Here is a 72,089-nt window from a genome sequence, read left to right as displayed (position 1 = left end):
TTCATTGACAGTCCGTTGTTCAGCACCCACCATGGATCAGGCCCTCACTGTGCTTAGTGCCTGGGACAGAGCAGAGAACAAGGCAGGTACTATTACTATCTTATGAAAGTTACAGTCTAGTGGAAGAGGCAAGTATTTCCCAAATAATTGTTTAATTACCATTGTAATTAATGTAGAATGCAATAAGAACATAGTATGTAGAACTGGTTTTATAAAGGAGGTCCGGGTCTTTGTGCTGTTTTCTATACCTGAAAAACTCTTCCCACTATCATTTGTCTAGTTTAATTCTCAGATCTCAACCTAACTGCCACTTTTCAGAGAATTTCCTTAATCTTCTCCCCCCAGCCTCATCCCTGGCTCATCTAAATTAGGTCCTCTGTTTTTCTCTCTATTGTGTACCTTCAAACCAGTTGTCATAATTGTGTTATGTGTAAGTTAGTATAATTATTCATTGCTTTTCTTCTTCATTGGACTCTAAGCTCCATGAAAATAAGGTCCTCATCTCTTTTGTTCACATACTCAAGGCTTAAAACACTTCCTAAACTTAGCATGTGTTCAATGAACACCTATTGCTTGAATGAATGAATAAATGAATGAGTGAACTGATATTTAAGCTAGGTTCTAAACAAAAATGAGTTGTAAGTAGCCAGGTTTCCACCCAGATAGATGAAACAGCATGTATGTAAGGTTCTAAAATGCCAGAAAGAGAACTGGCCATTTTGAAGCAATTTCTGAAGATAGGTTGGCTAGAAGGCAAAGAGTAAAGAGGAGAGGGGCACAGGATGAGACTGCGAGAATCAGAACATGCCACATTTTACAGGGCGTTTTTTTTTTTTTTTTTTTGCCGGTACGCGGGCCTCTCACCGCTGTGGCCTCTGCCGCCGCGGAGCACAGGATCCAGATGCGCAGGCCCAGCGGCCACGGCTCACGGGTCCAGCCGCTCCGCGGCATGCGGGATCCTCCAGGACCGGGGCACGAACCCGCGTCCCCTGCATCGGCAGGTGGACTCTCAACCACTGCGCCACCAGGGAAGCCCTACAGGGCCTTTTAAACCCTGGCAAGGTACTCAAATTATATATAAAATATGGAATGTATAATTATACTTGTATAAACATACATGATACTTAATTATTATACTATATTGCAGTCCCACAGAGAAGGAAAACTTCATATTTCTATACCTCCAAATAGTCAAGGTGTATACTCTTAATTCAAATATTCGGAACAGTATTTTAAAAAGCAGATTGCTACTGGAGCTTATAGAATAGGCGAAATGATTTAGTAAAGAAGAAAACACGGTGCGCAGCACATTCAAATTCAGTAAGGCCCTCTGTGTGCCTGAAGAGCCTGTTGGGAAACAGCTGTATGATGAGAGGCTGGCTGCCCCCGCCTTTCCACAAGTTTGCTGGAGATTTATAGCTTAGTGGCTTTTTTGTGTGTTTTCCCCTATGATTATCCAAAATCAGGAATGCTGTTAACAAATAGTAATGATACACTGGAAATAGAATTTCCACCTAAGGCTTCATCTAACCAGCTAGCCTCTTTTTCAGAAGGCTTGAACGTACAGTACATACATAGTCTATACGATTACTTTCAAATAAAAATGACGTTTGAGATTACATTTTATTGTGTCTAGACCCTGATGTTCAAACTCAGAAAATTATACTTTGGAGTCTAAGTGATTCAGTGAATCAATGATGTTTACAAACACAAACATATTTGGAGTTGGCCTTAGGCAGGGAATATGCTGCATTTACACCATCAGCTACAACTGTGAATGGAGAAATAAACAAAGAAAGGTGATATAAACAAAGAAAGGATTGGCATTTCAGGTTTTCCTCTTCATACAAATCAGCTTATGAGTTCTCATAGGTCATTTTATTAAGCTGTGAACCTGGTGTTTTCTCCTTTTTAAATCAGTAAGAAAACAGGAAGTTTTCTGTTTGGTGACCTCTTGCAAAGAATACACCCCTGGACATCTGAAGCATCTCTCATTACATTAGATACAGTCAGACAAAGATAGGTGTGCTCTCAGTGACCTCACTATCAGATTCGTGCCTCCTGGAGCAGTTCTGAAGTGGATTCCTTTCTGAGTTGGGGTCTGGAAGATGATAGGCTCTCAACACATTCACTGAATATGTCAGAGAACCCAGATCTTTTCAAGGCATTAGATTCTGGTTGTTTAAATAGATAGTACCCTCAAGGGAGAATAGTAGTTTTTCCCAGGTCCTGAAACACTGCCAGTTTGTGGCATAATAATAGCTGGTACCAACTAGCATTCATAAAAGACTTGTTTTGTCCTAAATACTTTTGCTATATTAAATCATTTGCTTCTCACAACAAGTCTAGAAAATAAGTATAGATGAGGAAACCGAAGCACAGAAAGGTTACTCAAAGTCACACAGCTATGAATCTTGGAGGAGCTAGAATTTGAATACAGGAAGTGTGACTCCAAGAGAACCAAGTCAGATTTTGAGTCTGCAATATTTCCTATCTGAAAAAGGCCTCCAACGGTACCACCTGCTTCCACTTGGCCAACTCATTTTCCTAGCCCGCTTCTAAAGCTTTGCTTCAAATTTCCTGCATGAAGCCTAAACATTGGATAAAACTATTGATTCAGGCTGGGCTGTAAGAAAGATATTTGGAGAGGTTCCTGGATGCTCTTTCTAAAGATTTGTTCCAAGAGATGGTCAAGGAGTCAGAAATTTCTCTACTAGAGATTCATTTCTTCACTTTAAGCAATTGTGTTTTCTGAAATTCCCTGTCAGAATAAAAGTAATTCAAGTAACTGGAGAACTCTACAAACAACACTACACTTGGCTATTAAGAACTTGATATTATTGGCTGACTAGTGTCAGCCCTTAAGGAAACTGTAAATTCTTTTTTAAAATTATTTTTTCTTTACAAATTCATTTTATTTTTTTCTTTTTAAAAAAAAAATTTTTTTGTATTTTGCGGGCCTCTCACTGTTGTGGCCTCTCCCATTGCAGAGCACAGGCTCCGGATGCCCAGGCTCAGCGGCCATGGCTCACGGGCCCAGCCACTCCACGACATGTGGGATCTTCCTGGACCGGGGCACGAACCCGTGTTCCCTGCATCGGCAGGCGGACTCTCAACAACTGCGCCACCAGGGAAGCCCACAAATTCATTTTAGATAGCTAAAACTACTACTAAACAAACAGAAGGATAACTTATAATTCTATCATCCCTAGAAATTTTTAATATTTAATGTAAATATTTCTAATCTTACACATACATTATACATTTATGGGTATATTATTTGATATTTTTTTCACCTAACAGTGTATTTTGAACATCTTTCCATGACACTTATTATTCTACTATACTTATTTATTATTCTACTATAGCATTATTTTGTTTCTTGAATATACCACTGTATAACAAACACTTCTTTTTGAAAATTAGGTTGTGCCCATATTTTTGCTATTATAATCAACATTGCATTGAAATGTATTGTAATTAACTCTGAATATTTCTGATAATTTCTTGAGAATGAATTAGAACTAATTATCTACCACCGCATTACCCCCCAAAAGCTAAGAGGTGCTAGGTAAAGTAATTTTTTTCTTCCATTTTTATTGATATATAATTGACATATAGCACTGTACTAATTTAAGGTGTACAGCATAATGATTTGGCTTACATACATCATGAAATGATTGTCATAATAAGTTTAGTGAACATCCACCATCTCGTATAGATACAACATTAGAGAGAGAAAAAATTTTGTGTGTGTGTGCGTGTGTGTGTGATGAGAACTCTTAGGATTTGCTCTCTTAACAACTTTCCTATAAAACATACAGCAGTGTTCATTATATTGATCATGTTGTACATAACATCCTAGGACATATTTATCTTATAACTGGAAGTTTATACCTTTTCTGCCTTCATCCAGTTCCCTTTCCTCCACCCCTCGCCTCTGGTAACCACAAATCTGATCTCTTTTTCTGTGAGCTTGTTTGTATGCATGTTTGTTTTTGAAGTATAATTGCCCTACAACACTATGTTAATTCCTGTTATACAACATAGTGATTTTTTTCTATACATTTCAAACTGATCACCATGATAAGTCTAGTTACAATATGTCACCATACAAAGATATTACATAGTTATTACCTATATTCCTCACACTGTACATTTCATACCCATGACTCATTTAGTTTGCAACTGGAAGTTTGTAGGTATGGTAATTTTTGAAGAGTGGCAGGCCCAGGTGGGACTTCAGACTAAATGAAGTCATTTACAGGATATGTGAAATGATGTGAATGATAAACTGCCTCTTTGACAGTTTTATCAAAGAATTCCTTATCATTTATAGAATGGTGTACAGAGTTGAAATTTGCTTGTTCTGCTAGACATTACTTCCTTTTTAGTGCTCTTTTGACTACTCCATAGTCATTTGCTTCCTCTCTCCCATTGGACTGTAAGCAACCTGACTATTACCAAATAAAGACTTAATATTTTCAAAAAGTAAGTGACATCAAATCTTTAAGTCAGGATGTTACCCTTACTAGTATTCTTAATCAGCAGTTTTTCTTTAAACCAAGGTGGCTTTATTTCAGGAAACTGAATGATTTTTGTCTGCTATTGACCCTGTACTTGGCACAGTGCTAACTTTTAATAATCATTACTATCTTAAAAGGAAGGCTAATGTGTTGTGATGGAAAAACACATGCAGAATAAATAATGTGAAGTACATTTTTAAAAAGGACTTTTACTTCAATAAATATTTTCATGAAGAGTTGTCATTAAGATATATGTTTCTGCAAAAATGATATAAAATCACAAGGGACCAAAATTAGTGAATTTGCAAGTAGTTCTTTCTTGTACATTAACACTAACTCAATAGAAATCTCTAACCATGGTGCTGACCCATTCTTTGAAATCAAATTAAGATACTCTGGACACAATGGATTTTTAAACACTGTTAAGGTGTTCATCACAACTACACTGACGATTAGTTTCAATTTAAGGGGTATGAAATTCCTGGGGGAATTGGGAATCTTAAAGGATTTAAGACATTGGCTAAAAACCTGTACATGTATGCTCTATTCTTTAATCCAACGTGTTGGTGTTGTCTGTCCTTATTTTTGAGAGGAAGGAGATACTGGGAAGCAATGTGTTTGGAACATAGTCCCAAGGTACCGGTTCAGTTCAGTAATTCAAATCTATGAACAAAAAGCAGAGCTCTTTCTTGGCACATTAATTATACTTTCACAGGACTTTAAAATGGAGGAGTTATATAGACTTCTCTCCTTAATTCAACAATTTTCTAAGAGGTCACTGAGAGCTTTGTCTTTCCTACAGTATTTTTGTGGGAAAATGTGTTTTAATAAGTAAAATTATTTCTCAAGAGCTTGAGGACTTGACACTGATAGACCAGAGCTGAAGATGCTCAGCACTGCCGGAACCTTTTGCATTAGTTCATATCCTCAGGAGTTTTGGACTGTCAGTGCTGAAGGGTTTGAAATTGGGAAATATGTTACTCAAGTTTGCCCATTAAAATATTGGAGGAAAAATGTACTGAAGTTGCAGCTGGTGTGACATGCAGTATGTGACACTGGAAAAATGCTATGAATTTCAGGGGTTGTCTGAGCATAGAATCATGTGATGTGACAAGTGCAGGCAATACTTTTTTTTTTTTTTTTTTTTTTTTTTTTTGGTGAATAGCTGATTTAACAGGAAGAGGAAACTCCATGGAAAAACATCAGTGCATAAATTGCTCCTGCCCTGAACTCAATGCTATTAATTCTTTGATGCCAAGAGTCAAATTTTGTCAGAAATGGAATCCTCTCTGACACTCTCTGCCAAATGGATAGACACCAAAAAAATGACATTAAATGATACATTAAATGATATTCATGTTCTGACCAACTTACTCAAACAAGGCTATTCAGAATTATTGTTGGCATGGGACTTTCCTGTTTCAAGTTCAGCCATCTTTATCACCACAGTCACATGCTTTGCTATTTTGACTATTCACTATCATTTGTATTGGACAAATCATTCTACATGCTATCCTATTTGATATTATGAATAGAAAAAAGAGACTAAGCTTCCAGAGAAGACAATGATAATAATGGTGATTTTACTTGAAAATGGATGTGGAATTAAAGGGAATAATAATCCTGTTTAAACAGATTCAGTGCCTTTTTAATGTACTCAATATATAATTTTAAAATAATAAAAGCACAGTATTTATTGCCAGGAATCTTGAAGTATTCTTGAACACCAGGCTCAATTTCCTCCTATATATCAGAAAAGGGTAAAGAGCCACCACTTGCCTCTCTTGTACTGTGTTTTAATATCCAGTTGTCCTTAGGGTCTATGAGAAAATAACTAACAGGGCAACACCCAGCAAAAAACCTATACAAATGAGCGTGTGTTCACATTTCTTTAACTATTTCCTAAAAGATAAAGCAAAAAGTGATGCAAAAGGTCCTGAGAACATGCAATTCCATCCCTAAGAGTATTCCCTGGGAAGATTCCTTTGCTTCTGTCTCATTTATGGTCAAGATAAATGTCTTCTCCTTGTGGGATATCCCTAGAAGAATGCCCCTGTTGAATTAGCAATTCCTTATGATTGCAACTTTCTATGACATTTATAAGGAATGTTCATATATGTTATCTCATTTGATCTTCATAACAACCAATTAAATAGAGCAGATAATAATACTCCAACCATAACCCATATGTTCTGATTCCCAGGGCAGGACTTCCCATCTCACCTCCAAACTTCACCTCCAAACTGGGGAAGGTTGTTTCCAATGTCATGGTAGTACATCATGGTAGGACTCATCAGAGAGTATAATTCAAATTGTCTGCTATCCAGCTCCTGTCAAAAGCCTGGCTGAGATGGTGAGAGAATAAATTTCTAGAGATCAATTTTACAGTATGTGACAAAATGTTTAAAAATGCTCCAACACTTTGGCATAGCAATTCCACTTCTAGTAATTTTTCATAAATGCATGCAAAGGTATATGTACAATGATGGTAAGTATCTTAATACTTATAATAGGGGAAAATTCTAAACCTAAAAGTCTAAAATTAGGAAACTGGTTAAAACACTGTGATATATATCCATATAATGGAATATGAAAGTGAAATTAAAACTCACGTTGTGTGATGCTATTAACTGATTAGGGATAGTGTTTCTGGTACATTCATAAATGAAAAATCAGACAGAAAACAACATATGTAGTACAGTAACATTTTAGAAAGAAAAATACTCATTTTATGCATGAAAAGATATTGGCTAGATACATGCAGCAACGTGTAAACAGTTACCTCTGGGTGGTAAGATTAGAAGTGGTTTATTTCTCATTTCATTTCATCTGTTTCTGCATGTGTGTATATGTGTGTGTGTGTTCCCACTGAGCATGTATTACTTCTGTAATTAAGGTTCAAATGTTTGTGCAAGAAGAAAGCCTGGCTGAGAGAAGTGATGCCCTCAGAAGATGGTATAAGAAACATACTGTCCAGACATTTCTTTAATCATTCCAGGTTCTAACCTCATGTTAAATTAGAGCACATAAATTACTTTATAATTTTGAAAAATTTAATTATGGAAAACAGTTTGTCTTTGAAATTTGGAGTATTTTCCTCTAGGTCCCAAAATATAGGGGAAGTTATATAAACCCATTCGATTCTTTCTTCCCTTCAGGTGCCAAGATGTATAAAACATTTAAAAATTAATCTCAATAATTCTATAACTCTTGTGGTTAGCTTTTAATCTCTCCTTTTCATCGTATCTTTTTTTAAAGTATCAATTTGTGCAACTTTATTAGATACATATCTTTTATTGTAATCCTTCTCATTGTTTTTGAAAAAAATGGTATAAATTATGAAATAAATAACATACCCAGAAGTGAATTTAAGGACCATTCTTCTTACTGTCCACCTGAAAAATTGAGAAACAATACCTAGTTATGTGGCTCTTGTGATACAGTGGAAATTTCAGAGGATAGGGGCAAAAAACTTTAATTTAAAACCACTGGGACACTGGATGCTATCTCTAGGGCACTGGACAAGTCGCAATGTCTCTGTATCTGTGACCCTATCTGAGAAATTTTTATAATAATACATAGGAGTGGAAACTACTGTTGTCTCACCCCTAAGACCTATTCCTAACCTCCTTCACCTTGTCCTGTCTCCCACTAGAGAGTCTGGGAAAAGTTAACTGTTCACCTTCCCGGTCTCCTTTGTGGCTGGGTGTGGCCACATGACTGATATGTCTGTAAGGAAGATATTTGTTCTCCTTTATAAAAGCAGTAGGTTCTGTTTGCTTCCCTCCCTTGCCAGCATCTGCTCCAACTACCTGCTCCTGCCTTGCTTTGCCTGGAGCTATGAGAAACATTTTGCGAACATAAGACGACAAGCTTAAGATTGAAAAGTCAACATGCCTAGAATGGTGGAGGGAAAAGATAGAAGGAGCCTGGGTTCTTGATGGTGCCACTGAGCCACTGAGGCAATGCCAGCAACCAACTAAGTCTGGGCTTACTCCTGTGTGCAAAAAATAAACCTCCATTTGATTAAACAACTGCCATCCAGGCTGTTACCTGCAGCTGAATGATCCTGATGGTCAATATCATAGAGCTGTTGTGAGAATTACATTAAATGAAATAATGTATGTGCAATTGCTTTATAAGCTGTAGATAGCTCGAGAGATTTGTTACTATTTAGAGAGGCAATACAGAGCAGTGGAAAAGGCATTGGACTTGGGCTCAGACAGATTTAGGTTTACACCCTAGCCAGTCACCTTATCAGACCTTACACATATGAAAATGACCTAACCTCTCTGTGCCTTCATTGTATCATCTGTAAAATGGAGACAATGAGTGTCTTGAGAAGGTTGTTGTGAAGGTTAAAGCAGATAAGATACAGAGCTTGATACATCTTGCTCAATACAGTTTTGTTTGAGAGAAGAATTAACAAGTAGCAGTGATGTGTGGTCTGCCCTAAATGAAAAGAGTTTTCTTTTTCTGAGTGAGATTGATGCCAAAAACTCGGCTTCTCTGCACCGGTGCCGAATCGAATCTCAGAGACAGAGTTTTGGATGAAGTAGGAAAGAATAGCTTTATTACTTTGCCAGGCAAAGGGGGACGCAGTGGGCTTGTGCCCCTCAAAACGGTGTGCCCCAACCCAGGAGGATTTGGTGAGGAGTATTTTTTTTTTTTGCGGTACGCGGGCCTCTCACTGTTGTGGCCTCTCCTGTTGCGGAGCACAGGCTCCGGACGCACAGGCTCAGCAGCCATGGCTCATGGGCCCAGCCGCTCCGTGGCATGTGGGATCTTCCCGGACTGGGGCATGAACCTGTGTCCCCTGCATCGGCAGGCGGACCCCCAACCACTGCGCCACCAGGGAAGCCCTTGGTGAGGAGTTTTATAGCAAAGGTTCAAGGGCAGGTTTGCTGTTAAGGATCAGGGTGTGTGCAAGGCCTGCACTCCTTTAATCTGGACTCAGGTGGTCTCCTGATGAATTTCTCAAGGTTATCAAACTGTGAACTTCTCTCTGGAGCATCTTCCATTGGTGGAGGTTTTAGTTCAGCAGAAAAGCTCAAAGATATCGTTATGTGTATCCCTTGAGACTGAACCAGGACCCTGCCCCAAGGCTGCACTGTTGTTTCTTGGCTGCTCCTCCCTTGTCTCTGCATCCCCCTCCCTTCTCTGATTAGCAACTGTTTGAATCTGCCCTTTGGAACTCAGGGAAGGTCGAGAAAAGGGGGACACAGAAAGGCTTTCGTGCCCAGGAGCACATATGGCCCTACTCAGTTTCAAGATCACGCTGTCCCTTGAACATTTACATCATTATGCAAAGTTTGGGACACCAAAAGAGACTTCAGGATGCCCTATTAATAAAAGTAGTAGGAAGAATTTTAGTAGCTTACTAAGTATTAAAGAGCCAGGTACCATTCTTAGAACTTCATATATTGACTAATTTAATCTTCACAGAAGTCCTATGTGTTCTTTCACTTCATTATACAAATGAGGAAAATGCAGTACAGAGAGATTAAGAGACTCACCCCAGATTACACGTTTAATAATGGAGTAGTCATTGAACTCAGGCAGTCTGGCTGCAGAACCTATGCTCTTAACCTCTATGTTATGTTAAGTCTCCTGAAAAAATTATTAAATACATTGCACTGAGCCCTCTGTCTGAACATGGAAAAATTTGAATCTAAGCAATCTCTGCTTGTAGGCCAGGATTGTATACACACACACACACACACACACACACACACACACACACACACCACAAGTATTGCTGAGATTTTGGGGAAGAAAATGGGGGCCATTCCATTCAGGAAATAGAGGGATGTTTCAGTTTCCAGTGAATTGAAGGGGCATAAAACTTAAAATCCCTCTGGGGCTTCATCACATTAGGCCTTTCTGGGCAAAAGTCCAAGTCCAAGCTTTCTCATTAAGCTTTTAAATAAAAGCATAAACCACTCCCCAGACAGATAAAGAAGCACTAGAGGGAGCCCAAAGAAGAAGGCCTGGAATTTGCCTAGGCTAGTCATTCTTCCTTTGTATGAAACTTGAAGATACTCTAATAAAGAAGACGTTAGCATTTTGGCATACTCTCCAAGGGAAGTAACAATAATAGTAATAATAATAATTAGTGTCTTTCATCCCTATAAAATGAAACTTTCCTTATGGCGATATGAGTGGTATGAAACTGAAGAAGTTCCCATTAGGATGTCCAGAAAATTCCCCAGAGTAAGCAGACTTCTTAGTTAGGCATAAATCTATGTGAAATTGTAAGGGTGAGAGTAATTATGGGCTTGCTTGAAATGGATATGGTGGTTTTACTCTCCTTCTAGTTTGTCTTCCTGTATTGCAGAAGCTAGAAAATTAAAATACATTGTTCCCAAATTTCATTACCCCTAAAGTTCTGGATGTGAATTACATTCTGCTAGTTAGATGCACTCACATGCTATTGAGAATGTGGAAATAAGGAAAGGGAGAGCTTCATGCCACCTGACTGTTTCTGTTGTCTGGTGTGACTGTGTGTACCAGGGAAGCCAGCAGTGAGACACATGGGTCCCTATTGCCTGTTCTGGGCTTTTGCTCTGGGAAGGGATAGCCTCATAGGTTTCCCGGGACCAACTTGGAGGTTAGTTAAATCAAAGTAAACTTTGCAGGCAGCTTGATTTGGCAGAAGAATAGCCAGATTTAGTCCACAGCTCTTGCACAGAATGAACAAAACTCAGATGTTTCTGTAGGAAAATGTAGGTATAATTGAGGGCTTGTGATCTTTTCATTGTGTTGTGCTGAGGCATGTGGCACATGATTCAGCTACGAGTAACTGAGCTGAGAATTTTGAGTGAGGAAATAGATGGTGGTCACGACAGTTGTTCCAAGTGGCCTAGAGAGCCTTCAGGAACCAAGGTGCCATATTAAGAGGGAATACAGATCTCCCTCGATTTATGATGGGTTTATGTCCCAATAAACCCGTTGTAAGTTGAAAATATTGTAAATTGAAAATGTGTTTAATACACGTAACCTACAGCTGAGCAAAATCATATATCTAACACAAAGCCTATTTTATAATAAAATGTTGAATATCTCATAATTTATTGAATGCTGTACTGAAAGTGAAAAACAGAATGGTTGTATGGGTACAGAATGGTGGTAAGTGTATTGGTTGTTTCCCCTTGTGATAACATGGTGGACTGGAAGCTGTCCTTGCCCTGCCCTTGCCCAGCGTCATGAGAGAGTATCATGCCACATATCACTAGCCCTGGAAAATATCAATTCAAAATTTGAAGCACGGTTTCTACTGAATGCATATTGCTTTCCCACCATTGTAAAGTCAAAAAATCCTAAGTGGAACAATCATAAGCCATCTGTACAACTGAATCCTGACCAACTGAAAAAAAAAAAAGTCACAGATATAACCTTATCTGACTATAGCATCAGAGGTCAGCAAAAGTTCCAAGATGGTACTAGCTCACCTCACATCTGGTTCATGGGGAAACCCAGACTAGCTTGTCTCTGGCTGAGATGAGTGAGATTACAAGGCACATTGAGAGGCACTGAGCTGTAGATCACTCCTTTTGCCACCACTGTATGGTGTGTACCTTGCGTGTATCCCAGAAGAGCAGAGTAGGGCACTGGAAAACTAGAAGACTGGACATTTTAACTTATAATGTTTTAGTATTGCCCAAAGGGAATATTTAAATTAATGCATCAAAGTAAGACAAAAATTTAGATATTTCCCCATCTGTTTCCCAGTAAGCGAATCATGAGAATGATCAGAGTAGGTAAAGAACATAAAGCAACTACATTTTTTTTTTTCCGAGTGAAAAAAACTACGAGTACCTTTCTGATTCTGTGACATTGACTCTATTTAGTTTATTCTGCAGCTTTAATTACCTGCCCCCATTCAGGAAATATGCAATCCCCAAAGTGGAGGTGTTTCATAAGTCCAGTATGATGCTTTCTTATTAGCGTGGAGGACGAAGGGTTCTGAGCAGGGAAAGCACAGCAATATTTCAGCTTCCCCTGTTAAGATACACTGATATAGTTTTATTATTTTTGTTTTAAGTTTGTGGAATATTCAGAACTGCAGTCTAGGCCATAAATTTAAATTTACGTACAAAGACAATAAGGTTAAATCTACACTGATTTTTGAATAAATCTGTAACATGACTCACATGGTCACCATGAATAATCAACAGCTCACTGTATATGTCTTGGATGCCCACTCCCTCCCCCACACTACCTCCACCATAATAGCTGCAGGTGAAGGATTGTTGTAAAAGTCTGTCTGTGGTTCACAGACTTGCCTGGAGTGGGTAAACACTAAATGCACACTTAGTCAGCTAACATAATGCTGGTTCCCTCAGCTTCACTTTCTTTCCAGCCTCCCAGGTCAGCAGAATGCAATCCCTCTTTTCTCCTTATTTGTTTTTGAAGATTTCCTATAATGCACATAGGTATGTTCTTTTCTTAAGGTAACGATTGTTTTCCAGACAGAAAAAATGGTTTTATCCACAGAGTACAGTAAAATTCACTAATAGTTTTGCTGCATAAATATGTTTTTAAATGTCTTTGTTCTACTTTTAGCATTTCTGCCTTTATTCAATTTAATGCCCTGGTAAAAGTGATTCCCATTTTTCATTTTGAGATGCAAATAGTATGGATTACTTTCTCTTGGCTTATGTTAGTGGATCCTGTAAGGGAATCATCCTGGAAGGGCACCTGTACCATGTTCAGGGATATTCAGCAACATGTCCGTTAGCCCAGAGTATTACTGAATATTTGTCACAGTGGAATTGTGTGTAGTCAGAATGGTGAGCGTAAACTTAATTCCTGACCCTAATCTTGAAAGTCACTTCCCTGGGAATCACTATTCTGAAAGAGATTTGTGAGAAATATGCTCTTTTGTGAAAGAACTATTTAAAAACAAATAAACATCCAAATGATAATTACTAAAGAAAAATGTCAGTGTTCAAGATCCACTTCCCTACAGTGGTATTTTGTTAAACTTAGAAATATTAGGAAAATGTTGGTACCTATGCCATATCCTCTTTAGTTATATGGGCCATACCACTGCCAATGTGCTGTGAGTACTGGGCACTCTGCACTTGCTCATTGATTGAGTGAGTGACTGACTGACTCGTTCATTCATTCAGTCAGAGAGTTTACAATGATGACTTCCTGGCTTCCATTCAGATAACATGCTAGATACTCAAGGATTGGAGGTACAACAATGAATTATATAGCTTTAGTTCTCAAAGGGCTTTACAGTCTAATGGAATAAGCAAACACACTAAAGGTCTCCAAAGTGGGGGGGAGGGGTGCATTGTCATATGTTGTACTAAACTATTCATTGGGAAAAAATAATTTCTATTTATAGTTTGATCTAAAAATTCAGGTAATTATTAGTTTACTGATAGTAAAAATATGGATTATCATCGGTACCATAACTTGTTTATTTGGTGAGATGATTATATGTCACCAAGGTCCAAGTTTTCCTTTAAGGAAGAGTGAGATGTCTACAATATGAAAGAGTTGAGAGCTGCATTTTTCACTTGTTTATTTATGTTACATTTATTCCAATAGTTTAGAGTTTGTGTATGTTTCTTGGATTCCTAGGTTATAATAAGAAGGAAAGAGTTTTTTTTACAATACTTTGTAGTAAGACATGGAGTGACCATGAAGTCTTTTGTATCACATACAAATTCACTGATACCTTGTGACAAAGTATTTGAATATCACCATCAGTTAGTTTTACCAGTTCTTAAATTTCATTAAATAGAACCTTAGAGGATGCTAGTAATGCTAGTATATTGATCTGGCTATGGTTACATGGCTGCCTACATATATACAAACTCATACAGCTGTGTAGTTGAATATACTTTACTGTGTGCACTTTATGCACTCTACTGTATGTATATTATCTCTTAATAAAAATTAATTTAATATAAAAATAAATAAATCAATAGAACTATCAAATTTAAAGGAAAGATATATAATTTTTTAATAAAAGGGCATATACTCCAGCTTTATTGACTCTTTCTACATGACTGGTTGCCATACTTGTCTGTTACCTAGCAGACATTAAACACACACACACACAATTTTTCCCTTCTATGTAAAGGGAAAAAAAATATGCCTTTTAATGGTAAGCAAGAAAATAATTTGTTTTCATCAGAAATTTAAGCAATGGAGAGAACATTTTGAAAATAGATATTTAGAACTGTTCCAGTCATTATGAGATTTTGTTGAAAAACAAATGCTTGTACCTATAAAACCTCTCATATTGGCATACTTAGAAAATTTTATAGTAGGGTTTTTTTTTTTTACCCTGCTAATAAATATCTCAGATGAAGACCTTCTGTGAGTTTGAGTCCATTAAAAATTATTAAAATTTGAGCCCATTAAAATTCAATATACTCCTATTGGTTTACAAGAAAAATTGATTCACATCAAGGATGGAAGTAAAGTCCTTGGGAATTAAAAAAATACTTTGCAAATTACTGTGCTCACCCACAGTTCCAGGAATTTCACTTCTTGTATATCCCCCTGAATTCCTTACACAGGCTTTTAACGAGATATATTCTACAGTGTTTATTGTACTCTTATTTGTGGTACTGGGGAGTTAGAGACAAAAAAGTGTCCATCACTGGGTAGGCGGATAGAGACAAAAGTGTCCATCACTGGGAAAGTGGATAAAGATGTTTTTGGATATTATGCAGCAATTAAAGGAAAAGAATTAAATGTACATATGGCAACATGAATTTATCTTTAAAATTATAATTCTTAATGGGAAGAGTGAGAAACTGAATGAGATATATAAACCAGAAATATTCATATAAATTAAAAATACATGCACACAAAACAATCACTCACATCTATAAGAGCATAAATACACTAAATGATAATGACATATTACTTTGGGAGGATTGGTAGGAGAATGAGATGAGGGTTTGTTGATAAAAGAGAATAGATAAATAAAATAACAGAGAGCCTTCAATGGATTGAAATTGATAGCATGTTATGAATGGAAAAGCATGATTAGCTTAAGCTTCTACACCTGGGATCCTATATCTGCACACACTCCCTTCAAAACACGGGACAAACAAAAATACAAATGAGTATCAGGAATTTTGAATATGGTAAATAAAAATACTATCCATTCCAGCCATGACAATCATTAATACCCAGTGTCAAAATAAGTGAATTCAGAATGGTATCTTTGAATCCTTGTATCACAAGGATTTAAGGCATGACTTTTTAAAATGAAGTATATTTATCATACTAGATTATTAATAAAGATACTACTAAATTCTAATGACATTTGGTGAAATTGAAGTATTTGCAGTATTAAAAATTATATAGAGTAAAATACTTCATAATAATGTGTACTTTCATCGTTATTTCATCCTTTTAGTTTTAGTTCCTATTATTTTGTATATGTATACAATGTGAGTAAATAGTAGTACAGTAGTAAATTGTTATTTATAATTATAGAAATACGCATATATATATTGAATATGCATGTGACTTTTTTTTTAACTGATAGGGATACATGATCAAAAAACTTTGGAAATGGCAGGTGTCAATACCTAGAACAATATAAGTGCTACAGTAGACAAGAAGTAGAAACAAGGCTTAAAGAGAGACAGTAGTGGATCAGTAGACTCTGCCCTGAATATTAGGAATGATCAGAGGACAGGATCTTTGAGAGAGTTTTAAATGATGAATAGACGTTAACCAAACATGCAAAAAGATGAGAGAGTAGAGTAGCATATTTAAGGTTTGCTTTCTAAGTATAATATATATTTCTAAATGTAATTTACTGTATAATACTATAACATATTGTATATATTGTAATATATAACATATATAATGCATATATAATTGATATAATGGTACCTTCTTTAGACATACAATTAATCACATATGAATTTTTATTTTGTATCATTTATTTTACACTTCTGAGCCTATTTTTCAGGTCACAATTTTTCAGTCATGAAAAAATATCATAGGTCATAGGCCAATATTGTCAAATGTATACAAAAGTTGTAGGCAGAGAGCAAATCATAGTGACTTGCATATATAGACTTAATGCTGGTGATTTTAAGGAGCTTTCAAATAAATTTAAATTATGGAGAAACATTTTTTTTTTTTTCTTTGCGGTACGCGGGCCGCTCACTGTTGTGGCCTCTCCCGTTGTGGAGCACAGGCTCCGGACGCGCAGGCTCAGCGGCCATGGCTCACGGGCCCAGCCGCTCCGCGGTATGTGGGATCTTCCCGAACCGGGGCACGAACCCGTGTCCCCTGCATCGGCAAGCGGACTCTCAACCACTGCACCACCAGGGAAGCCCTGGAGAAACATTTTAAAGTTTGTGTTCAGAAATTTCATTGATGGCATGGGGAGTGGTTATTGGCATACTGGAATAAGATAACCCATGAGGAAGCTACTAGACTTTATTTTTATTACCTTTCATAACATTTAGAGCAGTTTATAGTTATTTTGTTTTTCGTTACTTGTTATTATTTGCTTTCCCCACTAGACTGCAAGTTCCATGTAGGCAAAGACAAACTACATTCGTCCTGTCATCTTGTATCCTGGTACCTACCACCATGTCTGGCACCAAGAAGGGGCTCAATCGGTATTTAGAGAATGAATGGTGAGGTGAAGAACGGGAGTATTTGAGAGACATTTAAGAAGTGTAAACTGATAGATTGTAAGTGATGTCTTCAAAACATTTCTGTTCTTATTGTTCAAGTTAAGTCTGTCTAAGAAGTCTAAACTGATAGATTGTAAGTGATGTCTTCAAGACATCTCTGTTCTTATTGTTCCAGTTAAGTCCGTCAGTCAGAGGTAAAGAACAGGCCATTTTCTACTTCTGTATCCTATTTGAGAAGGAAGAGATATCACTTGACTATTTCCATGTAAATTTGTATTGTGTGTGTGTGATTATAAATGTGATGATCAACTACTTTGAAGCACAGGTGCTTGGATGAGTTTTGTGACCTTGAACATGTTTCTTGCCCTCTAAATTTCCTCACCCATAAAGTGAGTACAGCAATCATCACCTGCGTGAGGTGTTCTGAAGAAGACTAAATGAATTTATATATGTAATGATTCTAGCAGATTGTAGGACGTAATCAGTAGTTAGGCTCACCACTATTCTCTCCAAACACATTCAAAATGGCTCTAAATATTGTATAAGTAGTCATCATGAGAATACAAACTGCTAAACTGGAAAGGGAACTGAGCCCAGAATCATACCTGGGACTGTATGTTCAGAATATATGGTTATCCTATGGATAAAGGATCATCAATTTCAAAGAACTTTTTCTTGTCTGAATTAAGGATACTATGAGTCATTCTTTTGATTAGAAAGAAAATGATAAGCATTTTTTATGGTTGTACCTTATTGAAAATATAATCTAAATGTGCCACATAAATGGGAAAGAAAGAGTTATTAATCCTACAAAAAGAAAAACATTCTTAACTTACTTTGTTCCTCATAATAATTATTATCCTTTGCAACTGATTTTAAATTTACTCATGGACAGCTTTTGCTTTCACGGGACTGGAAGCACCATGAACACAGGGATTACGTCCATGCCATTCACCATTGCAAAACTATGTCCACTTCAGGTCCCAGTACATGGAAACACAGCCCAAAATAAAAATAAAAGATAAGGTGAGTAGAAAGATTCACTATAAGCCTTTTTCGAACAGTGATTCTGCCACCTATTGGCTTGGAGTTTCTGGAAAGTTATTTAAACTCTCTGAGCCTCATTTCTCTCATCATTTCAATGGGGATATACGACCCATCCTGCTGTTGTAAGGATTCAATGTATAAAACACATGTCCTAGTGCAGCCACATAGTACGTGTTCAATAAATGTTACCTATTAGTATGACCTATTTGGATAAATCAAATGGAAATCAAGGGAAAGAGATTTACAAAATATTTATATTAGCAGGAACTTTTCAGGAACAGACAGACAACACTGGACAATTGACTCAGAGTTTGGATTCTGACTTGTTGCTTTTCTACTAGTGACTCTTCAGTGGACTATTCATCAGACATAAATTACCTGAGACTTTAGTTGGACAGAGTAGGGGGCTCCGTAGTGATGGGGATCAATAGATGGGGTGGCTGGAGGCTTTAGTGCTGAGCTGATTTAATGGGTCTTGGATAGAGGTGTATTAAAAGCTTTTAGGTGAAAGCTCCCTGTTGCTGCTTTTTGTACTTTGTCTAGTACCTTAATGAATGCTGCTATAAAGAGTGTTTTATCTCTGTGTTATGAGCCCAGGTTTGACTGTTTGTGCTCTCAGAAGGATTTTAGCTGTCTCGGGATAAGATTTTATGAAGGGAAGAAAAACTCATACGGAAATATGATTTTTATGATGAGTACTAATCTGAAGAAATTAACAGCAATCACTGGTATTAAATCCCCAAATCAGAGATTTTAGATTGATTAAAAATACACACCATTCAGACAACAGAATCTCATACCAGATTTCTGATAGTACAGTTATCTTTATATTATTGTAACATTTTAGGCTGAAGTATGGATTTGTTCTGTAGGATACTAAAAAGAGCTTTGGGATAACAACATAAAATCCTAGTAAAGTTCTGTGTTTTCTTCAAGTTCACTTATACGTTTTAAATCCCAAAGCTTAGCCTTTACAATTACCTAAGTGTTATATTGTTAAATATTGATTTGAGTTTTTAAATACGAGGGCAATATTGTACTAAGCCTCTATGAACATAACTTGCCTGACTTCCAGAGTGGGGTGTCATTCTAAAATAGCAGAGCACAAGGCACTTCCTTTATATGTATCTAAACCTTCTACTGTCACATATACAGTACATAATTTGCTTCTTAAGGATTTTTCTCTCTTGTTTTAGATTTGTTTTCTGGGTTGCTTTTATGACTATGTTTACATATGGAGCCAGCACTTTAGCAGAGATCATTTAGAGCCCCTTTTGATATCCACTTATGATGGAGCTTAGTAACGCTGGGAAAGGAAGTATAGTATTGAATGCATTGAAAATATTCCCATGTTTTCCTCTCTTGTGAGTTGTTTCAAAAAGCATAAACTGAAGACCCATTATCAGAAGCAACACAGCTAAATTCTTTGGTTGGAATGGATTATAGGGGGATAGCTTATGAAGATATTACTGATAAGTTGAAATTCTTCTTAAACTCGGTCAAATAATTTGGTCTTATTAATAGCGTATACAAATGTAAATCTTATGCATACAGTTAACTATTGAATTTCAAACTATTATTTATTTTAAAAGATCAATTTCTAAAATATTTGATCTACTTTTTAGAATGTTACTACAGTGGTTCATTTTAACACAGTGATTAATTTCATTTTGTTTTTCAAATTATCACTATCCTATACAAAGTTGATTACAACATCATTATTTTAAAATTTTATTTACTCATTAACTTTATTTATACTTTTATTGAGTATTTATTATGAGCTCTGATTAAGACCATAAAAATGAATAAAACAGTGGCCGCTTTTGATTACTCACAGTCTTTGTGGTGTGGGAAAGGTCATTGAAATAGAGAGAATATTACCAGAGACTGATAAGAAGTTTGTATAGCTTCAAACTAGTATACTGCTTTAAAAAATAGCACTTTTCATTTCTGTTTTCTGATTATGAACTCATATATTCATTTGAGGAATTCACATTGTTAGTATTTTTGTGTATAAACCATATTTTTTCACATAAAGTTATATTTGTAAATGTTTCACATATTTGGGTCCATACTGCTTAGTGCTTTTTTCTTTTTTACGGTACGCGAGCCTCTCACTGTTGTGGCCTTTCCCGTTGCGGAGCACAGGCTCCGGACGCGCAGGCCCAGCGGCCATGGCTCACGGGCCCAGCCGCTCCGCGGCACGTGGGATCCTCCCGGACCGGGGCACGAACCCGCGTCCCTTGCATCGGCAGGCGGACTCTCAACCACTGCGCCACCAGGGAAGCCCAGTGCCTGCTTTTTTTTCACTTAACTACTCTACCATAAATAGTTTCCCATGTCAGTGTTTATTCTGCTATAATTTCATTTTTAATAACCTCTCATTCTTCCATTATTTAGATGTAAATAATCAGATGTAAAAATTATTTAGCTTCCTCTATAATTTATTTGGCCAGTTCGTCACAATTGTTTATCTGAGGATTTTTTAATGCTATCGTAAATAATATTCCAATGAAAATTTTATAGATAAATCTGATTATTTCCTTAAGAAAAGAATACTAGAAATAAAAATACTGAAAGAGATGGTTATAAGTATATTCATATTTTATGCATTCTATATATAGTCAAATGTTCTTTAGAAATTGTGCTGTATATAAGGGTCCCCAGGTTCTTCACACTTTACCATGCTTCTTAGTCTTTTCTATTATTGACGAGTAAACAAATAACATTTTATTTTGTCTTTATTTGGTTAACAATGAGATTTAATTTTCCATTTTTATCAGTCATTTGTACTGTTCACTAGTGAGTTACCAATAATGCTCTTTACCTATGTCTTTATTTAATTTGTAAGGTCTCAGACTCCTATTTGATGAAATAGTTGACTATTCCACCTGTATATTCTGGATTAAATAAATAAATAAATAAATTAATTAAATGGCTGCACCTATCAAGCACGCAAGATAGGAAAACCCCACACACCAGAAGCATAGGGGTAGGTGAGAGGCAGAGCAGTGGTCATGCCAGCTCATGATGTTGCAGGCCACATGTGATGGAGATGGTGTAAGGATACAGTATTGCCCCCTAGCTTGACTTCCAACTACCATGGAAAGGCAGGCTGTGAATGGCTATAATTAGCTAGCTGCTGTTTTTACTCTGGGTGGCACAAAACATCTCCAATGAGAATTCAAAATCTAAGGCCTGTGCCTCTGATTAATTGGAGTCCAATTTTACACTATTCCTGTATTCCAAGAAACCCCATACTGAGAAATAAACATAGAAATTGGTCTCTGGTCATTGGAACATCTCTGGTGTCTGTTGGAAACAAAAGCAAAGCTCTCTGGAGAGATACTTCAAAAACTGAGATGTATGGAATTCCCATTATAACATGCTTTGAACAAGATAAGGTAATAGCAAAAAAAATTACAAAACATGAGATGAGAAAAATTCACAATGAATAAGATCTAGACAAACAAGAGAATTAACTAACACCTGCAAAACTTGAGAAAATAGAGCAATACTATTAAAGAGACACTATATAGGATAAATAGGTGTATTTAAAATTAATAATGTAGGGACTTCCCTGGTGGTCCAGTGGTAAAGAATCTGCCTTACAATGCAGAGGACATGGGTTCAATCCCTGGTCAGGGAACGATGATCCCACATGCCGCAGGGTAACTAAGCCCGAGTGCCACAACTACTGAGTTGGCGCGCCTCAACGAGAGAGCACATGCTGCAAACTACAGAGCTCACGTGCCCTGGAGCCTGTGCACCACAACTAGAGAGAGGAAATCCCTCATGCCGCAGTGGAAGATCCTACATGCCTCAACGAAGATCCCGCATGCCACAACTAAGACCTGATGCAGCCAAAAGTAAATAAAATAAATAATAAATAAATCTTAAAAAATAAAATTAATAATGTAATAAAATTATAGAAAATAAGAGAATAGGAGACTGATCAAAAACAAACAAATGCAGTTTTGAAAAGTTACGAAATACAAGTTCTAAAAATAGAAAAACATTTTTTTGAAATTTAAAACTTAATTGATGATTTAAAAAGCAAATTAGACATCCCAAAAGTATGAGAGAATAAGTCAACTGGAAGAGAAACATAGGGGGAGAAACGTAATGCAGCACAGAAAGATAAAGAAATAGGGAGTATGAAAGAGTGCTTTCAACATGTGTTAATAAGATTCCAGAGGAAGTAAAAAGAATGGCTCAGAATTTTCCAGACTTGACAAAAGCCATATATCTCCAAGCCTGAGATGTACAATTTACAGGAATAATAATAATAGATAGTAATTCATACCTAGATATCACAATAAAGTGAATAAGATCAAAGAAAAGGGAAATTTTTATAACATTCAGAAAAATGTAAGTTAATTACAAAGGCCCAATTATTAGACTAAAAATAGACCTTCAACTTCAACCACAGAAGACGGAAAACAGTGGTGTTACAGCTTCAAAGTGCTAAAGTGTGAAAAAAAAAAAAAGAAAAACTGTCAACATAGAAGCATAAAATTAAATAATCTATCCTTTAAGAATAAACTCAAACTAAAATTTCTCAACACTGCATTAATAAAGAAAAACATAGATAAATATATAAGTATTTGTAGTGATAGTGGGCATCCTTCTTGTATTACTAGCTTCTTTTTACATTGAAGTCAGCTATTGATCTGAAATATATATTATTATACTGAGAAATTAATATTCAATTCATAGTTTATGAAAATACTTTTGATCAGACAGGAATAAATAAATTAAAATTTCTGATTTTCACTCACATTTTCTGGTTTTGATTTTTAAGATATGGCCAATCAACTCTCTGCCTCACTCTCCAAATCCCAACTTAAACTTGAAATGTTTTCTTTTCTCTGTTCTTTAACAAATCAGATACTATAAATAGGTGTGCTTTCTCAGTGCTGAAACAGTTTAAGTTCATCAACTTGAGAAATATTTGGTTTGTTTCTGATGCACATTCTTACTAACTCCTTTGACTGTCAGGTACAAAAAAAAAATGTCATGTATTTAAAAGAAAAAAAAATTAATGGTTTGGGGAAATCACTGTTTTAGCAACTTTTTATTAATATTTAATATGTGCTATATACTATACTAGGAACTATGAGGATCTCACAGGTAAAACATTAAATTATTAAATGGTAGTGAAAATTTCAGGCTTACTTTGGCATTATAAACAAAAAAATAATCAGGAGACAAAAAGCCAACAGATCAGTTGCACTGAATTGGACTGAAAATATACTTAGATTTCCTAAAAAATATGTTTCCTTTATATACTACACTTTGATTATAAAGGTCTTGTTCCTTATCCACAGAAAAACAGCAGAGATAATAATTCCAAATATGGCATTAAATGTTTACTATTTTCTAGAACAAAAAGCATAGTACATGAAAATTTTATATAGTGAATTATATATCTCCTGCTATTAAGTCAGTGTCCTGATTTATAAATGTGTCATTGCTGCTTTTCTGTATAATAATGCATTCCTGACTTTCTTTGCTTGATTGGTTGATTCATTGTTAAAATAGTCCAAGAGGACTAAACTGTGATAGATGGTCTGGAGAGACTGGTCACTCTCTGTGTCATGTCATCCAGTAGCATGATTGGGATATCTCCTCTCTCACACACACATACAAATAGTTCCTTTTCCTTATTAAAGAATACATTTCCAAGTAAGATATTGAATTAGAATAATAGAATTGTAGAATTATAAGCCATAATAATGGTCATCATATCCAACTCCTTCATTTTGAAGATATGGACACAGAAGTTCAAGAAGGTTAAGTAATATCCCTAGGGCAATGCAGGTACGTAGAAGCTTCCCTGGAACTGAAATATCCCCCTGAGTGCCTGTCCAGTACTGTTTCCACCACAGCACACTGCAGAATTGTGGAGGCAGGCTGTCAGATTTTACAATTTAAATTATGACTCAGAAAAGAGGGAAATAAGTTTCTTTATTGTTTTAGTTTTCTAAGTCTCCTTATCTAACATATTCCATCCTGGTGAAAGCTATATAAAGTAAGGTTAGGCAAATTACCAAAGAAAGTCTCCACGCCACTCAGATTTTGTGAAGTGAGAATTTATCTCAGACTTGAATCTACTGAAAGCCCCCTATTTGACAGATGCTTTAAATTTATATTGAAAGTTTGGAAAGAGAGAGAGGATTAAAGAGGAGAGAAGGAAGGCAGGAAGGGAGGGTGGGAAGGAGAAAAGAAGAGAAAACAAAATTAGCATTGGAAGCATAATCAGGAGATGGATATTAGATACAGTATTTCATGTCTAGAAATTACTAGAAATTCACCTACTGTAAGGGGGCTGTATCAGACTATATTTACCTTAAAATCCATATTTTAATAATTATGAATTGTTTTTAAATTTTACTTGTAATTTACTTCAACGTGTTCTCTTTTATTAGGGGCCACCCATCTATTTTCATTCTTCTAATACTCATCTAAATATTTTCCCACTCACAATTTCCAGTTGAGTTTGGGTAATTTGTTTTTCCTGTTAGTAATTTTTCTTTTTATTTCAAATAACTTTATTTCTCCTGATCTTGGCCACTTGTTTCAAAAGTATTAATGCATTATTAAAATATTTTAGATTTTTAGAGAAACCTACCAGCATTTATTTATGTAAATGAATCTTGAGTGCTCATTTTGGGTGAGTGGTCTGTTATGAATTCTAGTTATACTCCTTGCTCATGCACAGATTTTTGTAATGCTTCAAAGGTGAAAATATTCCTTTCTATTTTCATGATGAATTTTGTAACAGACATTGCTAAATTTCCCTCTATAAACTTCTTTCTTTTATTTTCTATAGAATCTTAGCTGGAGAAGTATCAGCTGGAAGCATATGGGATTTCCCTTATGTAGGGTAAATCTGAAAAGGGAGCCTCATGAGTGCAGATAATTTTATCTGTTTTCTTTACTGTTGTATGGCCAGAACCTGGAATAAGTTCTAACACATAGTGGGTGCTTAAGAAATGTTTGATGAGTTAATGAAAGAGAACACATGCCTGTGTGTGTGCCCCCTTTTGCGTCCTTTCTTCTTCTGAATGCTTGGAACATGAATGTGATGCTAAAGTCCATCCTGAGCCATGGATACTTGGCGAGAGAATGGAAAGTTAGAAGAAGCATGAATCTTAGAGCCACGGAATGGCTCTCCATGGCCTCCTTCCAACTTTGGATGAGAGAGAAATACAGTTCTCTCTTTTTAAGAGATTAAGGTCATTGTTATATGGAGATTTCTGTTACAGGTGAACCTCATACATATCAACGAAGCTTTACTTTTTAAAAAACAGTAGAAAGTAATCAGTCAAATTTGATGGAAAAGTCTTATGAATCTGAGGTAATAGAGTTTATTTTTTGTCAAAAATAAGTTTGATAAACACTTGTAAACCTTGTCAATTTTGTATTTTCAAAATACAAAAACATTTTTGTTTCACCAAAAATGGTGAAACATGGAAGTCCTAATCAGGACATAATCTCATATCAACAATGAGGAACTATGTATTGAAACTGAAGTAAAAGAAACTTTGGGAAGAATTAAGTAGAAAGAAGCTAATATATCATGTTAAGCACTGTATTTTGATATTTAATAAGTGTGTGTATGTACACTTTAGGTGTGTAAACTTAAAAAATTCTCCATATTCAAATAGAATAAATTTTATTTGTATGTATTATATATATTTGTACTCGAATAGCTATATATTGTAGCTCTATTTGAAAAAAATTAAGTAAAGGATACTCATAATATTTAAGCAACAAGCTTAAAATCATTTGGGTGGTAAGAGGAAAATTCAGATTCTGACCTGTAGCTGCAGAACTGTGTTCTTTCTTACTCATGCTAAGAGTTTGTGATAAGCAGTGAAAGGAATACATCTAGTCTATCCAAGCTGTTATCTCCACCTTGGAAACACAACATATCAGACATATCAGATTAGATTACAGTTATTAATCTCTGGGTATAAAAATTATATAATTCTAATTCAGTATATTTCACTGATAACATAAGGGCATTATTAGCTTAATGGTGAAGCATTTCATATAAAGAAAAAGGCCATTCACCTTATCAGACCTAAACCCATTTTACTGATGGCCAGCAGATTCCAGAATGAGTATATGAATGAATGAGTGAATGAATGAATGAATGAATGAATAACTTTCCAGCAAGTAGTTCACTGAGAACCAGCATGGCTTAACTAAAGAAGTAAAAACAATTTGTATTAGACTCAACAAATTTCTGTTGGCTACAATGACTAAATTTGTAGATAGAAAAACTTTGTAGATACATAGTGTCTGGATTTCATCAAGTCACTGATCAAGTTTGTGGAAAAGAATGAATGATAACAATGGAATAATAGTATAGAATGAATGGGTTCAAACGTGGTAAGTGGACTGTATCCAAACGATTGATTAACATGATGTAACTCAGAACCAATACCCTTGCTTTGTAGTCACATTCTATATACACTTTCAAATTGTTCCAATTAGTATAGAAAATAAATAAATTACCTCAGACAAGTGATGTTACAAGCTTCATAATGTGAGTTCAAGCCATAGGTAGAGACGATTTTGTTCTCTAAATCATTTTATATTGTCAACCTTAGTGTGATAAATAAATAATATTTTACAGCAAGTGTCTTCTGAAACTCAACTTGAATTAAGAAGAAATAACATTTTCTGAAAGTTATTAAATGGTAAAATTGTCAAAAAGCAGATTGGGATTCTTTCCTCCTTGCAGATTTCAGTCTTTTCAAAGGTGCAGATAGTGTGATCGCTGACATTAAGCACTGGTGACCTGATACTGTGCACACAATTTTCCTCTTGAATGTCTAGCTAAGGAAACCTGTGGAGCAGGTGCACAGGTCGGAAATCATACGAGCTTTTCCTAATTGCTAAAGCTGGTGGATAGCATGTTTATGTAGGTGCTGAAAGAGGGTTGGACCATTGCAGACTGATCAATCTTGTTCAATCTGCTACTTAGTGACAGTCAGAGCAACACCAGAGATCTTGAATATTGCCAGCATTGTATAGCACAGGACAGACAATTGTCACTGTATTTCCAGCTGTCACTGAGAAACTAAGCCAGATTTAGGGATAAACGATCATAATCATTATAGTCATAGTTATTCTGGCCCCTTCATTATTAGTTCTGGATATGGCATGTTTATCTCTTAAATTAAGAATGATTTGTTCCCATGTAGTGCCTATCACTTGAGAATTTTCAACGTGCTTTATGAGCACTGGGCTGAGTTTATATCTAGCCCGGAACTTCTGCCAGAGCTCTTCTGAATCCCTCTGGAGCTCTTCTGTGTGTGCTACTATTTCCTTAATGGCACTTCTCACTCAGATCACCTCTGTTGGGATGACAAAGAATTCTGCTGAGATTTGGAGGAAAATATGAATTTGAATTTGGAGCACTAGCTCTTTAATCCTTCCAGCCCTGTTTGAAATAAAGAAGTGATGAGAATTATTGCATCCATTTTCTAGACTGGATTTCAATGTGTTGCCATTGAAACCATCTCTGCAGAGGTGACTTACAGGCCTTCGGCTGTCCTCCACCATATGCTGCCTCCCTGATATAAATTGAAGTGGGAAGAGAACAGAGAGATTTGGATCCCAGAGCTTGTTTCCATAAAATTAAGTAACATTTGATTTTTAGGCATGTAAAATGAATGACAGTTTCTTCTTTGTAAGATATGGGTACCACACAAAATAGTTTGAAAATAATTGTTTGAACTCTATCCATTTAACCTATTACTGTAGGGTTGTTTTATATATATATGTATATATGTGTATATATATATATATATATATATATAAAAAATTTATTTTGACTTTCATTTTTTTTACTTTTGAGAAAATTTGTAAGTATTACCTCTACTTTATACTCAGATTAATATTAAATTATTATTTCAGAGCCATATTCCTCAACAAATATTGTTGAAACAACTGCATACTGTACTAGAGATTGTGCATTTGGTGAATAAGGGTAGGCAAAAGTGATTAGTTTGTGTATTTTGGAAGCCAAAGTATACTTTAAAATAATGCTTTATACGCCATCTCAAAAAATGCATCATAAATAAGTTGAGGTTTATATTTCACATACTTTTTTATCCTTGAAAAAGTTTCAAATATATCTTCCCAACATAAATACACACACACACACACACACACACAAACACACAAGCACACACACACACACACACACAGAGAAAGTTAAAGGGAAGAAAAAAGCATTCTTGGAACTCTAGAGATAATCAGCACCAAAATCCTGACATTTTCCCCATTCTTTTCTTGTGTTATAAACATACCACTTCTGTCAGTTATTGCTAGATATTTTTTCAAATGCAGACTTATCCTTCTACCAAAATGGAAATGCCATTAAAAAAACTTTAAAGTAGCTTTTTTAAAAATCAACGTGATGGATTTTTAAATGTTTGTTCATCAATAATACCCCATCACTGGGACTGCACTGAAAAAGCAAAAAATTCTATTTGTTTTTTGGGAGTGCTGGATGCTATAATGGCCCAATAGCTAATTGCTCTATAAAACCCAGAGGCAGTATTCCTTACACACCACATTCTCAGAATGCAGAATTTGATTAATTGATGCTGGATGGTAGACTATCATAAGGCATGATATTTCGTCCAGACAAATGAAAACTGGTTGAAAAAAAACTGTGTGCAAAAGCGTTGAAAAACAAGAACTGGAAGGGTCAAAGGGCAATGGGAAAAAAGCTATTTGACAGTTAGCTCATATTTACCTTATAAATTTTTTAATAATGGTTGATGCATTTTAATCTCTGACTGTCTTACACTACAAAGTGTAAGTCAATGTATAAGCTAATTGCAGCAAGCAAAAGTGGTATTTAATGCACTGGACACTTTCACTATCAAAGTGTTGTATCTCTAATTAGTATTTGTACCTGATGTGACAGCAGTTTATAGAGCACCAAAATAGTTCCTAATTTGTCAAGTGGGTCTGAAGCTGATGGCAGCTTTCTGATCATCTCCCTCGCCGCAGGACCTGAAAGCACCTTCAAAAAGCTTTGTCTCATTGATCTTTAGTCAGATGCTGACCGAAAAGCAGACAGCTCTGCCAGAAAGAAGATAGATAGGTGCTGCACTAGCATGAAAAACACCGCACCCTTAATGAAAAAGGTTCCTGCTTATAACTCATGTGTGTGTACAAACACATCCACACAGGGGGTTTCAATGGGGATAGCAGTCCTGGAAATTAAGGGGAATGCATTTGCTATTTTTTCATTCTTCTCACAAAGAATTGCCCACCATGAATGTCTGGAATGCACTAAGCAGGCTGTTTGTTAGTTCCCACATAGTTTATTTTTTGTCTGTCACTAAGGTGGAACGTTTTAATGATTAGCTTATAATTTTTAGAAAGTCAGTGAGCTAATGCAGGTACATAAGATAAATACCAAGTTGTGGTTCTGTTCTAAGCATAAACAAAGGATTATCTGATACAAATTTTGAACTTGTTATAAAAACATATATTCTACAAATTAAAATCTCATCTTGTGTTTTGTAACAATCCCCGCCCATGCTGTCCTTCTGATGCTAAGGGATGATGTTGCCCATAATAGTCTATCAATGATATATTTGTATTTTGGAATGGTTTATATAATATGAAAAATATCCAAGAAAAGTTACAGTATGCATTTGTCAAATACTTTTTAATTTGTCAGGTTAACAGAATGTATTACTAAAGATAACACGATGATTATCCCACCCACATCACATCTCAGCATCAGAGTCCTGGGAGCACTACACTAGGGAAACCATTTAGCAACTTGAAAAGGGCACACTCTCAGCATTTATGGGGACCAGTTCATTGAAAAATTCAATCACCCCATCCTTAAGGAGAGAATGGGTTGTGATTAGCAAGTTCAACCACCCAATTTTGTCACTTACTAACCTTGGTGCTCAAGGTTTATTTCTTATAAATTGATTCTGAGAATCACAAGTTGCTTTTCTCTGTTAACTCCCAATCATTTCCAAGTGAATTGTAGTTTGAGATAAATTATGGGGGAAGACTGCATACAATTTAGCTGACTAAAACAGGGGAGATTCAAACTCAACATGACAAAAATCATAATCTCTCTTCCCATTCCCCATTCTTATTACCTTCCTGTGTTTCATAGATTGGGAGAGGGTCCATTCTCTTACAAAAATCAGAAACCTGGGAGCATTCTTTGGCTTGTATTTTCCTCACCTATATTCCCCTTATCAAGCCATACCCAATCCTTCTCCAAGTCTTAGATTTATCAGTTAATAGTTCTCAACTCTATCTACTACTCTCCATTGACACCAGCCTAATTTACCATCATCTGTAACTGATACTGCAAGGACCTCTTAATGAGCATCACTTAACCTATCTCCTACAAACTTATTCTTAAGGAGTAAGCCAATCATGGCACTTGCATAAAAGGTTTGATGCAGTGGTTCTTAAACTATTGTGTCCCAGGAGGTCTCCTTCATATTCATAAATTTATTTAAAGTCCCCAAAGCTTTTTGTTCATGTGGGTACATCTATTGATATTTACCATATTAGAAATGAAAACTGAGAGATTAAAAATTACTTACATATTAATTCATTTAAAAATAATAAGAATATTACATTTTTTTGTGAAAAATAATTGTGTTTTCCAAAACAAGCAATGACAAGAACAGCATCATTTTACATTTTTGTGAATCTCTTTAAGGTCTGGATTAGTAGAAGATAGCTGGATTCTTACATCTGCTTCTGTATCCAGTCTGTTGCAATATGTTGTTTAGTTGAAGCATATGAAGAAACTCCGGCTTCTGAGACATAAGTCGTTTGAGGAGGATCTTAATAGTCTTTTTGGATAGTCCTTTTAGATACTATACTAAAATTTTTCTTTAAGGAGTTTTACTTTTTTAAGGGGAAGAAAATACCTTTTTTTACTTTTACTACACCAAAATACTCCTGAAAGGTTAGTTGCATTGTGGAATCTGAAAACATATCACTGAACTTTTTGTACTCTGCTACATTAACATTCATTGGTCTTTCTAGCATTGTAAATGGATCTTTTACCCATGAGTGACTTTAAACATCATGCACTCATTTGGAAAATATTAGTTCATTGAGTTATATAGATCTTCCAAATGTTGACACATTTCATTTATACAATATCAAAATATCACATTAGTTACTGTCACTGCCATATGTATCAAAAGTCTTTAGGTATTTGGAAGCTGTCAAGCTCATGGTAGTGTGGATATACATTTTCCAAAATTCACTTGAAACCTCTAACTTCATCATTTGTAACAATCAGTATTTTGCTTGAAGTGACAAGCTCACTCAGTTCATTTTCGATAAAATGATTGCCACATAACAAGTCTGAAGAACCATAGTTTGTCCATAAGTCTTTCTTTCAAGTAAAAATGGTGTTTTGTGAAAACATCATCTCGTTTAGCTCACAACTCACGTAATTGCACAATGCTTTTCTTTGAGACAACAATCATACTTAGGTATGTACCAGAAGAGCTTTACTTCTCAGTTTATACACAGAATATTTTAAAAATTTGTACTCAAAAGTTGATATTTATAGAACTGATCATTTTTATTACTTCATCAGGATATTCTTAAGTGAAACTGGCTTTGCTTCCCTCCCCACCCCCCAGGGGTACGTAGGAAAATACAATGACTATCACTACAGTTTGGTGCCACAGCCTTGATTCATGCTAAGGTACTAGCAGTTTTCCCCAACATTCTTTTGCACAATCCATGGCATTACGGCTTATTCCAGAATAAGCCATAAAGTTAAAAAATAAGCACACAACTCTTTGAATATATCAGTATCACTTGTGTTTGTGGCCAACTATTTACATAAAATAAATTTTCTTCAATGAGTAGCTGGTGTTGATACCAGACACATACAAACAAAACAACAAACAGCCCCAACACATCTGTGCACTGGTCCACTTATACAGCAAAAAATACAGTTCAGCAGAGGAGACATAAACTCAGTCTTCATGTTTGCAGTTCAGTTGTTAATTCAACAAATTACTGTATTGTTGGAAACTAACAGTGCCATGATTTCTTTTACAGCCTTTTCCTCCAACAGGTATTCAGAAATGTCAACTCTGCAGGGCTTTGTTAGTCTTTCAGTTGTTGTTTGCGTGTCTCCGTCCAATGCAAAATATAACTTAACCTGTAAAGTACTTTAGTGACTTTTTCATTTCTGGTCTGCAAAGTGGTGAACCATTTTTACCTTTAAAAGTTCATTTTTCCTGTGTACAAAATATTCAGTTCCTTTTCCTTTAAACTCTGAATGATTGGTCTCGAAAAGACACCACCATAATACTATTCTAAAAGTTCTGTTGTGTAAGCCATCGTAAGGTAAACTTTTAATACCTATAAAGTTGAGGGAAAGGTAGCTTTTTTCACATTTTCATTTTTATTTACAGTTTTTCTTATTTTCTTTGGAGTATATTCTTCTCTTCCATGAATCAGAGGATTCCAATGTCACTTTTATCTTTTTCTTTTTCTTTTTTTTAAACATCTTTAGTGGAGTATAATTGCTTTACAATGGTGTGTTACTTTCTGCTTTATAACAAAGTGAATCAGTGATACATATACATATGTCCCCATATCTCTTCCCTCATGCGTCTCCCTCCCTCCCACCCTCCCTATCCCACTCCTCTAGGTAGTCTTAAAGCACCGAGCTGAACTCCCTGTGCTATGCGGCTGCTTCCCACTAGCTATCTATTTTACGTTTGGTAGTGTATATATGTCCATGCCAATTTCTCACTTTGTCCCAGCTTACCCTTCCCCCTCCCCATATCCTCAAGTGAATTCTCTAGTAGGTCTGTGTCTTTATTCCTGTCTTATCCCTAGGTTCTTCATGACCTTTTTTTTTTTTTTTTGATTCCATATATATATGTGTTAGCATATGGTATTTGCTTTTCTCTTTCTGATTTACTTCACCGTGTATGACAGACTCTAGGTATAGCCACCTCACTACAAATAATTCAATTTCGTTTCTTTTTATGGCTGAGTAATATTCCATTGTATATATGTGCCACATCTTCTTTATCCATTCATCTATTGATGGACAGTTAGGTTGCTTCCATGTCCTGGCTATTGTAAATAGAGCTGCGATGAACATTTTGGTACATGACTCTTTTTGAATTATGGTTTTCTCACGGTATATGCCCAGTAGTGGGATTGCTGAGTCATAGGGTAGTTCTATTTTTAGTTTTTTAAGGAACCTCCATATTGTTCTCCATAGTGACTAGATCAATTTACATTCCCACCAACAGTGCAAGAGGGTTCCCTTTTCTCCACACCCTCTCCAGCATGTGTTGTTTGTAGATTTTTTGATGATGGCCATTCTGACCAGTGTGAGATGATATCGCATTGTAGTTTTGATTTGTATTTCTCTAATGATTAATGATGTTGAGCATCCTTTCAAGTGTTTGTTGGCAATCTGTATATCTTCTTAGGAGAAATGTCTATTTAGATCTTCTGCCCATTTTTGGATTGGGTTGTTTGTTCTTTTGATATGGAGCTGCATGAGCTGCTTCTAAATTTTGCAGATTAATCCTTTGTCAGTTGCTTCATTTGAAAATATTTTCTCCCATTCTGAGGTTGTCTTTTCGTCTTCTTTATGGTTTCCTTTGCTGTGCAAAAGCTTTTAAGTTTCATTAGGTCCCATTTGTTTATTTTTGGTTTTATTTCCATTTCTCTAAGAGGTGGGTCAAAAAGGATCTTGCTGTGATTTATGCCATAGAGTGTTCTTTCTCTGTTTTCCTCTAAGAGTTTGATAGTGTCTGGCCTTACATTTAGGTCTTTAATTCATTTTGAGTTTATGTTTGTGTATGGTGTTAGGGAGTGTTCTAATTTCATTCTTTAAATGTAGCTGTCCAGGTTTCCCAGCACCAATTATTGAAGACGTTGTCTTTTCTTCACTGTATATTCTTACCTCCCTTATCAAAGATAAGGTGACCATATGTGCATGGGTTTATCTCTGGGCTCTCTATCCTGTTCCATTGATCTATATTTTTGTTTTTGTGCCAGTAGCATACTGTCTTGATTACTGTAGCTTTGCAGCATAGTCTAAAGTCAGGGAGCCTGATTCCTCCAGGTCCGTTTTTCTTTCTCAGAATGTCCTTGGCTATTATGGGTCTTTTGTGTTTCCATACAAATTGTGAAATTTTTTGTTGTAGTTCTGTGAAAAATGCCAGTGGTAGTTTGATATGGATAGCATTGAATCTGTAGATTGCTTTGGGTAGCATAGTCATTTTCACAATGTTAATTCTTCCAATCCAAGAACATGGTATACCTCTCCATCTATTTGTGTCATCTTTAATTTCTTTCATGAGTGTCTTATAATTTTCTACGTACAGCCCTTTTGTCTCCTTAGGTAGGTTTATTCCTAGATATTTTATTCTTTTTCTTGCAGTGGTAAGTGGGAGTGTTTTCGTAATTTCACTTTCAGATTTTTCATCATTAGTGTATAGGAATGTCAGAGATTTCTGTGCATTAATTTTGTATCCTGCTACTTTGCCAAATTCATTGATTAGCTCTAGTAGTTTTCTGGTAGCATCTTTAGGATTCTCTATGTATAGTATCATGTCATTTGCAAACAGTGACAGCTTTACTTCTTCTTTTTTGATTTGGATTCCTTTTATTTCTTTTCCTTCTCTGATTGCTGTGGCTAAAACTTCCAAAACTATGTTGAATAAGAGTGGTGAGAGTGGGCAACCTTGTCTTGTTCCTGATCTTAGTGGAAATGCTTTCAGTTTTTCACCATTGAGGACGATGTTGGCTGTGGGTTTGTCATATATGGCCTTTATTATGTTGAGGAAAGTTCCCTCTATGCCTACTTTCTTTAGGGTTTTTATCATAAATTGGTGTTGAATTTTGTCAAAAGCTTTCTCTGCATCTACTGAGATGACTATATGGTTTTTCTCCTTCAATTTGTTAATATGGTGTATCATGTTGATTGATTTGTGTATATTGAAGAATCCTTGCATTCCTAGGTTAAACCCCACTTGATCATGGTGTATGATCCTTTTAATGTGCTGTTGGATTCTGTTTGCTAGTATTTTGTTGAGGAGTTTTGCATCTATGTTCATCAGTGATATTGGCCTGTAGTTTTCTTTCTTTGTGACATCTTTGTCTGCTTTTGGTATCAGGGTGATGGTGGCCTGATAGAATGCATTTGGGAGTGTTCCTCCCTCTGCTATAATTTGGAAGAGTTTGAGAAGGATAGGTGTTAGCTCTTCCTTAAATATTTGATAGAATTCGCCTGTGAAGCCATCTGGTTCTGGGCTTTTGTTTGTTGGAAGACTTTTAATCACAGTTTCAATTTCAGTGCTTGTGATTGGTCTGTTCATATTTTCTATTTCTTCCTGGTTCAGTCTCGGAATGTTGTGCATTTCTAAGAGTTTGTCCATTTCTTCCAGATTGTCCACTTTATTGGCATATAATTGCTTGTAGTAATCTCTCATGAACCTTTGTATTTCTGCAGTGTCAGTTGTTTCTTCTCCTTTTTCATTTCTAATTCTATTGATTTGAGTCTTCTCCCTTTTTTTCTTGATGAGTCTGGCTAATGGTTTATCAATTTTGTTTATCTTCTCAAAGAACCAGCTTTTAGTTTTATTGATCTTTGCTATCGTTTCCTTCATTTCTTTTTTGTTTATTTCTGATCTGATCTTTATGATTTCTTTACTTCTGCTAACTTTGGGTTTTTTTGTTCTTCTTTCTCTAATTGCTTTAGGTGTAAGGTTAGGTTGTTTGTTTAAGATGTTTCTTGTTTCTTAAGGTAGGATAGTATTGCTATAAAGTTTCCTCTTAGAACTGCTTTTGCTGCACCCCATAGGTTTTGGGTCATCGTGTTTTCATTGCCATTTTATTCTAGGTATTTTTTGATTTCCTCTTTGATTTCTTCAGTGATCTCTTGGTTATTAAGTAGTGTATTGTTTAGCCTCCACGTGTTTGTATCCTTTAATTGATATCTAGTCTCATAGCGCTGTGGTCAGAAAAGATACTTGATATGATTTCAATTTTCGTAAATTTACCAAGGCTTGATTTGTGACCCAAGATATGATCTATCCTGGATAGTGTTCCATGAGCCCTTGAGAAGAATGTGTATTCTGTTGTTTTTGGATGGAATGTCCTATAAATATCAATTAAGTCCATCTTGTTTAATGTATCATTTAAAGCTTGTGTTTCCTTATTTATTTTCATTTTGGATGATCTGTCCATTGGTGAAAGTGGGGTGTTAAAGTCCCCTACTTTTATTGTGTTACTGTCGATTTCTCCTTTTATAGTTTTTAGCGTTTGCCTTATGTATTGAGGTGCTCCTGTGTTGGGTGCATAAATATTTACAATTGTTATATCTTCTTGGATTGATCACTTGATCATTATGTAGTGTCCTTCTTTGTCTCTTGTAATAGTCTTTGTTTTAAAGTCTATATTGTCTGATATAAGAATTGCTACTCCAGCTTTCTTTTGATTTCCATTTGCATGGAGTATCTTTTTCCATCCCCTCATTTTCAGTCTGTATGTGTCCCTAGGTCTGAAGTGGGACTCTTGTGGACAGCATATATACATGTCTTATTTTTTAACCATTCAGCCAGTCTATGTCTTTTGGTTGGAGCATTTAATCCATTTACATTTAAGGTAATTATCAATATGTATGTTCCTATTTCCATTTCCTTAATTGTTTGGGGTTTGTTCTTGTAGGTCTTTTCCTTCTCTTGTGTTTCCTCCCTAGAGAAGTTCCTTTAGTATTTTTTGTGAAGCTGGTTTGCTGGTGCTGAATTCTCTTAGCTTTTGCTTGTCTGTAAAGGTTTTAATTTCTCTGTCAAATCTGAATGAGATCCTTGCTGGGTAGAGTAATCTTGGCTGTAGGTTTTTCTCTTTTATCACTTTAAATATGTCCTGCCACTCCCTTCTGGCTTGCAGAGTTTCTGCTGAAAGGTCAGCTGTTAACCTTATGGGGATTCCCTTGTGTGTTATTTGTTGTTTTTCCCTTGCTGCTTTTAATATTTTTTCTTTGTATTTGATTTTTGATAGTTTGTTTAATATGTGTCTTTGCGTGTTTCTCCTTGGATTTATCCTGTATGGGGCTCTCTGTGCTTCCTGGACTTGGTTAACTATTTCCTTTCCCATTAGGAAATTAGGGAAGTTTTCAACTATAATCTCTTCAAAATTTTCTCAGTCCCTTTCTTTTTCTCTTCTTTTTCTGAGACCCCTACAATTCAAATATTGGTGCATTTAATTTTGTCCCAGAGGTCTCTGAGACTGTCCTCAATTCTTTTCATTCTTTTTTCTTTATTCTGCTCTACAGTAGTTATTTCCACTATTTTATCTTCCAGGTCACTTATCAGTTCTTCTGCCTCAGTTATTCTGCTATTGATCCCTTCTAGAGAATTTTTTATTTCCTTTATTGTGTTGTTCATCACTGTTTGTTTGCTGTTTAGTTCTTCTAGTTCCTTGTTAAACGTTTCTTGTATTTTCTGCATTCTATTTCCAAGATTTTGGATCATCTTTACTATCATTATTCTGAATTCTTTTTCAGGTAGACTGCCTATTTCTGCTTCATTTGTTTGCTCTGGTGGGTTTTTGCCTTGCTCCTTCATCAGCTGTGTGTTTCTCTATCTTCTCGTTTTGCTTAACTTGCTGTGTTTGAGGTCTCCTTTTCACAGGCTGCAGGTTCATAGTTCCTATTGTTTTTGGTGTCTGTCCCCAGTGGCTAAGGTTGGTTCATTGGGTTGTGTAGGCTTCCTGGTGGAGGGGACTAGTGCCTGTGTTCTGGTGGATGAGTCTGGATCTTGTCTTTCCTGTGGACAGGTGCATGTCTGTTGGTGTGTTTTTGGGTGTCTGTGGCCTTAATATGATTTTAGGCAGCGTCTCTGCTAATGGATGGGGCTGTGTTCCTGTCTTGCTAGTTGTTTGGCATAGGTTGTCCAGCACTGTAGCTTGCTGGTCGTTGAGTGAAGCTGGGTGCTGGTGTTAAGATGGAGGTCTCTGGGAGATTTTCACCGTTTGATATTATGTGGAGCTGGGAGGTCTCTTGTGGACCAGTGTCCTGAACTTGGCTCTCCCACTTCAGAGGCACAGCCCTGACACCTGGCTGGAGCACCAGGACCCTGTCATCCACACGGCTCAAAATAAAAGGGAGAAAAAAAAGAAAGAAAGAAAGAAGAAGAGTAAAATAAAATAAAATAAAATAGAGAAAAATAAAATAAAGTTATTAAAATAAAACATAATTATTAAAAAAAATTTTATGTAGTAAAAAAAAAATAAGAACGAAAGAAGAGAGCAACCAAACTGAAAAACAAATCCACCAATGATAACAAGTGCTGAAACCTATACTAAAAAAGAAAAAAAAAAAAAAAAAAAAGGACAGATAGAACCCTAGGACAAATGGTAAAAAGCAAAGTTATACAGACAAAATCACACACAGAAGCATATGAATACACACTCACAAAAAGAGAAAAAGGGAAAAAATATATATATATCATTGCTCCCAAAGTCCACAGCCTCAATTTGGGATGATTTGTTGTCTATTCAGGTATTCCACAGATGCAGGGCACATCAAGTTGATTGTGGAGATTTAATCCGCTGCTCCTGAGGCTGCTGGGAGAAATTTCCCTTTCTCTTCTCTGTTCGCACAGCTCCCAGGGGTCAGCTTTGGATTTGGCCCCGCCTCTGCGTGTAGGTCGCCGGAGGGCGTCTGTTCTTTGCTCACACAGGACGGGGTTAAAGGAGCAGCTGATTCGGGGGCTCTGGCTCACTCAGGCTGAGGGGCAGGGCGGGGCACGGAGTGCGGAGCGAGCCTGTGGAGGCAGAGGCCGGCGTGACGTTGCACCAGCCTGAGGCGCGCCGTGCGTTCTTCCGGGGAAGTTGTCCCTGGATCACGGGACCCTGGCAGTGGCAGGCTGTACAGGTTCCTGGGAGGGGAGGTGTGGATAGTGACCTGTGTTCTCACACAGGCTTCTTGGTGGCGGCAGCAGCAGCCTTAGCGTCTCATGCCCGTCTCTGGAGCTCCTTTAAGCAGCACTCTTAATCCCCTCTCCTCGCGCACCAGGAAACAAAGAGGCAAGAAAACGCCTGTTGCCGCTTCTCCCGGACTCCCGCCCTGCTAGCTGTGGTGCACTAACCCCCTGCAGGCTGTGTTCACTCAGCCAACCCCAGTCCTCTCCATGCGCTCCGACCGAAGCCCGAGCCTCAGCTCCCAGCCCCGCCCATCCCGGCAGGTGAGCAGACAAGCCTCTCGGGCTGGTGAGTGCCGGTTGGCACTGATCCTCTGTGTGGGAATCTCCCTGCTTTGCCCTCCGCACCCCTGTTGCTGCACTCTCCTCCGCGGCCCCAAAGCTCCCCACCTCCGTCACCCGCAGCCTCTGCCCGCAAAGGGGCTTCCTAGTGTGTGGAAACCTTTCCTCCTTCACAGCTCCCTCCCACTGGTGCAGGTCCCGTCCCTATTCTTTTGTCTCTTTTTTTCTTTTGCCCTACCCAGGTACGTGGGGAGTTTTTTGCCTTTTGGGAGGTCTGAGGTCTTCTGCCAGCGTTCAGTAGGTGTTCTGTAGGAGTGTTCCACACGTAGATGTATTTCTGATTTATTTGTGGGGAGGAAGGTGATCTCCATGTCTCACTCTTCTGCCATCTTGAAGCTCCTCTCCAGTTTCATCTTTTTCAGCATTTTTAGACCTAGATGGTGCAGCTGCAGGTTAAGAAAACATGTCTTCTAATCTTTCTTTTAAAGTCAATAATCCATCCTAAAATATAATAAAAATATATTATAAATAAGCTTATTTTATCTTAGCATAAAATGGTATTTAACTAGAAAATAATATTTTTGATAAAAATCAACAATTTAGAAAAGTTTTCAAAATTAAAAACATATTGTAAAATGATAAAAGTATTCTTAGTTCTATGTGTGTTTCTGCACAGGTTCAAGGAAAACTTTAGGGTTTCAAAACAGTAATTTGTTGAAAGATAATGAAGTTACAAAATTATAGCAAGTATAACGAAAACTAGCTAGTAACAGCACAGTAGAAATACTGATATCAAACTGAGTTAATCTCTGAAAAATGCACATATTTATACCTTAAGAAAACACAAAAATACACATAACCCTCAGAGAAATGACACTACAGTCTATGTAGTCTCTGAAAATCTCTACCATACACTGTGAGAGAAAGGATGTGTAAAAGGCAAATATATACAATGGAATATTACTCAGCCATAAAAAGAAATGAAATTGAGTTATTTGTAGTGAGGTGGATGGACCTAGAGACTGTCAGACAGAGTGAAGTAATTCAGAAAGAGAAAAACAAATACTGTATGCTAACACATATATATGGAATCTAAAAAAAAAAAATGGTTCTGAAGAACCTAGGGGCAGGACAGCAATAAAGATGCAAATGTAGAGAATGGACTTGAGGACACGGGGAGGGGGAAGGGTAAGCTGGGATGAAGTGAGAGAGTGGCATTGACATATATACACTACCAAATGTAAAATAGCTAGTGGGAAGCAGCCGTATAGCACAGGGAGATCAGCTCGGTGCTTTGTGACCACCTAGAGGGGTGGGATAGGAGGGTGGGAGGGAGACACAAGAGGGAGGAGATATGGGGATATATGTATATGTATAGCTGATTCACTTTGTTATACAGCAGAAACTAACACACCATAGTAAAGCAATTATACTCCAATAAAGATGATAAAAGAAAAGACAAATAGCTTTTTAGTATTATTATGAAAACGGTTTTGACCCGTGGGATATCCAAAAGAGACTCGGAGACCTTCAGCGGTCCTCAGAGCACATTTTGTCTATTACTGATTTAATGAATGTTTACTAAATACTCCTAGGATTAAAATAAAAACCTTTAACATGCTTGAAAAAAATCCTCCAAGATTTTACTTGTCTGTACAGCTCTACCCTCACCTCCAACGAGGCTACCCCATCAAATTCTCTCTGACCCCAGGTTTTGCCACCAGGCTCACTCTGCCTGACATACTCTTGGGATGCCCATTTTGCCCCACCCAATCTAATTGATGGCTTAGCTTCCTTAGCTATTCAGGCTTTTTTTTTTGATTCATAGCTATACGGTCCAAATTATAATGTTCATAATTATACCTAATTTATTATTTTCAGGTACCATTTGTGCTTTTCTCATCATGGTGGATGATGATTTAGCTCTCCTACACACTCCAGCTTCATTCACTTCTCCTTTAGAGTTTGCTCTCTAACAATTTTTAGTTAAAACTCTAGTGTTTCCATTATTTTGACTATGTAAATGTTGCTCACTGCAGAAAAAAGTAATGTATTAAGAATATGTTTAATTTCTTTTACAATTTTTTCTGTTATAAATAAGCCTCATTTTTCACATGTGTACTATACTATAAATACACATTTGGATATTTTAAATTTCTTAACAGATCTATCATACACTTATCACTAGGTTATTTTTTCCAAATATCAAAACGTGTCAAAAATTTATCAGTCCCATTTTTTCCCTTTTTAAAAAAAAATTATTTTACTCAAATTCATACTGATTAATTTTTAGGCCTGCTACACGGCTGTTGTTCTGACTTCCTTTTACCTTTATCCCATGTTTAATTGACTGCTTCCTGGATCCCATATTTTCCATTTTCTTGGTGAAAGAGAAATTTTATTGGTGCATACACTCTGGTAGGGTATGTGGGGGGTAAATATCCTGAGTCCTTGAATGTCAGAAAATATCTTTATTTTAGTCTGATACTTGATAGATAGATTGTTGTTTTTTGGAAGTGGTGGAGAGAAGATACTAAGGATGTCTCCTATTGCCATGCAGACTTTCATTTGATCTTTGGTCAGCTTAAAATTTCATCCCTATGCCCACCACCTTTAGTGTCCCTAAGTCTTGAACATCTTTGGTTCAGTCTATCTAGAGAATATATTTCCTCCTTTCTGAGGGTGTCTTTGTTGGTGGGTGGGGATGCCCATTGCCCATCATTTAGCTACATGGCATGGGGAAGGCAGCTTGCTCTCTGTCAGTATATAAACTTTCAGTACTTCCTCCATCCTAAGCCATGCACCCCAATCCCACCCTGCTTTATCTGGTGCCTGAAAGTCCCAACACTTTCAGGGGTTCATAGCTCATGTCACCTTGGTGCATTCCTCTGTTGGCACTACCTTGTAGATTCCCAGCCTCTGCTAAAGCAGAAACTATTTCTTCATCTACTTTCTGTCTTCTAAAGCTTTTTTGAAATATTTTTCCTGCCTTTGGTGATTTTCCTTATCCCTCTGAGATGATACTTTTCTAAAAAAATTTAAATTTCTTCCTCTCACTTTGGGTCTTGAGAGAGAGAAAAGATCAATTCATCTGGCTAATTTGACACCTCTTCTAAAAGATTTTTGACCCTGAAAAAATAATTTTGGAAATATATACCTAGTATGTAGATCTAATACAGGGTGACCAATTATCCTGGCTTTACCATGACTAACGTTTCCTGGGATGAAGGACTCAGGGCTACAACTGGCAAAGTCCGAGGTAAACCGGAACTATTGGTCACTCCAGAAATAGCTTTCTGTTCTGGCACAGGTAGAAACAATCCATCCTCATAGATGGAAATCACTTCTGTTATTAAAGTATTTCCTGTGGGTTCACATATCACCCACAGATATTTATTAGGCACCTAATATTGCATAATCGACTACACCAGGCACTTCAAAAGAACACATCAGATATTTAGCCCTATGAACTGTTCTGATTTTTTAAAGAAAGGTCAGGTGAGTAAAAACACACATCCTAGAAAAGGATCTCTCCATCTGCCCCTATATGGCAGATTATTTTCCTTGAAAGTTTTCTTCTCTCTCTCTCTAGATATAGATAAGGATCCTAAATTCACCCATTTTTCTCTTTTTTTAGTTAAACCCTACTAATCCTTACCATATATTGTCAAAGATTCTGGATTTTGCTGTCACATCATGAGAGTATAGGACATTAAAATGCAACCAGCAGACACTGTGTAAGTCAGGTAGATTTTCAGCATCATAGTTCTGGAGGTAAGTATATTCTACATAGAAACAAGCTAGGCACTATAGGTGTAAGAAGCAGGATTGAAATCTGGGGTTAGAGTTTAAGAACTTGTCAGGGCCTCAGAAAAGGGATAAGAATACAAAATAAGCTCCAGTTCTTTTAGGGAAAAAGAGTGATAAATGGGAAAATGGCAGAAAAACAGCTATATGGCCTGAGCCAACATGGAGGTAGGAGTGTGTCATGGGTCATGGCCATGGAAAGACCATGCTTTACTGAGCAGTTTGGTGTGGAGGGCTCACAGAACCCCAGGATTAGTGAAGTATGGCTAATTCTCAATCTCATGATCCTGGTGGAGAGAAAACGTTAAAATATTTACTGTCTTGAGCAGTGTGGTCAATAATAAAAGTAAGGCAGGCACTTACATATTGCTTACCAGGTTCTAAATATTGTTTTTAGAGCTTTATATGTACAGATCTTCCCCAGTTTATGATGGGGTTATGTCCCATCATAAGTAAAATCATAAATATCGTAAGCTGAAAATGCATTTAATACACCTAACCTACCAAAGATCATAGCTTCCCCTAGCCTACCTTAAGAGTGCTCAGAACACTTATATTAATCTGCAGTTGGTCAAAATCACCTGACTCAAAGTCTATTTTATAATAAAGTGTTGAATATCTCGTATAATTTATTGACTACTGTACTGAAAGTTGAAACAGAATGGTTGCAAGGGTACAGCATGGTGGCAAGTGTATCATTTGCTTCCCCTCGTGATCGCGTGGCTGACTGGGAGCTGCAGCTCGCTGGCTGCCTCTGCCCAGCACTGGGAGACAGTATCTATCACTTATTGCTAGCCCAGGAAAAGATCAGGATTCAAAATTTGAAGTAAGGTTTTGACTGAACACAGATTGCTTTTGCATCACTGTAAAAAATTGTATGTCAGACCATCCTAAGGTAGGGAACATCTGTATTAACTACTTTAAGCTTCATGGTAGCTCCATAAGGTGGCTACTCTCATTGCTGTTTTTCAAATGAGATGATGAAGACTCATTTAAGAGACTTAATGAAGGTGTCACAGAAAACAAGTTGGGGAGAAGGGATTTAGACCCAGGCAGACGGGCTCAGGAGTCCACACTGAAAACTGTGGCCATCCCAAGAAAATGAAAGTAGCTGAAGAGTCTTGGGAAAGGCAGGAGCCTACATGACCAAGAATAGACACTTTGTCCTCAGGAAAAGAGGTGAGCCATGATCTGTCACCTCTTGCCTGCCTCATCTCTCATTTTAGGCTCCTTCACTTCAGCATATAAATGTATTCAAACTTAGCCCATTAAAGTCACCCATCCTTACACTCTGTATTCCTATTCATCCATTATCTTATTTTTTTTTTTACCAGAGAGACATTTTAACCCTTGAGATCTCTACTTGCTCCTCTTTCATTCTTTCTAAACCTGACTTCACTATCATATCCAGCGCTCCACATAGCATTTTCTCCTGTTGATGTTATCAATGCCTTAATAGCTGCCAAATTGCATGAACATTTAAAAAAACATTTATTATGGGAAATATTAAAAAATACTCAAAAGCAAAGAGAATAATATAACACATGCCTGTTATCAACATATAGCTAATTCTGTTTCATCTATGACCTCATCCACTACCCCAACCGGATTATTGTGAAGCAAAATTTTACACACCGTAACATTTTGTTCATAAATAAATACTTTTCTGTGAATCTCTAAAATAAAAGCATTTTTATAACCATAATATCATTGTCACACCTAAAAATTAACAATAACTTAGTATAATCAAATGTCCATTCAATTGATGAATACATCTTTCACTTGACATTCTTAACTTTTAACCCTATCTCTCACTTGACATCTCTATAGCAATTTATATTATAATCCTGAAACCTCTTGCTATTGCTTTGTAAAAATATCCCTGTTTTACAGTCTGCTTGTTTTGTCCAGTACTATCCTTAAATCAGGGTATGTGGGGCATCTTGCCCTTGTTTATGTGCATTAGAGGCCACTCTTTGTGTCCCTTTTACAGTTCCTGTGAAGATTAAGAGAGTCATAGTAAGACTTAAATGATGGATATGCCTTCCCTGTTGCTATGAATAAAAGACATGTAAAATTAAAATTATTTCAAAGCCTTTGGGTCTATGAAAATGAAATAATTGTTACTAATTTTACAAGAGCTGGGAACTCAGCACCTTTCAAAAGGGTAAGCAGTCTCAGCACCAGAGGGACATGCCCACTGGGAGCTTCTTCCCTACCCACTTACCATGCTCTGGGTACTTGGGCCAACATATTTCTTTGCCCAATGGCGCTAAGTCTGCTTCTAAGATCAAATGGAGCCTCCTCCCTGTGACTGTCCTCACCGGGGACTTTGCTGCCAGAATGCACATCCCCTAGGACCAAACAGTGGCAAAAAGTGGCAGTTGTAGGGGAGGAGGTTTTGATGGAATTTGGATTTTCAGGCTGAATCGTCCGCTATCCCCATACATGCACAAATGACAGGTGGAAATAAGAATTCGAAGAGAAAGAGGTAGGGTCTCGTACAGACTCATTTTGTACTCTTGTCCTGCAAACGTTAGAGGACACCATCTAGATCATCATCTAACATCTCACCATCACTTGCCATTAGCAGCTCCCTTTTCTCCAACAAAGACATATTTTACTGTTCCTCAGGACAGTGTATGTGACTCTTTTCCCAAGAATAACTTCTCTCTGGATATTTTTTATCTACACCTCTTTCCTATATATGGATGATTCCCAGAACTCTCTCTGTACCAGACGCTAGCATTCAAGTGCTTTGAGTAGATTTGTTTCCGAGGCTTATAGAGATTTAGATCTCTTAGGGGTCCGAGGAATACGTCAAGATTAAATTGCTTAAAATGGAATGTGTTACTACTACTTCCAAATCTGCTTTTTTCCCTCTGTTCTAAACAGAAACCTAAAATGTTCATAAATGTCTCTCCATCTCCCCCTTTCCTTCTATAAATATCCACTGAGTATCCAAATCCTATGTATTGTAACATTTTAATATCTGTCAAATGTGTCCACTCTCCTAACCTCATGGCCTTTTATCTTCATTACCATTTGCTGAGTTCAAGATCTAATCATTTAATCAACTGACTTTTGTAGACTCTTAACTGATCTTAAGTTCAGCTATTTCCTTTGAAACTATTCCCCATACTGTCATGACTGATTAAAATCCATCAATATCTCATTATTGCCTTCCAAATAACATTCAAACTTATCACCATTGTATAAAATACTCTTCAGGATTGACTCTAACCTGGCTTTCCCGTCATTTTCGCAACTTGCCCCTTGTACCTGTTAATTATCTTATACAGAACTGTTTTTAAGCACCATGATCTCTAAGACCTCCATGACTCCATGCTCTTTTTTTTCCTCCTTGATAATATCTTCTCAACGTCTAAGACAGGTGGTATATCCCTAATCCTTCCTGTCTGAGTTGGGTTCTCTTCCCTGAGGGTGCTCTTGTTTATAGCCCTCACCACACTATGGTGAAAATTGTTTTGCTGAATGTCTCCCCCTATAGGCTATTATCTCCTAAAGGACAGGGATTCTGTCCTGCTTATCTTCAAATTCTCATAACCTAGTATAGTTCCTGTAATTGAACGGTACTCTATAATTGAGTAAGCAAAAGAATAAATGACAAAATTATAGTCTTTGTAAATTAAAACTCTGAATTAGGTAAACTTCTGTTAGAGTAAAAACTCTAGCATTTTTAGCTTGAAGCAAATTCCTTAACCAATCAGAGTCAGTTTGCTTATTGCTAAAAACACTTGCTATGAAGATTAAGAGAGTCATAGTAAGGCTTAAATGATGGATATGCCTTCCTCATTGCTATGAATAAAAGACATGTAAAATTAAAATTATTTCAAAGCTTTTGGTCTATGAAAATGAAAGAATTGTTACTAATTTTACAAGAGCTGGGAACTCAGCACCTCAATTTTGATAATTTTCTAAATTACTCAAAAAACTTTATGGAGAGCTTTGTTAAGTGGTATCTGAAACTGGTATATTTCAAACAATTCTCTTACATATTTAGGCTTAAACTTCTGGTTTATCTAAGGCTTAAAGTTATCGATGACCAAAAACAAAACAGTTGGATACTAATAGTGATAATGCCATTAATACTAAGATTAAGGTAATCTCTCTAATAAAAATGTTCTAAAATTACTTTGGGACACATTGAAAAACTATTTCCAATCATGTAATATCTTTGGGAAGTTGCTAATAATAGCTTTAGACACATTTACCTGGTGGTCAGTAATAGAAGGGAAAGGTCATTCATACATTAGCAAAAGTTACCTTCAGTGTTAAGTTCTACAAATATGGTTATCCTTTCTGTGTGTTTGAAAGGGGTTATGGAGCACATTTAGATGATTCTAGTTTCCCATCCAGAGATATAGCAATCACAGTCAGTAGCACTCTCTTCAAATACAAAGGACAGTGATGTCTGTAATCATGTTTCTAAAAATTTCAGGTCATGCTTGGATTTATTTGACTGCACACACTCAAAGGAAAGCCCTTTGATGTTTCTGTTCACCTCCAGGAAACATCTACTTAAATAAACCCTTTTCTAGCAGTTCAGTTCTTGTGACTAATCTTAACCTTTGTTATGTCATCACAAATCAAAGAACTTTGGAAATGGGGAACAATCTCATTGGGAATTTAGTACTTATATGGATGAGGAAATTGAAGCCCAAGAATTTTATGGGACTTACCTTGGGCTCATAGTTGGTAGCAGGGTCAGGATCAAAACCCATTTCTATTAACTTTCAATTTGATATACCTGGGCTGACTCTGACTCCAGAACATTTTAGAAGTTCCAAGTAAGTGGACAGAAAAAGTTGATACTTGTCTCAGTAGGAGCTTAAAAAATACTCTAAAACAGATGGATAAACCTTTCTAGGGACCAGCAGTCCAAATCAACAAGGCCAAGGCCAATAGCACACTTTAAAAACTTCTAGGGTAGAGATGTTATTCTTCAATGGAGACCAACCTGAGGAAAGAAGACAGGCACAAAATTTAGGTTTCTGGTGAATGGCAGATTTCAGCTTCACATTTGTGCCTTAATAGCTGAAACGACACCAAAAGCAAATATCAGATTGAAAAGAGGCTAGGCTTCTATTCTAGTATGCATTGGTTTGATTTCCAGAAGCTAGAGGCCTAGCAGAAGATGTTAGCTAGGTGAACCAAACAGAAAGAAAGAGAGAGAGAGAGAGAAAGCCAGAAAGCCAGACAAATAAATTGACATCTTTGACTATTACTTGACTCCCCCAAAGTTAGCATAATATGAACCTTGAATCCCATAATTCATGCTCTCTTCAAATTAATTGAGACTCTCTCTGAGGAACAAAGGCCACATGTATTGTTTGCTTGTGAACTCTGGACTCAAGTATAATGTAACTTTTGCAATCTAGTTACTTGGCCTAGTGGCTTTGAGTGAAAGTTTATGATGCTATCACGGACATGTTTATGATCAGTTCTAGCCAGTGCAGGGTATAAAGGTACCTTTCCCTTGACCCAGTCAGTTAATTTTAAAATGCCTTGGGCCAAAACTCTCTGTGGGAAAAAAGCTTCTAGAATTACTAGGTAAAGTCTTGGTTTCCGTCCCTTTTGTATTGTGCTGTTTTACTCCATAAACAGTAAATGTGGATGAATTTTTCATAGAAATAGCTCTTTGTATGTCCTGATTTTCAAAGAATTTGGTACCTTGGATAAAAAGGAATCATATGTGCTGCTTCACCTTTTGTTTGACATCAACATAAGCTTAATATTTGAGGATCCTCTAAAAAAGTATCCTTCTCAGAGGTCATTTCACTATGACCATTTTTCCAAGTCAGAGATACAAAGAACAAGAGCTTTAGAATTACTTACCATCTGGTGACTAGTTCCTCCTGAAATGCCTTCCACCCATCCATATTTTAATGTCTTTTCTTTCAATCATGTGTAACACCTCAGCCAAATATGATGGTTTATCATTTATTTTCCCAGCTTCTCTAGGCAGCATTTGTCATATGAATATTCATTCCCTTTCCTTCTAGGTCTCCCTCTCTTGCTGATGACAGCTCCACAGTTGCTGAATTACTAGGTCTATATTTTATAGACAGCCCGAAAGGTTCCTGGACTTAACGTCCCAGGAGATGTGAGGCCCTCCCAATGTGAGAATCTGAAAGCTCATTTTATTGCCCTTGCTATAAACTGGCAAAACACCAGACACAGACACCAACCTGGCTTTAGACACCAAATCGACAGCTGTAACCCAAAGGGAAAAAAAATGTAAAACCCTTTTCTTATTTAACAACAAAAAACAAAACAAAATACCCCCCCCACATATATACACACATATATATATATACATACATACACATATATACATATATATAACAAAGTTTGCATATGCTTTATGCTTATAAATACATAAACTACATGCATTGCAAATGTGAGCATTAGCCCCCAAAATACCTTTCTACAACCCATGTACACAGTAACTTTCTCTTATATTTGTAAGCACAGGGCCAAGGCACAAATGTAAAGATAATTTCAGCTGTCGGTTTCAGCTAACAGCCACTTGCTACCATTTCAGAGCTGAGCAGTGAGCCTTCTGTGTGGCCAGTTGTGGCCCTGTGGTTACATGGCAGGTTGTGGTGCTTCGGCTACATGCTAGGACACAAGTGAAAGTCTCAGCCTTCTAGTTTACCCCAGAGCTACCAGATACCAGTCACTCATCACTTGGGTCTCATTTTGGGGACAAGTGGATGAATAAAAGGAAACATTTAAAAAGGTGTTTTCTTTAAAAAAAAAAAAATAGACTTGCTAACATAGATAAGTGAATTGGCAGCCCATTGGACTTGGCATCAAGCTAAATATTTCATTATAACATTTACACCTGACAAAGCTTTCATATTAATTTTTCGAGTTTCATGTCTTTAAAAGGAAAACTCAATCTGTACACTTCCACTTTAAAAATATTGTGTATATATACAGATTCTCTTCTCCCCTTCTTCTAAAAATATTTATTGAACTCCCACTGTATAGCTATCATTCCATCAGAAATAAATGGAAATGCATTTAGGACATCCTTTATGATCTAGAGCTTATCAAATGTGAATGAGGCCTCTCTGATCCAACTGTCGTTTTACTATCTTTTTAGGAGAGAAGTGAGGTATTCTAGCTATTTCACCTCCATATCACTTTTAGCTGTCATGACATTTTTCTTTCTACTATTTAAAATCAGTGGCTTTTAAAAATATTAAAATTATAATATTAAGATTGGCAATGTTTCTCCTAAAGCATTTCTAAATTCAGCTGTACAAATGTGGTTCACCAGAAAGAGGAAAAGTGCCAATTACCAAACAGAAGTTGTTGCTCATGTACAAACCACACTCCTGAATGTTTGTGTTTATTAAACACAAATCCAAATATCTAATTTTAGTTTCCAGAGAAAAATAAAAGGAGAACTTAAAAGTGGGTCAAACTTTCTAAATTAAATTTTTTTTTAATGCTCCATAAGGAATGCTTTTAAAACTCAGGAGGAATTAAAACAAAGAGGCAGAAGTAATAGCTAAAATTATCAATTACCAAATATAAATCAAAAAGAAGTATATACTAGAAATAAAATGTTTACTTTTTTCCTATTTTTTTTCTTCACATATATGGCTCTGCATTACCCTGGAATTTAAAGGTAAATTCAATGCTGACGGAAGACTTGGAATAGAAACCTTTGATTTAAGGAAAGAAATAGAAGTCTATCATCTACTCCATCACTTGGGAAAGTAGAAAGAGAGACTGTACAGGTCTCCCAGTACCAAGGTCCCATCTTCCCTGAGCCAGTGTACTGAAATTGCAGCTTTCTTTATTTTACAACACCCCCTGAGAGAGGCAAAACTGTAAATTAATTTTTTCACCTCAGTTCCGAAACTTTCACCCAGGAAACTGCTTTGCCCAGTCTTCCCCCTCCTTCTCCTTCCCCAATCCTCTGGATCAAAATGCGGTAAAGGGTTTATGTCCTTTAACATAAATATGACTCAGAAATTCCTTTGCCTCTTTCAGATTGTGACTACTGCTCTAGAGAATTTATTCTAAGGAAAAATTCTCCCAGAATACTATACAATTTTACATATGTTTCTACTGTGATAGAAATTGCCATTTGCCCAAGTACTTTTTATATAAATGCCCTCAAATTTCTAAGATGGTACAGTATGTTCCACCTACTTTTGTGACAGATGGAAGAGACATTTGGAGTTGTAAAATGTCTGGATGAAGAGCAGAGCCTTCTAATGTTGTCGTTTTACCTCAAAATAAAATAGTTTTTTCTACCCCTGTAAGGTGCTAAAAAATAAATTAATTTTATTGAGTTCCCAAATGCTTAAAGCACTTGTCCTTTTTCACTTAGAAGCCCCCATGCTCTTTCGATATACTTTTGTCCTAAGGCACTTTCAGCGGTCTTCTAATACTGGCTTTCTAGATTCTGCTTTAGCTAAGGTCCCATTTCATCTCAAATCTATCTTCAACTTTTTTATTCTTTTAACATAGCCCACATTTCCTACTATCTGAGGATGTTTTCATTTGAGTGTTGTGGACTTATCCAAATCAGAAATGTCAAAAACAAATTTGCCATCTTTCTGACTATTCATTCCCAAATAGATCCTTGCTACTTTTGACCCCTTATAATTCAAATATATACATGTATTTATATATACACTACTATACTATACACACACACTCGAATTTGAATCCCCTTTTATTGGACTGATTACTATGTCTTGTAGATGTATTTCTTGTATTTTATCTGGCCTTTTCCCCATGTTTACAACTACCACCCTAGCAAAGGCCCTTTCCTTTTCAGATATAGAAAATTACCAATTCTCCTAAGTACCCTCCCTCACCCTTAAATACCCTGAACACCACTTTCAGAATAGTTTTTCTAACATAACATTTTCATCATATCACCATGGTGCTCTAAAATAATCAATGGTTCTCCATTACTTAAAGAAAAAAATTCAAGCTCTATCTTCCTAAGCAGTTGCTACCTCTTCGGCCACCATTTTTCATGTCCAACTAAACTAAAAGTAATGTAGGGAAGTGGATGAAGCATTGAAGTGGGAGTTAAGACAATTGGATTATATTATTTATTTGGTTTCTAACTGGCATATAATCATTGTCAAATAATATCATCTCTCTGATTCTTAGACTCACTCATAATGAGGGGATGGAACCAAGAATAATGATTATAGTTCATGATATTCCTCCTCAGTCCTAAATTCTGATTGTAGGATCTAGAGTTCTACTCATTATTCTATTGATATCTTATTTATTCTGCTTTCACAGTGTAGAATTCACACTCTACACATAGTACATGTCACTTTCTTCACCTGGAATGTCTTTCTTTTCTCTTATTTGAATAATGCTCCTCTTTTAGAGTCTGTCTCAAGTTCCAGTATACCCATATTAAAGCCTTCCAGATTATCACAATGAAGTTTCCGTTTCCTGACCTACACTATATTCTATAGCACTTATTTTTCTTATCATTGATTTTCAACCCCTGTCTCAACTTTCACATATATGAAAAATAATATTTAACATATTTTCCACTATAATTTATTGCTAATATCTTGGCCACTCCATTGTATATCCTGATCATTACATTTCAGAATTTCAATACAATTTAATTATTATTCCCATTATCTGTATAGAGCACAAATGATTATTTCATAAATCTCTCAGTCACTAAGTTTACTTGTTTTCATTTCCAACAAATTTGATGTATATTTTGGCCTCATACTCTTCTGCTCAGTTGCCCTGCTTTTGTTCTCTTCTTTTTTAGATAGCTTGGATTCTCAATAGTCAACATGTGTCATTTCACTAGTGACTGGTGGAGTTTTTGTGTTAAGAAAGATTCTGAAGTTACCTCTGGGCTCAGCAGGAAAGAATGGCACAATGGATCAGCAGCTTCTCCTCTGGTGTGGAGGTGGGAAGTGGCATCATAGTCACCATCCCTATACTAGGTTGTGGGCTTCAGGGTTCTACTGCCCTAATATATTATCTAGAAGACAGTGAGATAAAGTAGAAAGGGCTTTGGAATTGCAATCATAGGAGTCTAACTTGGTTGGAGTATCGGCTCTACCACTGCCATTGCATGATGTTTGACATCTAACAATCTCTTTGACTTTTAGTTTCCTGATTCAAAAATGGAGATTTCATGTACATTTCTAGACATCCTGTAGGATTACTGAGTTTCATTTAAAATAATATTTGTGAAATCACTCTGTAAACTGATGACATAAAAATATTAGACTTTCTATTTTTGCCTTTTACTGTTATATAAAAAGACTCAAGGGAAAATATCAAAATCTTATGATCCCACTAAAGCAATACTAACATATTGGTGCATTTCCTTTCCCTTGCTTTCCCATATATCTTTTTACAACCTGGTTTAAATCATATTCAATATATCTTACCCTGGTTTTTAATTTAACATTGTATCACAAGTAGTGTCTTTCACATGATTCTTTTATAAAAACCATCATTTTAATGATTGTACAACATAATCATTTAGTGGATCTGCCATAAATCTCTGAAATAGTCCCTGCTGTTCCTATTACAATTGTAAATATGTCTCTTCTCTATTTTTTCTTTCTTGTGAAATTAAGCTGGTAATTTGGTATACATTCATTCAGTCCAGGAATGACACGTCCATTCATGAATTCCACATACATTTATTGACTACTTACATACATTTATTGACTACTTACTGTACTGAGTTAGATTCTAGGTATACATTAGTGGTCAGAAAAGTTATGACTTCTGTCCTTATAAAAATGTATAGTCTTGGGGCTTCCCTGGTGGTGCAGTGGTTGAGAGTCCGCCTGCCGATGCAGGGGACGCGGGTTCGTGCCCCGGTCCGGGAGGATCCTACATGCCGCGGAGCGGCTGGGCCCGTGAGTCATGGCCGCTGAGCCTGCGCGTCCGGAGCTAGTCCTCCGCAACGGGAGGGGCCACAGCAGTGAGAGGCCCGCGTACCGCAAAAAAAAAAAAAAAAAAAAAAAAAAAAAAATGTATAGTCTTAAGGGGGGAGGCAGGAGAATATATTTTTAAAATGGATACAAATAATTGTATAATTATAAATTATAATAATGTGATGAGTCTAAAAACATTTGGAGAATTGGACGGGGGTACCCATTCTCAACTGTGTGTTCAAGGAAGGCTTTACTGAGAATGTGGTATTTCTGAAGGACTAAAAGAAGACAGAATGATGAAAATCTGGGAGAATACAATTCCAGACAAAGAAAATTGTATGTGCCAAGGCCTGAAGTGGGAACATGCTTAGAGGGTTTAATGAATGAAGCAAGAGGAAATCAGTGTGACTGGAGCTTTGTGAACAAGGAGGAAAGTGACCCGAGATGAAGCTGGGATGAGATCTTGTATCGTGTTGGGCATTATGTTGTCATGGAATGTGTATTTTATTTTATGGGTAACAAGGTGATTTAATGTGTTTTAAAGAGGGCAGAGGCATGCCCGGCTTTGTCCAGCTGCTTTTTAGAGAATGATTGGAGACGTGTAAGAGTGAATGAAGACAGAACAATTAAAGTGATTGCAAGAGTGCAGGTGAGAGAAGGTGGTGGCTTGTTCTAGAAAGTGGAAATAGAGATGGAAAGAAAAAGATGAATTTAGAATACGCTTTAGAGGTAGAATTGATAGAACGTGTGTTAGATTGGATGTAGGTGTAGAGGAAAGAGAGATTGCAAAAATGACACATATACAAACTCTGGTGGCTTTGTAATGTGTCAGCTTGGCTAGGATGAATTCAGCGCCCAGAATTCTCTTTTGTGTGTGTTTCTGGTTAGGGTGGGCCACAGAGAGATTATTGTGATATTTGGAAGGCAGAAAGGAAGCAGCAGCCATTTCTGTAGCTCACATACATTATCACTAATCCACTGATTTACCTCCTTGACATGTGGCAGAACTGGGCCTGCAACTGATCAGCTTTCCTCTAGATCCTCCAGCTTCTGCAACTCTTGAGCCAAGTCCATAAGTCAAAGGTAATAAAAAATATTGGCTTCACCCTCTTTTTGACAGTTTCCAGCCTATGCCTGTGGGTTCTAGCTTATGCTTGATACCTCATATTATGTTCATCTTCCCTTCATGACTGCCTGCCCTGTGGACTTCAAGACCTGACATCAGACTCAAAGACAGCAGCCTTACAGAGAGTGCATAACCAGCTATCTCAGCTGTATAAGGGTAAACCCCTGTAACAAATCCCTTTATATATAAACATGTGATATGTGTGTGTGTATCTTCTAGTGGTTCTGCTTCTTTTATTGAACCCTGATTGATACATATAACAAAATCCTTGTTTTCATTTGTAAGCAAATGGCTTTGCTTCTGAAAAATTAATGGGTTTGAAGAGAACAGATGCATCTTTATTTGAGGAAAAATTATCTGATGATAGTCATTCTTTAAAGATTTTATGAACAAAGTGTGCTCTTACTAGAGGTGCAGGAAGAATAAGATCAAGTTCATGAGCCCATTGTACTTCTGGAAGTTCAGAAAACTTTATAACACTGGTGTGCTAGCAAAATCTGATGGGAGTAAAAGTAAAAGAAAAGAAGGAGGTGGGGGAGGAAGAAAGGAAGGAGAAAAGGAAGGGAAGGAGGGAGAAAGAAAGAAAAGAATAAGGGAGAAAGGGAAAGAGGGAGTGAGGAGAGGAGGGAATACATCGTTTTGAAAAAGAGAATCATATTTAATTAATAACAAATTTTAAAATATACCAAGGGGAGTTTTGGGGAGAGGGTGGTTGGTTTATTTCTATATGATTTTTTTAAAGGAGGATGATATCTTAGTGATTCCAAAGAGAAAATACTTACAGTTAACTAACAACTACAGTAAGCTCTGTTGACTCCACAGGCAGAAATTGTTACACCCAGAAGAGAAACAGATGATTAAAGAAACATACAGGATTTCCCTAAAATATTATTTCGGTGAATCAGTTTCAAATTTCGAAGTCTTTAAAAGGCAGCATTCCTGAGGAAAAAAAAGAAACAGATTTTAGTCAAATAACCTTTCTGTCACCAACCTATGACTTTAGACAATATGTTGGGAAAATGAATGCAGCATAGGTTAGAAGCAGACCAATGTTACCCTCAAGCCCGTTGTTACTGTAGCAAATACACACATGCAAATAGAGGTCTGTGCTTAAATCAGATGGTAAAGCAGTTATCTTTTACAATCACAAGAGGACAGAAAACATGCCTAACTATACGAATTGCAATATTGGAGACTGATAATAATAAAAGTTAGTTTTTTCATAGTCAAAAGGACCAAAGATTGCCCTTCCATTCTAAAGTAGTTACAACTTCTAAGATTTTAGCATCTTGATAGTGCATAAACATACTGAAATTTTAGCCTTTCTACTGCAGATAGAAAAGTCTAAACATGAATCAGAAAATAGTATATACTACTAACTTTAGGTCACTCATACAAACATTTCTTGAGAACCAATGTGCGCTAGGTACTGTACTAGAAACTAAGAGTCCAAAGATGAATAAATTTGCTCCTGGTCCTCCAGTAGCTGATGAATTAGTGTTGGCTAACTGAGCCATTCACTGAGTAATCCTAGATTACCTACTCTTCTGCTTAAGTCTAATTAACTTCAATTAATTAGCTCTGTCTTCAGTTTCTCACTAGAATTTTGAAAAATAAATATGATTTTACATGGATTGTCAAGGCTCCCATGGAAACTAAAGTAGTCATTCTACATGTACAGCAGGACTGCCTTCCCTGCTACCTTTAAAGATAGCAGTGATCATACTTGCTTTCCCCAGTGAACTGGCCCTAGTGGTGCCTTGGAGTTAGCTTGTACTGGCTCTTTCAAGCACAAATTTGGGGTGCTGATAGATGAAAATAGCCATTATTAACAACTAAATTATATAAATTAAGAAATAAAGTTTAAAATGTAAGATAATAAATACTCAAAAAGCACCACTTCCTAATTAGTTCACTATATTTTATTATCTTGGATTTTCTTGAGGGTATTCCTGTCTGTCGTCTTTATGTGGTGAAAATACTATATGATGGTCTGCATTTCCTTCTAACTCCACGTTCATCATGTTGATAACTTAAAGTCAGTCACAGTGGGAGTATTTACACTCAGATATTTGCAAACACTCCGAATCAGTGCTTTTTTTCCTCAAAGTTCTGGCTGATGAACATTTTTCTAGAATACCCCAAAGTAGGAGTGCTATGTGGCATGTCCAACTAGTGTGCTTTTTTTTTCTCCCTGCTGAGGTGAGCATGGAAACATGTGTTGAGATAGAGCATCCATCTGTCTGGATCTCTGAGTCACTATGATGAATACAGCCTCTACCTCCAACCCCAATCTCCAGACCCAATGGACTTGTGTCATGAAATAGAAATAATTTCTTTTGCTTTTTTGCTACCATAGCCTATTTTGACTTATAAAAAACAACAATAAAGTATTCCCAAAATTTTGGAGAAAAATGGTACCATTATAATGGTGTAACACTTACTGCCCTGCCTACAGTCTGCTTGTGCAAAATCCTACTCATCTTCATTTTTGTTGACAATTGTCATGTACAAGGAGAAAATATTTGCTAAAATAATAAGTGTTTCTAAAAATTTCACACTTCTTTAAGTTTGACTCACTGGGTTTCTCCTTCAAATGGTCACCTTTTATCTATTGGTCTAACTGTAAACAACTTATTTCTTAAATCTAACAAATAGAGTGTGGGTATACTTATTTTCTTACTACTTACACTTATATAGACATTTATCTGCTTCATCTATCTGATGAAGATAGGCACAGTCACCACTGTGAAGTTTTTTTTCAAAATTCCTACATGATCATAGCCCACATACCTCATGGTGAAATTTGAGGGCCAAAAAATTTAGACAGTGAGAAAGAGAGATGAGAGGGAGAGGGAGAGGGGAAGGAAAGAGGGGGAGGAAGGAATGTGCTTTTAAAGAAGTTGAGAGTGTTGCACAGCAAAGGAAACCATAAACAAGATGAAAAGACAACCCTCAGAATGGGAGAAAATATTTGCAAATGAAGCAACTGACAAAGGATTAATCTCCAAAATTTACAAGCAGCTCACACAGCTCAATATCAAAAAACAACCCAATCCAAAAATGGGCAGAAGAGCTAAATAGACATTTCTCCAGAGAAGATATACAGATTGCCAACAAACACATGAAAGGATGCTCAACATCATTAATCATTAGAGAAATGCAAATCAAACCTACAATGTGATATCATCTCACACTGATCAGAATGGCCATCATCAAAAAATCTACAAACAATAAATGCCGGAGAGGGTGTGGAGAAAAGGGAACCCTCTTGCACTGTTGGTAGGAATGTAAATTGATACAGCCACTATGGAGAACAGTATGGAGGTTCCTTAAAAACTAAAAATAGAAATACCATATGAATCAGCAATCCCACTACTGGGCATATACCATGAGAAAACCATAATTCAAAAAGAGTCATGTACCAAAATGTTCATTGCAGCTCTATTTACAGTAGCCAGGACATGGAAGCAACCAAAGTGTCCATCAACAGATGAATGGATAAAGAAGATGTGGCACATATACACAATGGAAAATTACTCAGCCATAAAAAGGAATGGAACTGAGTTATTTGTAGTGAGTTGGATCGACCTAGAGACTGTCATGCAGAGTGAAGTAAGTCAGAAAGAGAAAAACAAATACCATATGCTAACATATATATATATGGAATCTAAAAAAAAAAAAATGGTCATGAAGAACCTAGGGGCAAGATGGGAATAAAGATGCAGACTTACTAGAGAATGGACTTGAGGATACGGGGAGGGGGAAGGGTAAGTTGGGACAAAGTGAGAGAGTGGCATGGACATATATACACTACCAAACATAAAATAGATAGCTAGTGGGAAGCAGCCACATAGCACAGGGAGATCAGCTCAGTGCTTTGTGACCACCTAGAGGGGTGGGATAGTGAGGGTGGGAGGGAGGGAGATGCAAGAGGGAAGAGATATGGGGACATATGTATATGTATAACTGATTCACTTTGTTATAAAGCAGAAACTGACACACCATTGTAAAGCAATTATACTCCAATAAAGATGTTAAAAAAAGAAGTTGAGAGTGATAGTAATTCAGAGTTGCATCAGAAAGAAGTTATATACAGATTTTTCATATTAGAGAGATTTTCTTCTTTTGAAAAATATTTTGGCTTGAATATAGAATTAAGCCATTTTAGTCAATATTTTTAAACAGATAGACTTTGAAGATCTGGAAGCTATCAAGATAGACTTAGTATCATTACAAAGATGATGAAAATACAAGGATCCCAAGAGCATGAGTTTGAGAAGCCAGAACTGGAGCTTGTTGACTGGATGAATGTCCCTTATATGTTGGGTGTAGAAAAACTCTGGGCCTGACTGGAAGCATAGGAGAAAATGGGCATGCTGCCTACAGTGTTATTCACTTTTGGAACAGGTCTGCCATTATCTCTCATAAGCAATCAAAGAATGAAGACAGTTATCTAATTTATTCACGAAAAGTTATCCTCATATAACTAAAGTTATTATTAAATATGTAAATAAAGGTCAAAATTGAATTATTTGAATTACTTTTAAAAAGGAAATAGATCCTGCCTTGACACCGGTTAAGCCCAATCCCCTAAATATGACCCTGATGAGCCTTCTGCATTGTTCAAATACATTGTTTTGTTATTGAACTCTACTTCTCTTTCCATAGGTAAATAACCTCTCTGCTTACTGGCTCCTTGGCTTCTGCATTCTTCCTCAAATGCCCAAATCTCCTCTAATCCAAGTAAATCCTCTACTGGTATTGGGTCCTACAAAGAAATATTGTCTACACTGGCTAAGGTATCATGTTTTGCCAAGAAGAATGACTCTTCTGTTGTTTTCTAATCCTCACTGCATTCAAGCAGTCAGTCATTACGCTCTGTTAACAGATTGATAGAATAGTCTGGAGTTGTGGTTCCCAAAGTGCAATAACTAACAAGTTATTGCAGGGAGTCTGGTCAACCATGTGGATATCAAACAGTATTTATGTACTGAAAACATGATCTTTCATACATATATACTGTGTTTCACATGCATGCAGATACTATTTGATCAATTAATGAGAAATTTATTTTAATATATTCCTGAATTTGAACTAACCTTTTGAGCATTTGGTCACTCAAAAATTTAAAAATGTGATTTCTATTACACAGAATTGCTCAATTTTAAAATAGTGCCTTTTTCTTTTAATATAATTTTTATTTTTTTCTTAAAACAATGTATGTTATATAAATGCTTAGAAAACTTAGTAATAAATAAGACATAAATATATATATATGTATATATGGTGTGTGTGTTTATGTAAAATATTCAAACGTGTGTAGAGATTCCCAGCCCTAGGCTATGATTCTTTTTTTTTTTTTTTTTTTTTGCGGTACGTGGGCCTCTCACTGTTGCAGCCTCTCCCGTTGCGGAGCACAGGCTCCGGACGCGCAGGCTCAGCGGCCATGGCTCACGGGCCCAGCAGCTCCGTGGCATATGGGATCTTCCCGGACCGGGGCACGAACCCGTGTTCCCTGCATCGGCAGGCGGACTCTCAACCACTGCGCCACCAGGGAAGCCCTATGATTCTTTTCTGTCCCTGATTCATCAGTAATTATTCTTCAAGCAACTCTCCATTTTCCAGAATCTGATGAAATTCTGTCATCTGCTGATGCCTTCTTTCTCTCCGTGAGGTATTATGGATTTATATCTTTGTATTCTTTACAATAATTTTAGATGGATTTTTCTTAGGAAGAATATGTTAATGTTCTCAAGCTATGGTTTCCAACCAGAAGTCTCTTTTCAAAAATTCTAACATCAAGAAGGGGGTCTTCATTCTTGGAAACATTAGGAACCTCTGGTGGAAGAGGAAGAGCCCTGAGGGAGAATTGGGAGAACTTGATTCTACCCTGGCTCTGCAGCAACATCCAGCAGGATGACTGTAACCAGCTACCCGCACCTTCTGTGCCCTAGTTTGCTTCTCTCTGAGACGAACACTTGGGCTAGATGGTCTCTGGGTCTTCTATTCAGTAGTGCTCTGCTCCACTTGACAAGCAGAATAAAAATGGACAGCCTCCTACCTACAGAAGTTACCATCAAATTGAAGAACAGGAAGGGAAAGAAGACTGGGTGCTAAGGAATGGATGGAGAGGCAGAAAACAAGGCGCTAGTAGAAGAAAGAACCCTTGAATGTGACAGAGTCTGAAGTTGGAGCCTATCAGAGGAGCTTGTGTCAAGATCCGTGGAACACTGACGTGGTCCCTAGCATGCAAGGAAAATTGACTTGGCAGGAATGATCTAAATAGAATAAGAAGGAGAAAATATGGGAAAGGCCAAGAAGTAGGTGGTTGTGGTCACTAAAACAGAAAATACCTGAAGCCTGGCGATGTACCCTGGCAGGGGGAAGAGCAAAGAGGGATTATGTTTCACTTAGAGTGGCAGGGTTGAATACAACCATATCCCTTAATTATTGTTCTCTAGAATAAACTAGCATGTTTCGAATGAGAAGAGATCAAAATACTTCTGATAAAGAAAAATTCTAAAATAGTTCAGTCAGAGATGAGGCTAGGGGGTTGGAAAATATGAGCTCTGAATGAATGCAGATTAGTCTGAACAAACAAACAAAAAACAAAAAGAAAACTCTGAAAAGGCCAAGCAAAATAAAGAGTGATTTCAACTGCCTGGCTTTCTTCCTTGCCTTTGTGAGTCTAGATAAGGAGCTTTGTGGTAGTGGGAAGGCAGTGAAGCTTTAATTGCCTATTAACTGGCTTCTTCTGTTTATATCCTTTCTCTACTCTGTCGCCTATCCCTTGATTTGGCCATGGCCACTGATGCTAAATGGGTTCTGATCAGCTAAAAATCACACAGTAATTTAAGCTGGAAATTTTAGTTAAATCCAGTCAATTCCCCAACATCTTTTCAAAAGAATGAAGGGTTTAATCAGTACAATACAAGCCATGGGGAATATGGGAGAGATCAGGTCAGAATGTGGGTCAGAAAAACTATAGAGGAAGTGCTAATGGGATGAGGACGCCTGAGCTTTTTATCTTATTAGCGCTTCCCATGTCAAATTAGCAAAATGGTTCCAGCACTAAAGTGTTGAGATAAAATGTTCATATGGTATGTGTTCCCCAGAAGGATTCTCTATGAGCCTTTTCTAAGGAGATTCAACTTTTCTTCTCTTTTCTTTTTTATTGTCAGAGGTAAGCGTGATTGTGTAAGCCAGACACATCTACTTTGTATCCCAGTGACCTCTGTGGAAATATAGCTTAATCAGCAAGACCACTGTATTACAAAATTCCAAGGAGCACCACTGACAAAGCATATGACGTGAATGGTGCCCCCTGGAGTTGTGTGATGCAATCGTGAGAGCTTTTATCTGGACAAATTTCCTTGTTATAACTATGAAGTAAAAAATATATATTCCAGAAGCTGAACCTCAAAAGAGACTCATTATTTAGAAGAGTGCTTTTTGTTTAAATAGCAGGGGTACATACCAGTGTCATCTGGGTATCTTTTTCTTATTTTTTAATGGAGGTATAATTGACATATAACATTATATTAGATTCAGGTGTACAGTGTAATGATTTGATTTGTATATATTGTGAAATGATTACCACAGTAAATCTAGTTAACATCCTGAGTAACTTTTTCAGTATTTTCAAGCCAGGTCCCTTTCCAATACTATATTCTGTGTCACATGGATAAGTAATTAGACTTTAATAAGATGCAGACAGTTATTTTTAAAAATCCATTTATTCAATAAATACATATTAAGAACTTTTCATGTGGCGGCCTTACTGGTCTTTTCTCAGTTAAAGGATGTAATAGAAGTAAAGCACTTAACAGTGTTAGCTGTGACTATTCTCTAACATTCCAAGCTCCTTCTTGCCTCAAGACCGTTTTTAGCCCAGTTTTCCTGTATTTTAGAACGTTTCTTCCTGTCTCTACACTCTTATTCGTATAACTAAATTCTTCTTACCCTTCAGGGATCAGCTTAAAAATCACTCCTTAACTATTTTATCTAAAGTAATTTTTCTCCCTTCTATTTTTACCTATCTCAGCCCCACATTGGTTTCCCAGATAGCACTTACCATCATTTGTCAGGATCTTACTGATTGATTTACTTATTTATTATTGTCTGACTCACCAGATGATGGATAATCTGCAAGGTGGAGAAAGTGTGTGCACATTGTGGGACCTCACACAATCTTTGTTAAAATAATATATGAGTAACTGATTGAGCCCGACACTTTAATTTTCCCAAGAAAAATTCAGTATTCAGTTCACCTGGAAGTCATTAGTTTTCTTCTGTGGTTTTGAGTCAAATTGTGAAAGTGATTTTTATGGGTCACAGCCATTAATATGTTTACTGATTTCTTTTCAAACTTGGAAGAGGTTTGGATTCAAGGGAAACATTGTATGTAAGTGGTGATTTCCTAGTACTTGTGGGAGTAGTTATAAGACTGATGTGCAAGCTCCTCATGGCATCATAGCAAACACCCTGAAGCCTAAAGTCAAAATGTGGAATGCTCAGTTATTGGATGTGAACATATTCCTGATTCAATCACACAAGTACAATTGTGTAAACTACAACATAAACATATATGTGTTCTAATTTTTTAGAAAAATATGGTTTCTAGGATGTTTCATCCACCAAATTTCATTGAACTAGACTCTATCAAATGCAGCAAATAAAGACTGGTATGACCTGTGTAATATATAAAATGTATGCAGCATTTGTTTTGCACCACTAAGATCAATTACACTTATACTGGTTTGAAAATTTCCCACTGATTGATATTTAGACCAACTGGACCATCAAGGACGTCAGCTAATTACAACTAGGTAATACACTGACAATGTCTGGGACATGTTGCAGTGTTTTTTTTCACGTTGGTTGCCAGAGCTCTGTAATTACGTCATGTCAATAGTTGCTATAGCATATAACATATTTCCATTGTAGAGGTAAATGAACCATTGTTAAAAATGACACAGTAAGATTATACAGTTTAATCAAGTCTTTTAGTTGCAGGGGAAAAAATTTCCCTCAAGTTAGCTCAAAGAAATAATTTATTGGAAAGACATAGTATCTTCAGGGAAATAAGTTGTAACCAATGGGGAACTGGAGCCCTCAGGGGCTGAGGCATCTCTTCTTTCCATTCTCCCTCATCTCTTTAATAGCTTATATGGTCTGTGTTCTCTGGTGCACCTACTCCATTGTTTCTACTTTTCTCTAGAGGGTGGCATTGGTGCACCATTGCTGATAATGCCTGCCCCATATCTCACTTGACAAGGTCTTTCATTTTGCACTGCCTCCCTCCCCATTATTTTTTGAATATGCAATTTATTGAAAGTAATTAATTAGTTGATGGCACGTGAGTGGATTATTTCCCCTGGGTTAGATGTTCAACTCAGACTTAATCCGTAGTGGCTGTGATGTGGAGTCACATGGTGGAGATATGGTTGTCTAATCCAGCCCCTTTGCAGGGAAATGGAGAAAGGAACTGATTCTAAGAAAAGGTTGTGCAGGCAGGCATATACCTCAAAATCAATGTTCTACATTTACCAACATAATAAAAGGTCTGTGGAAATGAAAATAAGAGCAGAAAATTTGAAGTAGCTCTCACAAAAAGTTAAAATAATGATTTTTGGGAAACACATCTTGCTTCATGTATATTTTTAATCTAAATTCATACTATCTCACTGTATATAAGACTATGTCCATTATGTAACATGGCATTCTTTGGATTTATAAAGAACAACAATTTATTCTAAATAATCTTCCTCATTTTAAGTTTTCCTCCCATGAATACATGGGTTTCCATTTCTGGAGTAATATGAGGAAAATTATTTCAAATCTGCCCTCTCTTTTCCAGCTTTCACAAGGTCTAAATCTCCTCAGGCATGATTTCCCTGACTTAAGTTTCACTGGATAACTCAGAGCTGTTCCCTCCTTGATTATCCTTGGTCCACAGTAAATATCTTTCTTTTTCTCTCTCTTTTTTTCTCTTCCATCCTTCTCTTTTATCTCCAAAAACCCATTATTATTTTCTTTAAACAACAATTCTCAGTGTCTTTTGTAGTTACACAACTGTTGTGAATATTAATGGTATCCTTCAAGGGGTATTATTTATAGCAGGAAATATGGGTCTTTGATCAGTGTTTTCTCTTGAATAAAAACCTCATGCATTGTGGGTAGATTGTATTCTCTTATCTTAGGCTGGGCATTTTGTTGCTCATTTCCATCTTATATTATAGAGTTGGAGGCTGTTGGAGACTTTTAAGTTGTTCTTCTTGAAAAGCCTTTTTCCCCTTTATTATGTGAGCTCTCTAATGCTGGCCCTGTGTATGGTGATGTCTGCCCTGGTTGGAAATCCTTTTGCTACACTCCCTAAAGGCAGCAAGTGATTCAGAGAGGACTGTGTAATTTGTTTTGTACTGTGGAATTCCTGCCATGCCTATATGTATTTAGACCACAGGCAAACCAATAAAGTTGTCATAGAAACAAAGCATTTCATGAATAAATCAATCCATAACAAACTTGTAAACTTCAAACAACCCACTGTGCCTTAACAACACATCCGTTACAAACACAAAATAATCATGTTTGTAATGAGCAATGCACAATATTATTCTTTCCCATACATTTGGTCCTGTTTGCCGTCTTATAAATATTCCTTAATGTATTTTTATGCAGCCTGTGGATTCCTACTGAGCTGGAATGAAATAAGTAACTCCAGCTGGTATGATAATACTAGAAAAGCAGACTTTTTAAAATGTGGCTGATGGTGAACCCCAATTCAAACAGTATGCCTGGAATACATACTCTGATGACCAGAGGGGATTGAAACCATGGCTAAACTAATTTTCCTCATTTTGATCAACTCCAGTATTCTTTTTCACTTTTCAGTTTTCTTGTTTGGCTCTTAGTACCCTGTTCTGCCTGAAAAGGGTGTCTTTAGGGAATGTGGTTGATGGGAGGGGGTCAGTGGGGTGGGGTGGGGAGTGATTTGAAAAGTGACACTGAGTATTTTAAAAAAAGGATGAACGCTGTTTGCCAGAAACCGTCATGACTGGAGTGGAGAGAGAGAGCGCTTTGAGGAGGAAAAGAGAATATTATTGTGTAAAACTTAAATTCCTCTGCAGGCAGTAAAAAGACAAGGAAAAGGCAGATGTAGAGAAGGGGGTCAGTGTAATACAAGTCCTCTGGGGCTTGCTTTGGCTTCCTGAACATGAGAGCTTTTCTTATTTTCATTCTGAGTGAAATTCTCTCCATGGCTATGTTTGGGTCCCGCCTTACAGACATGGTACACCTTGTTGAGGTTTTTTCTCGGTTCCTGTGAGTTGTGTTAAGGCCTTTAACCACAGCTTCATTGTGACATCTCAGCATAATTAGACATCTTCTTAATGCATGTAATCAGAGGAGCCTTCTGTCTATATTTTGGGGTATAGATGTGAATTTTATTCTCCAATAACTGACTTCCACTTTATCACGTTAAATCTTACTTTTTGGCCCCTCATGACATCTGGGATGATTCCATAACTTTTCAGCCACTGTCACTTATTAAAATTAAGTCCAATATAACGTATAGTCTTAATCCCATATTTAATTCAAAACTTTCCCCTCCATCTTTTAAATGAGGAGGGTGGATTTAACCAAACTTCTTGCTTTTCCTCTCCTACTCCAAGGGTTTATGTAGACCCCAGGGTCGTCTCTTTTCCTAAGGTCTGTTGGATCTGGGCAGGAGGATGGACGGGGAAGCTTTTCTTCAGCTACTAGGCAGACTCTTGTACATTGTGGTCTCTCTGCTTCTGGTGGCCTCTATCAAGTGGTAGTCTTCCACAGGTGGTGAGCATGGTTTCCTTGGGTCTTCAAAGTCCGTCAGCCACTGATGATACCCTCGTAAATGGGATGCAGGGGTTGTACTTGGTGGAATAGTGCCCCAACCTGCATTCATGCCCACCAAAACCTGTGAATAAGACCTTATTTGGTATAACAGGGTCTTTGCAGATATAACCACGTTAGGATGAAGTCACACTGGATTAGGGTGGGCCCTAATCCAATGACTGGTAACTTTGAAAGAAGAAGGAAATTTGAACACAAACACATAGAAGAAGACTGTCCCATGTGAAGATGAAGACAGAGATTAGAGTGATGCATCTACAAGCCTTAGGAACACCAAGGATTTCTGGCACCCACCAGATGCTAGGAAAAGTCAAGGAAGGATTATCCCCTAGAGCCTTCAGATGGGAGCATGGCCTGTCAACCCATTGATTTCGGACTTCTAGCCTCAAAAACTATGAGAGAATAAATTTCTGCTGTTTGAAGCCACCAGTTTGTTATACTTTGTTATGGTAGGCATAAGAAACAAATAATGGGGTTGATACCTCAAACTCCATTTTTATTTTATTATTTTAACGTCTTTATTGGAGTATAATTGCTTTACAATGTTGTGTTAGTTGCTGCTGTATAACAAAGTGAATCACCTATGTGTATACATATTTCCCCATATCCCCTCCCTCTTGCATCTCTCTCTCGCCCTCCCTATCCCAACCCTCTAGGTGGACACAAAGCACCGAGCTGATCTCCCTGTGCTATGCAACTGCTTTCCACTAACTATTTTACACTTGATAGTGAATATATGTCAATGCCACTCTCTCACTTCGTCTCAGCTTACCCTTCCCCCTCCCTGTGTCCTCAAGTCCATTCTCTACGTCTGCGTCTTTATACCTGTCCTGCCCCTAGGTTCTTCAGAACTATTTATATATTTTTTTAGATTCCATATATATGTGTTAGCATACGGTATTTGTTTTTCTCTTTCTGACTTACTTCACTCTGTATGACAGTCTCTAGGACCATCCAGCTCACTACAAAAAACTCAATTTCTTTTCTTCTTTTTTTGGCTGAGTAATATTCCATTGTATATATGTGCCACATCTTCTTTATCCATTCATCTGTTGATGGACACTTAGGTTGCTTCCATGTCCTGGCTATTGTAAATAGTGCTGCAATGAACATTGTGGTACATGACTCTTTTAGCATTAAGGTTTTCTCTGGGTATATGTCCAGTAGTGGGATTGCTGAGTCATATGGTAGTTCTATTTTTAGTTTTTTAAGGAACCTCCATACTGTTCTCCATAGTGGCTAGATCAATTTACATTCCCACCAACAGTGCAAGAGGGTTCCTTTTTCTCCACACCTTCTCCAGCATTTATTGTTTCTAGATTTTTGACGATGGCCATTCTGACCAGTGTGAGGTGATACCTCATTGTAGTTTTGATTTGCATTTCTTTAAAGATTAGTGATGTTGAGTATCCTTTCGTGTGTTTGTTGGCAATCTGTATATCTTCTTCAGAGAAATGTCTACTTAGGTCTTCTGCCCATTTTTGGATTGGGTTGTTTGTTTTTTTGATACTGAGCTGCATGAGCTGCTTGTAAATTTTGGAGATTAATCCTTTGTCCATTGCTTCGTTTGCAAATATTTTCTCCCATTCTGAGGGTTGTCTTTTCATCTTCTTTATGGTTTCCTTTGCTGTGCAAAAGCTTTTAAGTTTCTTTAGGTCCCATTTGTTTATTTTTGTTTTTATTTCCTTTTCTCTAGGAGGTGGGTCAAATAGGATCTTGCTGTGATTTATGTCATAAAGTGTTCTGCTCTGTTTTCCTCTAAGAGTTTTATAATGTCTGGCCTTACATTTAGGTCTTTAATTCATTTTGAGTTTATTTTTGTGTCTGATATTAGGAAGTGTTCTAATATCATTCTTTTACATGTAACTGTCCATTTTTCCCAGCACCATTTATTGAAGAGGTTGTCTTTTCTCCATTGTATATTCTTGTCTCCTTTATCAAAGGTAAGGTGACCATATGTGCATGGGTTTATCTCTGGGCTTTCTAACCTGTTCCATTGATCTATATTTCTGTTTTTGTGCCAGTACCATACTGTCTTGATTACTGTAGCTTTGTAGTATAGTCTGAAGTCAGGGAGCCTGATTCTTCCAGCTCTGTTTTTCTTTCTCACGATTGCTTTGGCTATTTGGGGTCTTTTTTGTTTCCATACAAATTGTGAAATTTTTTGTTCTAGTTTTGTGAAAAATGCCATTGATAGCTTGATAGGAATTGTATGAAATCTGTAGATTGCTTTGGGTAGTATAGTCAATTTCACAATGTTGATTCTTCCAATCCAAGAACATGGTATATCTCTTCAACTGTTTGTATCATCTTTAATTTCTTTCATCAGTGTCTTATAGTTTTCTGCATACAGGTCTTTTGTCTCCTTATGTAGGTTTATTCATAGGTATTTTGTTCTTTTTGTTTCAGTGGTAAATGGTAGTGTTTCCTTAATTTGTCTTTCAGATTTTTCATCATTAGTGTATAGGAATGGAAGACATTTCTGTGCATTAATTTTGTATCCTGCTACTTTACCAAATTCATTGATTAGCTCTAGTAGTTTTCTGGTAGCATCTTTAGGATTCTCTATGTATAGTGTCATGTCATCTACAAACAGTGGCAGTTTTACTTCTTCTTTTCCAATTTGTATTCCTTTTGTTTCTTTTTCTTCTCTGATTGCTGTGGCTAAAACTTCCAAAACAATGTTGAATAATAGTGGTGAGAGTGGGCAACCTTGTCTTGTTCCTGATGTTAGTGGAAATGCTTTCAGTTTTTCACCATTGAGGATGATGTTGGCTGTGGGTTTGTCATATATGGCCTTTATTATGTTGAGGTAAGTTCCCTCTATGCCTACTTTATGGAGAATTTTTATCATAAATGAGTGTTGAATATTGTCGAAATCTTCTTCTGCTGAGAAGAAGAATCTGTTGAGATTATCATAGTTTTTCTCCTTCAATTTTTTAATATGGTGTATCACATTGATTGATTTGCATATATTGAAGAATCCTTGCATTCCTAGGGTAATCCCCACTTGATCATGGTGTATGATCCTTTTAATGTGCTGCTGGAGTCTGTTTGCTACTATTTTGTTGAGGATTTTTGCATCTATATTCATCAGTGATATTAGCTTGTAGTTTTCTTTTTTTTGTATCATCTTTGTCTGGTTTTGGTGTAAGGGTGATGGTGGCCTCGTAGAATGAGTTTGAGAGTGTTCCTCTCTCTGCTATATTTTGGAAGAGTTTGAGAAGTGTAAGTGTTAGCTGTTCTCAGCTGTTCTCTAAATGTTTGGTAGAATTCGCCTGTGAAGCCATCTAGTCCTGCGCTTTTGTTTGTTGGAAGATTTTTAATCACATTCTCAATTTCAGTGCTTGTGATTGGTCTGTTTTTATTTTCTATTTCTTCCTGGTTCAGTTTTGGAAGGTTGTGCTTTTCTAAGAAATTGTCCATTTCTTCCAGGTTTTCCATTTTATTTCCTTATAGTTGCTTGTAATAATCTCTCATGATCCTTTGTATTTCTGCAGTGTCAGTTGTTACTTCATTTTCATTTATAATTTTGTTGATTTGAGTCATCTCCCTTTTTTTCTTGATGAGTCTTGATGATAAACCATTAAGTTTATCAATTTTGTTTATCTTCTCAAAGAACCAGTTTTTAGATTTATTGATCTTGGCTATTGTTTCCTTCATTTCCTTTTAATTTATTTCTGATCTGATCTTTATGATTTCTTTACTCCTGCTAACTTTGGGGGCTTTTTATTCTTCTTTCTCTAGTTCCTTTAGGTGTAAGGTTAGATTGTTTATTTGAGATTTTTCTTGTTTCTTGAAGTAGGATTGCATTACTATAAACTTCCCTTTTAGGATTGCTTTTGCTGCATCCCATAGGTTTTCATTGTCTTTTGTTTCTAGGTATTTTTTGATTTCCTCTTTGATTTCTTCAGTGATCTCTTGGTTATTTAGTAACGTATTGTTTAGCCTCCATGTGTTTGTGTTTGTCACAGTTTTTTTCCTGTAATTGATATCTAGTCTCATAGCATTGTGGTCAGAAAAGATACCTGATATGATTTTAATTTTCTTAAATTTACCAAGGCTTGATTTGTGACCCAAGATATGATGTATCCTGTAGAATGTTCCATGAGCCCTTGAGAAGAATGTGTATTCTGTTGTTTTTGGATGGAATGTCCTATAAATATCAATTAAGTCCATCTTGTCTAATGTATCATTTAAAGCTTGTGTTTCCTTATTTATTTTCATTTTGGATGATCTGTCCATTGGTGAAAGTAGGGTGTTAAAGTCCCCTACTTTTATTGTGTTACTGTCGATTTCCCCTTTTATAGTTGTTAGCATTTGCCTTATGTATTGAGGTGCTCCTATGTTGGGTGCATAAATATTTACAATTGTTATAATCTTCTTCTTGGATTGATCCTTTGATCATTATGTAGTGTCCTTCTTTGTCTCTTGTAATAGTCTTTGTTTTAAAGTCTATATTGTCTGATATAAGAATTGCTACTCCAGCTTTCTTTTGATTTCCATTTTCATGGAATATCTTTCTCCATCCCCTCACTTTCAGTCTGTATGTGTCCCTAGGTCTGAAGTCGGTCTCTTGTAGACAGCATCTGTTTGGGTCTTGTTTTTGTATCCATTCAGCCACCCTATGTCTTTTGGTTGGTGAATTTAATCCATTTACATTTAAGGTAATTATCAATATGTATGTTCCTATTACCATTTCCTTAATTGTTTTGTGTTTGCTATTGTACGTCTTCCTTCTCTTGTTTCCTGCCTAAAGAAGTTCCTTTAGTATTTGTTGTAAAGCTGGTTTGCTGGTGCTGAATTCTCTTAACTTTTGCTTG

Source organism: Grampus griseus (assembly GCF_964374135.1).
Source record: "Grampus griseus genome assembly, chromosome: 1".
NCBI classification, from domain to species: Eukaryota; Metazoa; Chordata; class Mammalia; order Artiodactyla; family Delphinidae; genus Grampus; species Grampus griseus.
Note: the sequence above shows the minus strand (reverse complement) of the source record.